Below are 72,089 nucleotides of genomic sequence, written 5' to 3'. Positions count from 1 at the left end.
AAATAAAGGGTTGAGGTTAATTTTTTATATACGGTTACCAGGTGTTCTAGTGTCATTTGCTGAAAACACTATCTCTTCCTCGGCTCTTGAATTGAGTTTATATTCTATAAAATGCTAATGTTAAATAATCTTTCAAAACTCAGTGGACCATATATGTGTGGTTCTATTTCTAGATTCTCTGTTTTATTCCAATGATCTGTATGTCTTTCCTTACACCAACACTGCCTTGATTACTGTAGCTTTAGAAGAAGTCTTAAAATTAGGTACTAAACGTCTTCCAACACTGTTTTTGTTTTTGTTTTTAACTTTTCTAGGTTCTTTGTACTCCTACATAACTTTTAAATTTCAATATCCAATTCTTCATTTATAGCAAGTATACACAGACCTGAATTTTTATATATACCTTGTGTTTTCTAATCCTGCTAAATTCAAGTACAGTTCTAGAGTCTCCTAGAGATTTCTTAGTATTTTCTCTGTAGATGATCATTTCATCTACATATGAAGGTTTTGCTTCTGCCATGCCAATCCTATCCTAGTTGTGTCATTTTATTGCCAGACTATTTTGGTGGGGACTAGGTTTCAAAGTTTAATGGACAGATAAAGAGTAAGTATGTCTGCCCTTGTTCCCCACCTTAAGGAGAAAGCATTGTATCTTCTCCATTTATGTAAGGCATTCTCGCTGGAAGTATGGAGTACATGTCTTTAATCTGTTGAGAAGTTTCTGTTCTACTTCTAGTCTCCTGATAGCTTTTACCATGAACAGCTGTAGAATTTAGTCCAATACTTTTTCTCCAACTAGTGACAGGATCATATGCCTTTTGCCTTTCCTTTGTTAAAATGATGATTTTGGGGGTGGATCTTCCAATGCTGAACCAACACTGCCATCCCTATAACAAAACCACTTTCTACATCCTGCCAGATCTGACTACCAATAGTTTGTTTTATTAAACAAATTCTATCTATATTCATACATTTTTCTTCTATTATCTTTATCCAGTTTTAGGATTAGCCTAATGTTGAGTTCCTAAAATGAGGGGAGAAGTGTTCCTTCTTTTTTCTGCTTTAATTGTTTGATATAATTGATCAGGTAAAATGTTTATGAGCCTGCTGTTGTCATATAGGTAGGTTTCCAAGCTAGGAATATACTTTCTTTAATAGGTGCTATTCAAATTTTACATTTCCTCCAGAGTTAGTTTCATTAATTTGTCTTCCAAGGTACTTCTTAGAAGTTGTCAAATTTATTTCAAAAATGATTTTTGTAATATGCTTTCTATATCCTTTTAAATTCTGTAAAATCTGTGGTAATGTCTCCTAGATCTTAATATTGTAATTTAAAAAATGTATAACTGATATTGTGTAACAGGAAGAAAAGGTCTAAAAGAGCAGGGGAGTTGTGAGGGGTAGGGGAAGGGAAAAAAGGGAAAGGAAAAAATATGAGAAGAGGAAAGAAAATGGAAACAAGGTCTTTGCAAGTAGGGAAGGGTGGAGGGGGTGAAGGGAGGGCAAGGGAAGGGGAAAAAAATAAGAACCAAGAGACTCATGTAATGGTACAAGATCCCAATGATGAATGTAACTATTTTATACCGAAAATATACCAATAAACTTAATGAGAAAAAAAGAATTAATCTACTAAGTGCATAATATATATGTATTCAGAAAAAATGGTATGAGAGGCTGCCTGTTGCATTTTAAAATACATAATTTGAACAGTGCTTATTTTAAGAAAACTTTAAGACAAATGAAGCTTTAAAAAAGAATTGTTGACTATTCAGAGGAAAGTGTATACATATCTAGAAACTTAAAGAATTGGGCCATTTTTTACATCCAGAAGCCTCACATAGCAGGGGGTGGTACTGCTCCTAAAGATCCCCTCATAGTTATTATCTTTCCTTTAACACAAAATATACTGACAGGAAATTGTTTGGCAGGAAAGGCACAGTGGAGGGAAAGGTTCAGGGTACTATTTCTGTTTTTTAATATGAAACTTCTGATTTGACATCTTTCATGTTTTAATCCTCTCATTTTCTGAAATTTCCTTCCCTCCCACTGACTCTGCAGTTTTCCACCCACAGCCTCTCCGGCAGGGGGTGAGCTGACTCTGGTTGGGAAAGCATCACAAGGAAGCCCAAAGAACAAATTTCTTCCATCAATTTCTTGCTATTAAGGCTTATTAGTTATGTTTGAGTCAGGATTGTTTTGGCTTCCAGCTTTTGTGATCTTTTCCTTTTGTCCTTTACCCATCTGGTTTAGTGAGACTGGAATTTTATTGGCATTGCCAACCGCCCCCCCCCCGCCCCCACAACACAATAGTAGCTGGTTGGTTATGGTAATACCAAACAGTTAAGTTTCCCCTCAACTCAAGATAGTTTTAAAACTAAGGAATGTGCTATTATTTTCCTTCATGTTAAAAAAGACTTGTGTTTACCTAGAAGAAAAATGTACATATTTATTTTAAGCTCTTCTTGAATACAATTGCTCCTTAGGTCATGTACTAATTTTGGGTTTACTTGCTATAGACATAAAAGGACAATTATGATCGTTCTTCTAGCTATCCTAGAAAACCCAGTCAGAAGAATAGCAAAACTATTAATTATTTAACACTTACTGAACACATTCTGTATGGCAGACTCTCTTAAATGCTTAAATTGTAATATCTTATTTAATTCTTAGAAAAATCCTGCATAGTTGGTTATCCTCAAATTGCCCTCCTTATTTTACACATGAGGTCAGGAGGCACAGAGAGCGTAAGCAAATTGTGCAAGATCATAAAACCATGGAGAGGAATTAAAACATTCAGTTCATTCCTGAAAACATACCTTAATCTCAATCCCATACTGTCTTTCAGAAACATGCATAAAATACTTGATAAAAAATCTTAAGGAAATGTCGTGTTGAAATATGGCTGTTCAAGAATTCACTTTCCATTGTTTTTCTGCTTTTGACTTCTAAAACTGACATTTTCATTATGATATCCTTTACATGGCTTTCATTCATAAAATATAATATGATAAGGGGCAAGGACGTTTTACATTTCCATAACAGATGTCTGTAGACTGTAAGATGAGCTACAGGAAATGCAACAATAACATTTGCAACTCTCTCCTTCCTAGACTTCTCTTTATACCTCCATTTCTCAGTGCCTCCTAGACATTTCCACACAGATTTCTCACTAGCATTGCAAATCTACCCACTATTACTGGACCACCAGCTTCCACCTTGCATACAAAGCCAGTCTTCTTTTCCATTTAGTTTTCCTTGTCTCAGTGCAACTGCCAACTATAAGATAGGAAAAAAAAAGAATTATTTGATTTTTCTTCATTCCTCCCAAACATTCCTTCTGAAATACTTTAATTTTTCCCTCTCTTTATTTCTCAGTGCAAAATCTTATCATTTCTTTATTAGACTTCTCCAGTAATGTCTTAGTTATCATTTCCAATTTACCTTGTAAACTACTGCCAGATGAATTTCTTAAAATCAAACCCTATCAATGTGCCTCTCATTTGCTTCATTTTTTTAGCAGCAACTCAGGTATTCAAGATTCAGTTTATTCCTATTATTCTTCTAAGGTTTCCTTCCAAAATATCCACACATATCCTTCATTTCAGCCACAGCAAGGCACACTCAATCTCTCCATAAGCCAAATGTTCCTACTACTCTGTCCATAATCTCATGAGTCCCAAACCCTACCTAATTGCCTGCCAACTTGTACTTTCACCCTAAGAAAGGTTACTACTTACTTTCAGGAATATTTTCTTTGAAACTCTGTATTTCTAAAGTAAATTAAGTATTTTTATATGCTGCTGTTTTACACTGCTACTTCTATTTATTCTGTTTATGTGTGATCCAATTTAATTATACTGTCTCTGATTGTTTTTATTTATTGTTTTGTTTTGTTTTTGCAGTACCAGGAATCAAACTCAGGACCTTGTCCTTGTGAGGCAGGTGTGGTACCACTGAGCTAAATCCCCAGCCCCTCTAATTGTTTTTACATAACGTTTCTTCTCATTGTGAAGCTTTGGAAAATGGAAGAGTATGTGTTACTTAGGTCTGTTTCCAAATTTTACCTGCCACACTGTAAGTGCTCAACATATTTTTGTTGAATTGAACTGAAATGTTAATATATGCCTTAAAATTATGAGTAACAATCAAGAGATAGTTGGCTTTCCTGAACAATAAAAGTGAAATGATGGAAAATTGAATATAAGAGAAAACTCTAAACATGTTACTTTGCACATTAAATCTAATTTTCCCCATATTCTTTCATGATACAGACAATGTTCAAAGATTTGCAATAATGGCACTTCAAAATTTCAATCATCAATGCTTAATTATTTGTCATACACTGTATCTTCTATGATACCCACACTTATTTCAGATAGATAGATGATAGGTTGATAGATGATAGATGATAGATAGATGATAGATGCAATCTAATCGTATCCACCTGGAAATGCAGATAACATCATAGATATTATTATAAATCCACTTTCTTCTCTTTAAACTGCCCTAGAGAAGCTCTAGATTCCTCACAAATCCCTCTGAGTCATTTCAGGAGAGGGCAAGTCGTTTCCTAAGTGTGCTACGTAAACTAGTGCCCTGCCCACCCTGTGGTAACTGCTGTGTTTCTCCTCTCCTGTCACAGCCCCTCCTGGCTGAGTTTCTGTCTCTGCTGATGCCTTTTGGTGTCAGAGTGGTCTTTGCTCTGAACGAGGGGATATCTGTGCCAAGAATACTAATACCCAACTCCCGCTCCGCCGAAGGGACCTCTATCTAAGCCAGCTTGGATTACCCAAAAGGCAAGACAAACAGATGCTGAGGACATTAACCACAAAAACAAAAATCAGAAAAATGTCTGTAAATAATTTGGTGCTTATTATTCAAAAAATCATTAATAGCAAAATCATATTTATTCAAAAAATCATTAATAGCAAAATATTCTCACATTTAACTGAAGAGCTAGGAATCTGAAGGCAGCCCTGTTGACATTACTGTTCACTGCTGTTCAGGCTGCAGCTGTAGGTGCCCAGTTTGGAGGGTGCCAGCATCTGTGCAACTGGTATTGCTTCGTGTTTCAAACCTAAGCACATAGTTGACATTTCCTGAGACATCTTTCCCCCACCTCTTCTTTTGGAAAGATAATTCTTGTTTTAATTTCTTATAGTTGGCAACTGCACTAACCAAGACAAAGAAAACTGAATGGAAAGGCAAATTTGGGTTTGTACGCAATGTGGAGGCTGGTGGAATAATCACAAAAGGGAGATTCACGATGCTTGTGAGAGATCCAAGAGGAGGCATTGAGAAATAGAGATTTAAAGGAAATCCTCTTCAAGAAAAAGATGCATCGAGTCCTTGCTATGGCTCCAGGTGTGAGTTCATGAAGATGGAACAAAAGCACAAGCAGGAAATTGTATTCAAAAACACTGAGTCCTTGGCCTGCACCTCTTGGTGGTCTTTCTCTCTTGGGATAAGTACGGTGAGGCACCAGGAGCTTTCGGTAACCAGGCCCTAGGCAGATCCACTCAAAGCAGATTTAAAGTAAGAATCACTGGACTTAAGTTCCAAATAAGAACCCTATTCTAGTAATAAATTTCTAAATATTTGTGAGTGGCAATTCTTGAAAGGAAAATAATGTTTTATTTCATCAAGCTCCAGGAAACAATACTACTCCTTACTCAAGTAAATGACTAATCAAGCATTGCTATAACATTTGATCTCAGAATTATAAAATAAACACCAAGACTCCGGGAAAAGAAACACTTAAAAACTTGCAGAAGATAAACAAAAGTTGGCCACATGTCAGCTATATCTGAATCATCTCTGGTCAGAGCTTGAGTGGAAATTGCAGAATTTAATTGATGAACGCATAGTCTTCACCCAACTACTCCCCATGGCCCATCACTTGCTGGTACAAAGTGTGGCCAAGTCTGAGGGGATTTCCTTCTAATCCCCTTCTCACAACATCCCTGGGTTTTACTTAGTAGAGAAATTTCCAAAAACAACCATAAAGGTTTTTCTCATTTAAAAAACAAGAGAAGTGGCAAGGATAGTTACAGTGATTGCCAGATTTGCTTTGATTCTTTTTCTAGGCCATCTGTTCTCTTTGTGCTCTGTATTGTCATGTGTTCAGATCATCGAACAAGATAAATGAGAAAAGGCAAAATAGACTCCATCAAATCCCAATTTGCAAAAATATCTAATCTTGTTTTTTAAAAGAAATCATCTTCCAATGTAAATCTGAAAATTCATACAGAAACTTTAAGTAACTATATTATGTGTTCCTTTGTCTGGGTAAAACTTGTTTAGAAACAAACAAACATAAGACAAAACACAACAAAAATATCACACATGCACCATGAATTTTTTAAAAGATAGCAGTTTATTTCTTTATCCTGTAATAGATGGTGGTGAGTTGCCCCTAGCCATGTGGGAGGCTCTGCCATCTACATATTTTGCTTGCTTTATTGTTTGTGTCCTGCCAAATAGGAAAATCCATAGCCAGATCTGATGGAAAAACAAAATACCACACAAATTCTGACTTTGTGCTACATAAAGAAATTGGATGAAATTTGGGGTGTAGCTTCTGAAGAAGAGGGAGAGAATATTGTATGAATAGAAGAGTGTGTGTGTTTCAAATCTGGGCAAAGAGGAAAGTCAGAGGGGAATCAGGTCCTCTGTCTCCTACTATGCTTTCTCTACTTTTGATAATAACATCCCCCAACTTTTACTTGGGTACATGCATTCCTTTACCCCTTTCAAACTATGTACCATTCCCTGCGGTCTTTTATAGTCATGCAAAGTCATGTGGTTGTTCAAACTGATGATGTACCTAAAACTCTGGAGTAGGCAATCATCAGGTCATCTCTCTAAAGATGTTTACTCTGAACTGTTCTCTTTATAATGCTTAGAAAATGGACAAACTGAAGTGACTATAGGATCAAAATGGAAGAGTTACCACCAACCTTAGAATGTGCATCTTTGGAGTGTTAATGTATTTAACACTTTGTGAAAGTTTTAAAACATGACTTTAAGAAGTAGAGCCCGTGTCCCCTCTTGGCAGGTCTTGTGACTTCTTTGCCCAATGAGAATGGAAGAGTGATACTGTATGACCTCCAAGGCTGGGTGAGAAAAGGCAATGTTCCTTCCATCTGGTTTGGTCAGAAGGTTCAACCCAGGATGATCTCCCCTGGGGACCACCTGTGATGCTGAGTTAGGCCCAAGGCCCTTGGAGAAGCGGTGTGGAATAGTTCACTGCCCCAGATGAGCTGAGCCTTCAGTTTTCCTGCCGTGGCGCAGCCTTTATCAGTAGATTAAGACCTAAATGTTTCCTGTCCTCGGTCATTTAAATCAGAGACACTGAGGTCTCCTCAGCTGAGGCCCCAGATACTGTGGAATAAAGAAAACAATTTCTGTTCTGTCCTATTCAAATTCCTGACTCGTACTATCTGTGATCAAAATAAAATGCTGTATTTTGAGAAGTCCCCATTAAACCAACTAAGCCTATACCCTAATAAAAATGCCATGTGTAAAACAAATTAAATAATTTATGCATCAAAACAAAGCAATATAAGTCTAAAGGCCCTAAACAATTTTGAACATTAACTGGCTTTACCAAAACAACCAGGAAGTTAGGGTGACTCTATCTGCTGTTCAGATCTCTGTAGCAAAATGGAAACTGGGCTGTAATTTGACCTCCTAATATTGTATCCCAGGAATTGTCCAGCTTGCTGGACTGATCATTAATATCTATCCCTTCTTTCCTGTTCTTTGTAACTCTCAGCTCAGAGGTCTGAGGGTGGGTGAAGTATAGCATATGGTGTATACATATATAATAAAATTATCTTTGAAGCTTTCTTGTTAACCTTTATCCCTGGGCTGGTACATAGTTCTATGTAGTCATTAAATGACAAATTGCTTGCCTCTGAGTCTGCCCTTGAGCATCTGGATGTATGTAACCCTGATAGCCATTGTGGAACATGGTTCACAGTAACTGTTCTAATCCTGTAAACTCATAACTCCCTTTTGAGATTGAGTGATCCCATTTCTGTTATTTTTGCCTCTTTATCATCAGTAGGACAGAGTGTACATTGTAAATATTAAGCCATACTTTATATCTCCCTACAGAGAGACAGATAGTGCAAATTATAATATATTCCTGATCCATGGTCCACCACACTTAAGAGAAAGGAAAAAAGGCTATAAATCAGTGAAATGCTATCCAGGACATCGTCAAAACATCGATACAGGGACTTGATATGTGCATTATTTAGCTTCTCTAAGCCACTCTTTCCTCTTTCAGAAAAGGAGAAAATTGAATCTCCATTTCATCTCCCCTGAAGAGTGGTGAGGAAGAAATTGCACAGTATCTGCAGTCCTGATCTTCTCTAATAAGGAAGCCTAGCAGTAATTCAACACATCTCATTGGAAATCTGTGATAACTAAGGAAATCAAACACAATCCCTCACATTGCACAAAGGTAAAAAAAGAATCCAAAATCCCAAAGAAACAAGGCTTTCTATATCCCCTCTTTTGTTTTTATGTAAATTAAACCCTGGTAAGTGATAATTTGAAGATGAAAATCTAATGGTTACACCTTCTCATGTTTGGATTATTCACTTGGTGAGTAATCAAAACCAGATTTAATTCTGTTTCCTGTCTTGTCTATTCCCTTATGCTTTATTGACTTTCATTCTAATGCTGTAGATGAAATAACATACCTGTGGGCCAGGTTTAATTTATTTTATTACTTTATATAGACTAAGCCATTTAAAAATCTTTTCTTAAAACAAATACTCTTTTGTTCACTGTGTTGGAGATGCTTGGGCAGCCCGGGGAGTGTCTACAGTGAATGAGGAATGCTTGCACGATGCAGTGTGGAGGCCATTGACGTGGGAGTGGTTAGAGGGGCGCTGGCTCCTTCCCCAGACTGGCCACCTGCTGGCGACTCTGACCCAGTCTCTCGACCCCAGGTTCTTCACCTCTGAACAGTATGCTATCCTGAACCACTTCTAAAGCAGCTTCCATGTCTCAAATTTTGCAATTATTTTTATTTGAAGAATAATAGTTAAGAGTGTGGGTTCTGGAGCCCACTGCCTGGAAGCAAATCCCTGTTCTCCCACTTACCATCTGTTTAACCTTGGCTGAATGACTTAACTTTATGTGTCTCAGCTATGATATCTGAGAAGTTTGCAAACCATCATCTCTACCTCATAGGCTAATGTGCACGTGAAATGAGGTAGTTTGTGAATGTTGACTAGGTAGTGCCTGAAAAATGAAAGGTTCAGTTAGTACTTAATTACACTGTACATAAAACAACTATCCATCATTTGTGTTCATTAAATGCCAGATATTGTGTTAATCTTTGTGCATGCATTTCTTTCATTCCTTACAATTGTTTGAAGTATGATTGGGGCCCTGATAAGAAAAATAAAGCTCAAAGAGCTAAGATCCTAAGCTAGTAAATTATGACACACCATCTCAACAATCACTGTTGGCAAGTATGTCGTCTTTTGAGTTTGCATACCCATAAAGTATGGTTTACTGAAAATGCTAAGAAATGGCTATGTGTAACATGTCTCAGTAATTAGAATCATAGAATTACTTGAAGATGGCTAATTCCTGAGTTTGTAGTTATGATGTTTACCTGCTGTTTTAGTGTCTTTTTTGGAAAGCTTCATAGTCCTCATTTATTTGGCAGCGAGAGTGACTTGTTTTGTTTTTATTTCCATTTCTGTGAAACAATCTAAATCCCATAGCTCAAGACTTTCCTTCAGGATTTTCCCAGGGGCACCTAGAGAAGTAGTGATTTGTGTTGTTACATTAACCAGGAAGTCTAAATGTCAGCAGCTTTTAAGTTAACTTTTTTAAAAACTAGGAGAAGATTTTTTTTTAACTAGTCTCATTTATTTATTTTTACAAGCTAGGGAAGAGAGATAAACAGAATGACAAAAGAACAGGTAATCCTGAGTCAGCTGAAAGGGAAAAAAGAAAATGATCAGACTGAGGCAAAGTCAGGGTTTAATAGTAAAAGGCAACAGGGAGTAAAATCCAATGGGTTTGAATAATGCTTACCATGTACCATTTTTGAGCTTCCACTTCGTTGTGTGGGATCTACACCCCTCACTCATCAGAGCAGCAGAGTAAAATCAAGCAAGTGTTCAGCCTGATTGTTCCCACTAAGAAATTGAAGGAAATTCTAATAAGAGTATCAATTGCTTTCCAATATTATTTCAGACAATAGTAAAATGATATGCTACTCTTAATTATTTTCGTTTATTTAAAAAATCTCCACTAGAAGCCAAGTATATTCTATGTATCCAGCCAGGCGCTGGAGAAGCTGGGAGGTGAGAATAGGGGGAGTTCTACTCAGACATATGACTTTCAACCTGTGACTGGAGATGCCTGAAAGGTTGGTGAAGAGTTGGCTATGTAATAATGTACTAGTGATGATGACAATCCACCTACAAGGCAGTGGTCCCAGGCATGAAATGAAAGGAACTGTATAAGGTGACTCAATTGTGGAACAGTTCCTGATCGATACCTGATCGATCTGGTCTGCTGCTGTCCAGGAGAAAAGGATGAAGGGATATTTTCTTGACATGACTCTTCTGAATCAGTTAGTCACACAAAGACCTGACAAAGCCTGTCAGGACCAATGACAACTTAAATCCCCACTTGGAAACTTATCAGATAATAAAAGACTTATGATTGACTGGGGGTATCACAATCCCCAACTTGAAACTATACTACAAAGCTACTGTGATAAAAGCAGCATGGTACTGGCAAAGAAACAGACCTGAGGATCAGTGGAACAGATTAGAAGATGCAGAAACAACTCCAGACATACTCAGCCACTTCATCTTTGACAAAGGAGCCAACCATCTTCACTGGAGGAAAGATAGCCTATTTAATGAAACTGGATTTCAACCTGCTAATGATTAAAACTAGACCCATACCTATCACCATGCACTAAACTAAGATCAAAGTGGATTAAAGATCTAAATATTAAGACAGAAACACTAAGCTTGCTGGAAGATAAGTTAGGTAGAACTCTTCAAGACATTGGCATAGGAAAAGACTTTATGAACAAAACCTAGTAGCACGGGAACTAGCACAAAGAATCAACAACTGGGATCTTATCTTATTAAAAAGCTTCTGCACTGCAAGAGAAACCACCAACAGAACTAAGAGACAACCTACAATGTGGGAAAAAATTTTTAACAGCTACACCTCAGACAAAGGACTACTATCTAGAATATACAAAGAATTGAAAAAAATCAACCCCCCTCAAATTTAAATACCCAATTCAAAAATGGGCATCTGAAATTAACAGACATTTCTCAGACAAAGAAGTAAAAGTAGCAAATAAGCATATGAAAAAATGTTGAACATCACTGGTTATTTGAGAGAGGCAGGTGAAAACAACACTGAGACCTCACCCCAGAAAGAATGGCTGCTATCAAGAAATCAACCAATAACAAATGCTGGGGTGGGGGGGAGAAAGGAACCCTTCTCCATTGTTTGTGGGAGTGCAGACTGATACCTCAAGGAACTAGGGTTAGAGGTCCCATTTGACCCAGCTATTCCCCTGCTGGGTACCTTCCCAAAAGAATTAAAAGAATTATACCACAGCGATATGTGTGCACCCATATTCATAGCAGCACAGTTCATAATAGCTAAAGCTTGGAAACAGTCCAAGTGTCCATCAACTGGAAACTGGATAAAGAAGATGTGAGTTTTTTTTATAAAATGGAGTACTTACTATTCAGCCATGAGAAACTAGAGACATTTATAGCTAAATGGATGCATATTGAGGCCATACTCTTAAGTGAAATAAGCAGGACACACGTGTGTAAATACCAAATAGTGTCTCTAGTGTGAGGAACTGAAAGTGTAAATGAGGACTAAAAGGATTAATAATGAATAATTGATAATTTGAAACAGGAAAAGTTCAAAGGGGTAGGGGAAGTGGGAGGGGAAGGGGAAAGGAAAGAAGGGAAAGAAAAAATTATGAGAAAAGAAAAAATTGGAAACAAAGTCTGTGTAAATAGGGAAGGGTGGAGGGGGTGAAGGGCGCACAGGTAATGGGGAAAAAATAAGAACCAAGTTACATCGTGTACAGGTACAGGCACCCAATGATAAATGTAAATGTATTGTGTACCTAAAATGTACCAATGAAAGAATTTAAGCAAAAAAATAAAAATAAAAAAATAAAAGACTTATGATTAATACATATAAAATTAAATTATATTTCCTTAAAACATGCCCACCAGCATCTGAGTGACCAAATGGTTGAACTGATAGACTCTGACTCTGACACTCTGTTCACTTCCAGCTCCTTTTCTCCTTTCCCTGGTAACCAGGGTGTTCTTCAGACCCCTCATCCCTCAGCCCCTTTCCATCCTGTTGGCAGCTGGGTGCCCAGAAGTCCCTCCATGAAGCATTCATTCCAGAGTGATTCTTCCTGGCTCCTTCCTCCTGGACCTGCTCCCATGTTGACCGGGGCTCCAGAAAAATGACAATCACTGTGACTTTGAGAGACTGGTATCTGATGGTGGGTTCTGGGGTTGTGGTGGAGGATTTATGTGGGGCCAAGTCTCATCTGGCCTCCTTAGAGCCCAGCACATGGGGACCAGTCACTCTGCCATCTCTGTCAGGCAGCCTGCCTGCCAAAAGCTCTTGGGACAGTGGTGCCCAGTAGAAACCCTTTCGGCCTTCAGCAGTGATCCCTAAGATGAGGCCTTTTAAAAATATACTGTGGGTAGTAATCACCAAATTCTTTTCTTATTTCTTCTTTTTTAGTGACAAGGCTGAGGCAGAAACGTCAAAGGAAAATCTCCTTCAAGAGCCCTATCACAACAGTATCAGTGTCTTTTCAAACTGGCCAGTCACTACGGTTGCCAAATAACTCGTCATTGTTACAAACCTTAGACTTGATCACTCCATCCAAGGTCCTTGATCTCTTCATCAAGTTTCAGTGCAGAGCAGAAGTATTTTAGGATGCACTCAAAAATAGTCTTAACGCTTTATCTAACACATTGCCTTTGTTCTCTTGAAACATAGTTTAAATCTTTGACCAAACTGCTTTCCACGTTTCTCTCTCCCCACACCAGGATGTATATTTAAAATAACATTATTTACAAAACTGTATCTTAGCAACAGTGGTACAGCACAAGAGTGTGTTATCTAAAGCAAACCAATTCTGCCCATAAACTATATAAGCAAAGCTGCCAAATGTGATTGGTACAGTCTTCCTGTGATACTGGGAACCTGAGGTGTTATATGAGATTAAAGGCATATTATTCAGACCTAACATGATCCATTATTCATGTTTAATGCAAAAGATGAGCAATACTTTTATTCATAATTATGGGATCATAAAATTTTAGAGCTGAAAGGGATTTTTGGAGGCTGCCTACTCAAAGTTCTGTGATATTATAATAGGGTAAGAAAAGAAGAAAAAGGAAGAAAAATTTACTATCCTCTAAGCACACAGGTGCTTTTGTTCAATTACTCCAGTAACTTTGCTTTCAAAAATTCTTCTCATAAGAAATAGATGCATTTACAAGATGGCTAATCAGTCTCAAATCTGTGGTTTTGAAACAGAGGAAATAAAACAAGCACCACAAAAACCCCACTTTTTATGATTTAAGAATCCATAATTCCATAATTTCGTTAGTGTGATTTTAAAGAGATAAATTAGTTGATTTTTTAATTACTCAGTTTATTTACACCCAAGTGAAAAAGAGAAACTTAGGTCTTAAGTTAAACATTTAATTCTAAATGTGAAAGCCCAGTCTTCCTGTGCACCTGAAAAGAATTTTAAGTAAAATCTAAATTTTCATTTCTTTTCAGAATGAAAAAAGCAGTCTCCCAATATTTTCGTATATATTCAGACAAGGCCTTCATCAAAGATTATTTTGCAGATTTCCAGACTTTATAAAATCAACTAAAGGTTCAGAAAAGGTAAAAAAAGCAACACTTACAGTGAAGTCAAACTATTCTTTTGTGTGCCTATGCGCCACTGATAAACCATTAAGAGATGTTGCATAAAACTAGGGGAGCATTTAAATATTACAAATAATTAGAGTAAATGTCTTCTAGAGTTACAAAAGATACATAGATACAAAAGTTAATGAGTAAAATGTTTACCTTGAATTTTAACTGGAATAAACAATTATGGTTGATTTTCAACCAAAAGAAGCAATTATGCTCTCTCTTTTTTTTTAAAGATCTACATTACTACTTAAAAATGTCTTTAAGGGCCGGGGATTTAGCTCAGTGGTTTTGCTGCCTGGAGAGCAAGCACAAGGACCCGAGTTCGATCCCCAGTACCAAAAAAAAAAAGTTTTTAAAACAACATAGTATTTTTCAAAAACATAAAACCAAGTGTTCGCTCGCATCTGCTAATACCTCAATTCTGTAATTTGGGTCATGTCCTTGATTTGGTTAGTCTGTAACATCTGCATAGTTTCGTATCGTGGAACGTTTTTATTTCTACAAACATTTGAAACGCTTATTACTTACATTTGAAAACCTTATTAGTTACTTAGAAGGGAAGTGTAAATGAGAGTCAGGAACCTTAGACAACTATACTGAAGAAGTGCAGCTTGTCAGTGATGGAGCCAGAGCTGGGATCTAGTTCTCCTTAATCCCAGACCATGAGTTTTACAAAATGTTTTGCTTTTAAATCGACTTTAGCATTTCCAATATCCTTCCTCAAGCCAGTTGTTTTGCCAAGAGTTGTGCTTCTGGCTAGAATGGTTCAACATCCCACCGTCACTAATTAATTGTTCATGTTTGAATTAAAAGTTACCTCAAGGTATGAACAAAACTGCCTTCGAAAGTGCTGATAAAACAACAACAACAAAAGTATTGTTCAGTGTTTCTGCTAAAAATGATTTTCTGGATCTTAGCCCAGACCTATTGAGTCAGAATTTTTTAGGGGTTGGGCATTTTAACAAGCTTCACAGGTTATTCTCATACATAGTAAAGAAAACACTAGGCAGCAGGATAAAGTTCAGTTCCTTTGTTTCAAACACAAAGTCTTCTAGATTTAGCTCCTGATTACATGTGCAGAGGCTATATACATTAATTACAATTCCCTCCATTGAACTTTGTGCTCTAGCAAAATCCTTGTAGTTCGAACTGTCTGGTGAAACCTATTTCTTCACACCTCTGGGTCTTTACACTAAATCCTCTGTCTGGAAAATCTCCTTCCCCACCCATCTCCAAGTAATTGGCAAACTAATCATTCCTAAAAATAGGTCAGGTTGCTCCTACTTTTCCCAGACATTCTTCTACCCCTACAAACAAAAGCAGTCACTTCTAAAACTCCTTCTAAGATCAAGTATATTCAACTGTTTGTTTGCATCTTGTGCAGCCTGCTGTTCTCAGTTCCCAAAGATAGGAAAGTCAATTGAGTTGCAATTACATACAGACTTTTCAAATATGGAGAACTATCATTTTCCAGATGATGCCATAGGTTCCCAAATTTATAAAACCATTATCTGCAATAATCATGATGATATATAGAATCAAAAATATATCTTCAAAGTAAATGGGAATCTTCTCTTTAGACAGTATCTATGCTAGTTGATACAGTATCAGAAGCTTTCTCCTTCCCCTCATCCACTTCATCCTCAGTCCTTTCTCTCCTCCTCCTTTCTCCTTTCTATACCTTTCTCAGTCTGTATTGCCTCTCATGGTTAGATGTTATTGCTTACCATATGAACAAGAACACGCAGTTTCTATGGGTTTATTAACAATATACAGAGATGAGAGGATTTGCAGCTGTTATCTTCTCTTATATTCCTCTCTCTCTCTTTTCTATTTTTCCCCCTTACAAACCAGATAACTACTGGCCAGTGTTATTCGAGTTTTCAATTCATTTCCTCTAGAGTTCTATATTAATTTTTAGTTGCTACACTTTTAGCAGACTGCTTAGAAAATTCCCTTAGATAGTCAGTGCTATGTTTTGTATATTTCTCTTTTAACCAAGGACCATTTCAAACCTCATTTTGAATTCTGAATGTGGTGTATATGAGAAGAATTACTACATAATGGTCCCTAGAACCTTTTATTACAATCACTTATTTATGGAATACTATAAGCATGTAAATTAGATGGAAAGTAAAGAAAATGACAACAAAAAATGCAAAATAAATGCAAGGAATAAGATCCCATCATGAAAAAATATATTTGAGCTAAATGGTTATGAAGATGACCTTTGGTATTAATAAAAATAGTCACTGATTACTTCTGTAAGAGCAAGTTTTAAAACAATAATTTCATAGAATTAAGACAATGAAACATTGTGGCAGAGAAGAGAGGCATAATGGTGGTTTGTAGAATCAGGAAAGGCTACAGGGAGGAAGAATTGTAATTTGAGTATTTGAATAGGAATATGAGAATCTGGGAGAATAGACAGATAGGGTGTAAAGTTTAGGAATTTTCTTTTGGAAGTCATTTTGGCCATTATTGTTTTATGTTCTTAAATGTGACAGATTAGTTTGCAGGTAAGATTGCCTCAGGCTGGCCTGCAATATTTATAAAAGCACTTGAATGCTCTGTTTATAAATTTCTGCAGAGTTGCAACAGACATAATGAGGGCAAATTGATAAATACGATAATGCATAAATCTAAAATTAATCAAGGTAGAAGGTCATGTTTCTGTTCAGCAGTCCACGTAAGTTATACACTGCTCCTTTCCTTCAGTTTCTGAAAAACAAACACAAAAGGGAAAATCCCCAGCATTGATTTTCCAAGGGTGGGGAGGATGACCAGTAAATAAAAATGAATTTTCATGTAATGTATCCCTATCATTGGTTAGTGGTGGTTGTTGTTGACTCTAGAAACTACCCTGCTGATCGGAATTGGAGCCAGTGGGAACAGTTTCTGGTGGATAGCCCACCACCTTCCTTCTGCAAGTCACAGACTCGGAAGCTGTCCTTTCCCAGTTCTGCTCTTTGAGACTGTGTACCTGCCCTCTGCAGTGCGCCTGCTGTGTGAAGGTGCCAGGTCCCAGGCTGCTGCAAGCTCTGACTAGCTCTCTGGGTCATGTCAGCCATCAGCTGCTATGTCAGGTGTTCTCTCTCTCTCTCTCTCTCTCTCTCTCTCTCAGCACAAGTTCCATCAATCATCCAGATATTTCCAATGCTTGTGAATTAGCTTAATTAATTTTAGAAATGAGACCCTAGAGTAACTCTTTGTAAGGATCAAATATAAAATTTATGGAAAAAGTATGAAAGATTTATAAAGCATGGATCTCAAAATACATTTTAAATTTATTAGTACATGTTTGCAGAACATTATATTTACATGCCTTGTGTGGAATGAATACATGTACATAACACATTTAAACTTTGCATTTTCCCCTCTAACTATGTCATCCAGTTCCTCTTCAATGACTATGTGTGAAGTTTAGTAATGCCCAATGGAATAAGTGTGGGTAATATGTATAAGCAAAACAATTAAATGTAAAGTAGAAAAAGTTGGTGATGATACAAATAAAATATATTAAGGCAATGCTATTAAACAGAACAACCAAAATAAATTTGTAAAAGCACTTCTAGAAGCTATTATTATTCTCAAAGAATAACAAATAAATTGTTTTTGTTGTTAATCCTGACACAGTCTACCAGAGTTTACCATGCCTCTCTAGCCATGTCAAATGCCAGCTCATATGTTAACAGCAATCTGGGAAACATCTTGGTTGCAGTTTTAATGAAAATTCAATTTTTAATAAGTGCAACTTTTTCTTTAGAGCATTCTCTTTATTGATTCATGCATAATTCTCTCTTCTTTGTGATCTGATATTGAAACATTCACTCACTAGCAAATAGATTGCAACTGATCACCAGATATATCAGAAACTGGTTTTTCTTTTTGTTATTTTCCATGGAATTTTTAAAATGTAAGATAGAATACAATTAACTTTTCTGCACCATAATTTTTATATTTGATTTTACATTTTTGAAAATGAATTCATACTGAAGAAGTAAATACAATTCTATCAGGCAAAAAAAGTCTCAATTATTCCACACTGGTAATTTAAATTTTATTTTAAAGTGTATAATTCTATTTTACAATGCAAAAGATAAACTTTAGAAGGTTTATTTTTTCTAGTACTTTATTAAAATGTGAATAATGTGTGAGAATTTAAGAAATATAGAAAAGGCAATGAGTTAAAACATTTTTTTAAATTCCCAGAACAATCAAGTTATAGACCTTGATACCATCTGTAATGTTTACTTTGAAAACAAAAAGCTGCGAGCTGGAAAGAAGAGACTTTAATAACCTTCCAAATAAAATAAGACAGTCATTATGCACAAGCTAGAATTGGAGGAAATAAACCTTACCCTCCCTACAGTTCTCTTTAATATGGAAACATAAGAATATGGAAACACTATTTCACAGTTTGTAATACTGCTGGTCATTTACTAGGTATCTTTGCATAGCACTGATGATGTTGAAGCAAATGGGGGCAGGCAAAACCTTAAAAAGATCAGTTAAGAGGACGTTCTGTACCCACATTTATCCAGGCACAATTCACATTATCAAGTTATGGAATCAGCCTTGTTGCCTGTCAGTGGGTTAATGGATAAAGAAAATGTGGCTTATACATATAACGAGGTATTATTCAGCCATAAAGAAGAATAAAACTGTGTAATTTGCAGGAAAATGGATGGCAGTGGAGACTCTCATGGTAAGGTAAATAAGCCAAATGCGGAAAGACAAGTATCTCATATTTCCCCTAATATGTGCAATCTAGGAAAGAAAGGCTGACATGAAGCATAAAGAAGATTGTTAGACAAGAGGAAGACATCAGGGTAGAATATATAGGGGAGGGTAATGGAATTAATATGGTCAAAATATGGAGTGTTTGTGTTGGAAAATGTCAAAATGAAATCATATTTTGTAAAATTAATCTGCACTAAATATATATGTATGGAATAAGAGTATCAAATAATATCAAACATCAGTGAGGCTGTAGGCACTTATTTTTTAAAAAAATAATATGATAAAATTTCTTATAAATTTGAAAAAGTTTTATTTGTGTGTTTTATATATTATGACCACGAATACTAACATAAGTGAATTTACTAAATAGCTTGAATTAGAAGAGAAACAATAAACTGAATAGTAATCAGAAATATAATGGTAAGGGAGGAATTTCAAAAATATATTTATTATTTATTTACTTATTTATTAATTTATTTTACAATGTGAGAAAAAGTATAAAGCAACTAGCGAAGAGCTTAATATTTATATCTTGAAGAAACATTTCACTATTTCCTATATATATATACTGTATATATACTATACAAATAGATATCATAGAAACTTCATACATTAACGATATTGAATGTGTTTTTAAGGATGCTCTGAATCTAAGTTTATATAACTCCTTGCATTTATTTTCCTGCTCTGGTTAGATGTTATATTGTTTTCTTACATTGAATGAAGTTCATTTTCATCAGTACTGTTTTTTTTAAATGGGGATCAAACTTGGGACCTTGCGCTTGTGAGGCAGGCACTGGAACCACTGAGCTAAATCTCTGGCCCTTCATCAGTATTCTTAATGTCTCAATAATTAAAGTTTTAAATATTAGTAATCTGAAAGCTATAGAAACTTTGAAAAATTTTTGGATAATATTTATTTTTATTCTTCCCACATTTTTGCTTTATTCCATTAAAGGTATTTAATGTTCCCTGGGTTCATAATTTTCTTATAATTACAAAATTGCAGAGTATATAGTCATATAAGCACATACTCATTAATCCCTTCAATGAATTTGTTAAGTATTTAATGTGTGTCTGGCATGATGCACACGAATGCCAGACCCAGACTTCATCTCCATCATTATGGTTAATATAAATCAATAAGGAAACTAGCAATAAATGAAAAGTATATGTAATTGTATAAATTATAATTAAAACGGTAGAAACACTACACGTTGCAATTGATATGCTGATGGTGGGAACTTTACTAAGTCTTGGAGTTCACATAAGTCTTCCACGAGTAAATAGTGTGAAAGATCTGGAAAATAACCTTTTAAAATAATTTATTTGTCATGATTGGCTGCTTTATTAGTAAGGGTATTTCTTCCATGTGTCTCTGCATATTATTTATTTAATTCAAATTAAATCTATTTCAACTAATAAATAAAAACAAAAATTATATATACTGAAAGGCTACCATGGATATTTTGATACACATAATCTTATATAATGTTTATATCAGATTAAACATACTATAGAATCATTTATTCATGATGAAAACATTCAAAATGCTTTCTGTTAGCTTTTTTTTATTAAGTGCATCCATTTTCCTACAAATGACTCTAAGTTATTCTTTTTTATTACAGAGAACTACATCATTGTGTATATATATCATACTTTCTTTATTCATTTGATGATGACAGACATATATAGGTGACTTCTAAGATTTAAGTGTTATGAATAGTGCTGCTATTAACATGGGTATGCATGTACCTCTGTAATATGATATCTTTAACTCTTTGAGAAAGATACTTAGGAGAAGGGATATAGTTGAGTCAGATGGAATTTCTAGTTTTATGAGGAATCTCCATACTGATGTCCATAATAGTTGTACTAGTTTATATTTCCACCAACAACATAGAAGAGTTACTTTTTCCTTGCAGCCTCACCAGTGTTTGATATTATTTGACTTCTTAATGATAGGTATTCTTTCTGGTGTAAAATGGAATTGCAGTGTTTTTTTAATTTATATTTCTCTAATGGCCGGAAGCTGAACATTTTCTCACATATTTATTGACCATTTGTACTTCTTCTGTGGAGTGTATATTTATTTCTTTATTATTTTATTTTAAAAATTTTATTGGTACACTTTAGATACAATAATGATAACATTCATCATAGAGAATCTGTACCTGTACATGATAAATTTTGCTTCTTCTTTTTTACCCAACCCCTTTCAACTGCTCATTTCTTGATTGGGTTTTTTATTTGGGGAATCTAAACTTTTAGTTCTTTATATTGTCTAGATATTAGTCCTCTGTCTGAGGAGTAGCTGGCAAACATTATTTCCTATTCTGTAGGTTGTCTCTTCATTCTTTTGGTTGTTTGCTTTGCTTTGCTATGCAGAAGGTTTTCAATTTGATATAATCCCATTTGTTGGTTATTGATGTTATTTCTTGTGCAATTGGGCCTCTGTTCAGAAAGTCCTTGGCTATGCCTATGTCTTCAGGAGTTTTACCTATACCTTTCAGCAGATTAAATGTTTATGTTTAGATATTTGGGTCTGTGATCCATTTTGTTTTTGGTTTACTGCATGGTGAGAGTCATAGGTCTAGATTCAGTCTTTGGCATGTGGATTGCCACTTTTCCAAGCACCATTTGTTAAACAGGCTGTCTTTCTTCCAGAATATGTTTTTGGCCCCTTTGTCAAAGATGAGATAGCTAAATGTGCCTGGGGTTATTTCTGCATCATGTATTCTGTTTCATTGTTGCACATTTCTGTTTTTCTGCCATGCAATTTTTACTACTGTAGCTTTGTAATATAACTTCAAATACAAATTTGTGATGCCTCCAACCTTGCTCTTGTGGCCCAGCATTGCTTTTGCTATTCCAGGTCTTTTCTTCTTCCATGCCAATTTTAGATTGTTTTCTCTAGTTCTGTGAGGAAAGTTACTGATATTTTTATTGAGATTGCATTAAGTCTGTATATAAATTTTGAAAGTATGACCATTTTGACAATATTGGTTCAGCCAATCCAGGAGTAGGAAATATCTTTCCATATTCTGACATCCTTTTCAATTGCTTTTTCAAAGAACTATAGTGTTCATTGTAGAAGTCTTTCGCTTCTTCACTTAGGTGAATTCCTAAAGATTAAATTTTTCAGGTGTCTAGATTCTAGGTGTCAGAGAAGCTAATTTTGCTGCTGATTGCTACATTGCCATTTTGATTCTCTTAGCTTCTTAAAATATGTAATACATTGTCATTATCCAAAGTCATCATACTGCTCTGGGCATCATGGTGCACATCTATGATGCCAGCTCTCAGGAGGCTGAGGCAGGAGGATCATTGCAAGTTTGAGGCCATCCTGGGCTACATAGTGAGTTCAAGGCCAGCCTGAATTACAGAGTGAGACCCTGTCTCAAAAAATTAGTAATTTAAAACAATTTAAAGATTAAACACAAAATCATCATACTGTGCAATAGCATCCCAGAAATTATTACTTTTACCTAACTATAACTTAATACTCACTGATCAACTTCTTTCCACCTCTCTCTGATTTCCTTCAGAAGTCTTTTAATTCTTCAAAATGATGAAACAAATTGTTTAAAGTTAACAAAATTTAAGTTTCTTTCAAAAATGTGTTTGTTGTAAGGTGAAAGCTGTTATAAACTGAACAATACCCTGTCTCCTTCTCTCTAAGCAGAAAGATAAAGCAGAGAGGAAAAGACAAATGCATCTAACTTGGGAAAATGATTTTAATTAGTAAAGAAATTTTATGAGAGGAAATATATATAACCTGAATAATAAAGGGTATTAGACATACACGATCATGTGTAAAACCTCAGGAAGGAAATATAATTAACTTTGCTAGCCTGAACTATTTCTTTCTGTAGTATCATATTATATCAAAGTTTTGTAATCTAGTACATTGGAGTCTATAGGAATTTTTACATTTTAGAAGACTATTCACTGGAATGCATGAAAAAATAAACCACCAATAACATTTATTTTTGGTACCTACTTTTAAAAATCTGTGATAGGGCTGGGGATTTAACTCAGTGGCATGGTGCCTGCCTTGCAAGCACAAGGTCCTGAGTTTGATCCCTAGTACCAGAAAATAAAATAAAATAAAATAAAAATGTATGATGTTCATGATGTATTATTGTGGGGTACAACTATAATATAACTATTTTATACAATGTGTATCAGCTGTTTCATTAGATTCAACCTAAATACAGTGAGAAAATACAATAAAAATTTATATGTAGTGACCAAGGTTTAAGTATTTTCTAACTAATGAATTGCACTATTGAAAACTTTAGAGAATTCTCACTTAAACTATTTATAAAATAAACATTTCCAATTCTACCACCCTAAAAAAATAGATAAAAGTATGATATGTTTGAAGAGAAAATACATTTGTGGTATCTCCCCCTCATTTTTATTCATGATTAAATTCTAAAATCTGCTTCTGGTATTATTTCCTTAATTGGTTAAATTAACATTTTCTTTCTGTGCTTTGTAAGTTTCCCTTTTTAAATCTTATCTCCTAAAATTGTCTCACAAAATGTTGCTTACTGATTACAAAATCTCAACAAGTGTTGATTGCCAGTGTTGTAGAAATATTCAGCCAAAACATCACTATGTTCTTAACGAGTCACTGGTTAAAACTTCTGTTCACTTTCATGTTTTCTTCATGTTTTCTTGAAGCCCATGTTTTTAAAATTAGAAAATATTTTGTTAAATAAAATAATATGAATCGGTATTCTGAGAACGTTCTCTGTCAAAGCTTAATTTATGGCAGAAGGCTTGGCTCTTCTCTTTGGGACTGTAAGCTTCTAAAGCTTTAATTTGGACACAATCACCATATCGGGAGTCCACCTCATATACACCTTGTGTATTCCACAAAGCCTTCCACAATCTACGGAAGTTCTTAGATGGCAAATTCTGACATACATGTATATACAAGATGCCTAGTTTAAAAAAAAATCAACACTTATAAGCCTTACAATAGAAAAGGATGTTAATTTCAGGACTTCTAGTATGGTAAATGAAAAATAAAACAGATATAACAAGAGTTTTCATAAATTAAAGACATTCTTGGCTATTCTGTATATTATACGTAAATCACCCCAACTTTTCTTATCCCCACCTTTTGACTTGTTTTTATTCTTAGCTTTTGTCATCATGTGACATTTTATAAATTTTCATTTTTTGTTGTTTTATTTCTGCCTCTAGCCACTAAAATATAAATTCAATGAGTCTTTTTCATTTTTTTATCCCCGGCACCCAAAATAGTCTCAGAAGGTACTCAATACATATTTGTTGACCGATTGAATGGATAATTGCTGAACTGAATGTTAAAGGTTATGTAGTCTTTTATGAGTGTGGGAGGCCTGCTGAGAATAATTAAACCCACTTACTCATTTGTTCAACAAATATTTACTAAGTACATATTTTGTCCTAGGTACAGTACTCAGCTTAGATATGCAATGTTGAATGCATTATGTCTGCTGCCCAGCATAGACAGATTTTCAAATAACCTCAAAAATAAGGACAGCTCCAGCCCTGCATATTCACTATCTCACCTGCAACTTTTGCAGACCTGCAAGCTGCCTATGTTTGATGCACAGGTTTTTCTTTCATGCATCCAGTAGGAAAATATCTTACCACTAAGCCTCATGAACTGCATGGCAGGCTAAATGTACCCATGTAGAGTGGAGATACCTCTTTCTTGAAGATGAATTAAAATTCAAACGATACCGTTGTTACTTTACATTTAGTTCTGAGATACTTCCAAAAATGTAAGTAGAATTTTTACTGGTAACAAAATTGAACCTCTGGGCTTTGTTTAGAAGATCCAAGCTTTTTGATTCAAATAAAATATACATTATAGAAATTAGAATTCAGTAAAACAGCTCTGTTCTGGAGTCAGAGAACTTAAATTGGGATGACTGCAAATATGTATAACGATGATTGGTCGTGATTTATATCCAAATGCCCCCCCGCCAAAGTCTCATGCAATCATAGGTGGGGCTTCTGGGAGGTGAGTGGATCATAGTGGTGTGATACTCATCAGCAGTCCACTGATGAGGTTATAGCTAAATGAGATGTTGGGAGATGAAGCCTGGTCTGAAGAGGTGGGTCACTGAGGGTACAACTCCCTCCTTCCTCCTTGATTGCTCTCTGGCTCCTGTCTGGCGTGCCATGAACAAGCTTCCTCTACCACACCCTTCAGCCACCCCACCCCACCTTGGAGCCAGTTGACATGAACTGAGACATGATGGATTGTTCCTCCCTATAGTAATGGGTGTCTGCTATTGTCTCTCAGTCATGAAAACATAACTAAGACACCCTCACATCTCATTCTTGGTCACTGCATGATACCTTGGGGCCATGATACCTTGTCATACAGGCAACACTGAATACTTTTGAAAATCAAGTAAGATAATATTCAGGAAATGATTGTCAAACTGTAAAACCTATGCAACATGAGGATATAAGTGGCCTATGAAATGATGATCTACTTTATGCTCAATGGAACATTGAGAGCAATCTTCTTTTTCTCACCTTCTACAAATTCACAAAATTCCAGAATTAGATTCCTTGTAAAATTTCTATTTCTTTCTATCCAATTAACATTTCAAATTTACCACTAGGTTTTTTTTGTCTTGTAGCAGTGTAGTTCATAAAATAAGCTCCCGGAGCCCTATATGACATCCAATTAACGAATGTATTTGTTGAAACAGAGAAATATAATATGTTCCCAAGATGAGGTTCCCATGAATCTTTCCTCTTGTTTTGAAAACCATGCAACAAGCAAGCCATTGGGAATCACAAAGATTATTAGTCCTCCGTGCTAAGGTGTTTGTATTATCCCTAAGAAAAACACCCTTTTGGGTTTCCAAGACTCTTGCCAAGTCCAGGAGACTTTGCAAGCAGGTAGATATTGAACTGTTGGGAGAACTGCTATATTATTTAAAGGACCCAAGAAACTGGATCCAGTCTGTGTGCTAAGTCAGCTAGTCCTTGAAATGCTGATCATATGGCAGAACATAGCAAACTAATGATATCACTGCTATGTGGTTTAATCTAGAAAACCCTTGTCCATGCAGGGCCGGGTATTTAGCTCAGTGGTTCCACCACCTGCCCTACAAATGCAAGGACCCAAGTTTGATCCCTGGTACCAAAAAAAAACTGGTCCATGGAATAATTGTTTTTACAACAAAGCACTGTAGAGAGAATACATCATGTAGTCCAGCCCACTGCCACTGGACACTGAATACTCTCTGGTGATTTACCTGCCCCTGTCGGAGACCTCCATCAGACCTGCCACTGGTAGACACTTTGATACCTTTTGGTGACTTCCTGTCCAGCCAACCACTACTGGCCCATATCCTTTCCTCCTGGTACATTAATAAGCCTTATCTTATGCCAGCTATCTCTAGGTATTTTTTCTGTCTCTCGGCAACCAATTCCATTGCCCTGGCACAGCTGTGCTGTGGAAAGAGCAACAACATTTGGCTAATTTATGTAGTAATTAGCATTATAATTTTGGATAGTTCCTTCTCAAATTTATCTTTCTTTTGTGTGTCCACATAGATGGACACTTCTGCAAATTTAGATTTGTTTCAAAGTGCTCAGGTGAAATAATATTCACAATTATTTTAAATATACTTTTAGAAGCCTGGCTTTGAAGAGTATAAAGTAAGTATACATCTAGGAAAGGAAATTAAATCAATTGTGCATTTAGTAGGAACAGATAATTAACTTGAAGAATTAAAACTGTCTTCAGAACTCATAGAATTCTCAACATATTGTTGGTAGAATTTCTTTAGTTTATTTGATAACCAAGGTTAATAACAGTTGATATCACAAAGTGGTGAAAATAACTGACTCAATATTAGCTCACTGCTTAATTACCCCTCAGGAAGAAGATGAATCCACCCTACAATATCTTACTCATTCCAGTGCAAGGTTAAGGGGGCAATATTTACTGGTAGCCTTGGCTTATAGTTAAGTGACTCAATGTGTCTAGTATAGACCTTATTTTTTAGAATATATTCAAGATATACTTATAAAAACTGTCCTCCAATTTCCTGTTATCTTACTTGACATCTCAGCAATTTTGACTACATCAATAGTTCTGTTTCTTTAATGTTTCTCTAACAGAGCCCTCTCCTGTCTAAGACCTTGGCCACTTAACCATTTCTCCAAACCCTAAGAAAAACCAAAACCAAAAGGATTTTATTCTGGTTCTTCATCTCAGTGAATTGCATAATTATCTATTAGCTATCCAGATCAGAAAAGTCAGAAATTTTTGTATTTATTTGATTTATTGGAGAAAACTTATGTAGTATTTTCCACATGCTAAGCACTTCTTACCACTTTACAAAAATTATTATCTGTCATAGTCATAACAGCAGGTCAAAATTCAAGGCATACAGGCATTAAATATAAGCTGTGAGAGGTTGTAAAACATAAATGGCAAAGTTGAGACTTGTACTCATGTTCTCTGGCTCCAGAGTCTGAAAGTTTTCCTGACACCATGCTGCCTCTCGAACCTATAATTATAGTTTTTGTTACTTCTTCCTCATAAACATCTCTTAAATTCATCCACTTTCTCTACCTTTCTGTCATTATGCTAATTCAAGCCACCATCATGTTTCATATGATCTTTAAACTGTTTAATTCTCTCCCCTAGTCCAGGTTGACTTATTTCTTAAAAACACAAATCTGATCATATGGGCTCCTAGCACAAAGGCTTTTAACAGCTTTACATTAATAAAAAATCAGCTCCCTTTACACAGCTTGCTTTGCAGCCTTCTTCTCCTCCCCTCTATTTCTGGCTTCTAATTCTTCTAATGTTCGAAGCTTTTCCCACTTCAGAGCCTCTCCATACACCACTCCCTTAGGCCAGGTTTCCTCACCCTCAGTACCATTGACATCTTGGGCTGAATAGTTTTTGGTCGTGGATGGCTGCTCTGTGCATTATGTTTCTCAGCATCTCAATGAAGTTCAACTAGCAATCCCAAGTTAGAAAAACAAAAATTGTCTCTAGATGTGACCAAATGCCCCATGGGGAGGAGGATCACTCATAATGAGAACCATTGCCTTCAACTTAACTGGTGTGTTCCCTGTTTTGGTTTATTCTCATTTACTCTGAAAAATTTAGCAGCTGGGGTTGCTTCCTTAAAAAGCCTTCTCAGGTTGTGGACCAGATATTGCAAATTGGGCTTGCTCAGAAGCAGATGCTGGGGCTGAAGTTAGTGTGCAAGTAGTTTATTTTAAAATGCTCTTGGAAAAAACACCTACAGAAAAGTAGGGAAGGAAGCTGAACATGACAGAAGGAAACATTGACCTGCAACCATATTTCAACAAAGATTTCACTTGGCCCCCTTGGTGCCTCTCAAGCTGGGGTGGAATTTTCACGGTGCTCCTGCATTGAAGTGAAGGAGCAGGATCTTTTACCTTAGGATAAGTAGCCAAGAGTTGGAGGCTGTGCTGCGAAGGAGCATGACCTTGGATTGGCAACTGTCTTTGGTAGATGCAACTTTCTAAGAAGGCTGAGATTTAGGGTTGTGTTTCAGTAGTGCTTAAAAGCCCAGGAAAATACTGTAAGTCCTTTAATCCCAAAGAGAGATTTGTGCAGCAAACCGAAGCATTCACTTCAGCTTATCCCTTGGGCCTCTTTCATGGATTCAGTTCACCAGAAGGACTGACTATACAACCTCCAGCCATAGTGGGTCTCAGAAATGTGTCTTTATTTATTTATTCTCTTCTGCACTTTATTTGAGGCTTTCTCACTCTATCCTGTCTCAGTGGTGAATAGTCTGTTGTGACAAAGGTACTCATCCCTGGGTTTCCATACCCTTTACAGACTGTGGCCACTGCACTGTTATCAAAGTTGGGCAGAGGAATAGTAAGATGGGCTTAAGTGAGTAGCATCCCTTCCTAACCTTGCTGTAGAGTGTAGTAAGTTGCCTATGGGCACTCAAAATTGGGCAACATTCTCAGACCTGGGGGATTCATCTCTTCCATTCTGAAAGAGTGTCTGGATAGCACATGGTATAGTTTGGATTTGGAAAGTCACTCAAAAGGCCAGATGTTAAAGGCTTGGACCCCCACCTTTATGCTACTGGGAGGCAATAAAAATATGAAGTGAGCCCTAGTGGCAAGTTTTGGCGGTCATTGTGGATATTCCCTTGAAGGGGACAGTGCAACCCTAGCATCTTCCTTTTTCTCTTTTTGGCTTGCTGTCCATGAGGTGAATGATTTTCCTCTGTCATGCATTTCTGTCTCAATGAGCTTCCTTCCACAGCACAACTGGTCATGGACTGAAACTTTCAAAACAAAATGAACCTTTTGTCATTAAAATAATTCACAATCTCAGATGTCTGTTATAATGATGAAAAATTGACCAACACAGTATACCATAGTAGCCACCACACCCAGTCAGGTCCTTGTGGTTTTTGCTGTCCTAACATTTTTGTATTCTCAATTGTAATAAATATTTGCTGGTATTGAGTAGGTAAGGCCTCCCTTCCTGAACTGCAGATCCCATTTTCTGAGGTGTCTTTGATACAAAAGCAAAAATTCAAAGATCATCTTAGCAATCCCAAAAGACATATGCATAAAGAGACAGCTCAGATTTTTTTTCCCTTTTAGATGTTTCATTCTGAGAGATGTTAGGCACCTGCAAGCAGACATCTCCTCTTCCTCAAATCAATGGGAGGAAATAGTTTTCTATTCTGAATCAGAATAGAAAAAATTGACCATAATGCAAGATCCTGAGGGATGTCATGGAGAATAAAAGACCAGGCAGGGGCCCTCTGCAGACAGGCAGGTCTGTGCATGTCCTACTGAGGTCCTGAGTCATGCAGAAGACGCCGCCAAAGCACCCTGCTGCAGACAGGCAGGTCTGCCCACGCCCTACGGAGGTCCCGAGTCGCGCGGAGCAGGCCGAATCAGCCCGCTGCAGACAGGCAGGTCTATGCACACCCTACCGAGGTCCCGAGTCACACTGAAGACGCCTAATCACCCTGCTGCAGACAGGCAGGTCTGCCCACACCCTACCGAGGTCCCGAGTCACGCAGAGCACGCCGAATCAGCCTGTGCCCCAGCAACAATCCAATGGACCCCCCCACCACCACCACCGCGCTCTTCTGTACAGCCACCTGGTTCCACACTACAAAGACGCAGAGGACACCAGACCACCAGACCACAGTACTGAGTCCTGCTGCTCCCATCCCAGAGGGAGGGGCTTCTGAGATGCTGTCCCACTGTTCCTGGTGCAGAGGAAGGGGCTTCCCAGTCACCATCCCTCCCACTGCTCCCAGCCCAGAGGAAAGGGCTTTGGGCCACCTTCTGTCCCACTGCTCCTGGCCCAGAGGAAGGGGCTTCCAGGCCACCATCCCTCCCACCACTCCCGGCCCAGAGGGAGGGGCTTCTGAGGCATCATCCCACTGCTCCTGGTCCAGAGGAAGGGGCTTCCCGGTCACCATCACTCCTACTGCTCCCAGCCCACAGGAAAGGGCTTTTGGGCCACTATCCCTACCACTGCTCCTGGCCCCTGTCCCACCCCTCCCAGCTAAGAGGAGGTAATCCATGCAGACGCTAACAGCGCCCCCCCCAGTCAAAATGAGAAAACACGTAAGTAAGTCTCAAAACCACACTTCCAGATCACCTACAGCAACCCCAAAGGGAAATGAGATGGAACACTCTGATACTCAAACACCTGGACCCACTGAACTGGCAACAAAAGGGGATCTGGAAAAAATGAAATCAGAAATAATTTCGCAGATAACAGGAGAAATCATGCCCCTAGGGCAAGACATGATTAATAAATCTAGAGAGGAGCTCAGGAACATGAAGGAATCCCAACATAAGAAACAAATGGAATCCATAAAACAGATGCAAATAGATTTCCAGGACATGAAAAACTCCATTGAAAGTCTACACAGCAGAATGAGCCAATGTGAGGACAGAATTTCAGATATAGAAGATAAGATTGCAATTAGTGACCAGGAAAAGAAAAATTGCTTCAAAATTATAAGGGAACATGAGAAATCAATCCAGCAGCTGCTAGATGATGCAAAGAAGAATAACATAAGACTGATCGGAGTCAATGAAGAAACAGGAGAGAGTGCAGATGACATAAAAAAATCTCTTCACAGAAATAATGGCAGAAAACTTCCCAAGCAGGGGAAAAGAACTTGACATACAGATAAGTGAGGCATATAGGACACCAAATAGCCTTGATCAAAAAAATCTACACATAGGCATATAATTGTTAAGATTCCAGAAACACAACAGAAGAACAAAGTTCCACAAGCAGTTAGAGAAAAGAAACAAACCACATACAAAGGAAAACCCACCAGAATCACAGCAGACTTCTCAACACAAACCATCAAGGCAAGAAGAGCTTGGAGTGACATATTCCAAGCCCTAAAAGAAAACAGCCTCCAACCCAGATTGATGTATCCTGCAAAACTATCTTTCAAAATGGATGGAGAAATAAGATACTTTCATGAAAAAGAGCACCTTAGGAACTTCATGAACACCAAACCAGCACTCCAAAGAATTTTACACAATATCCTAGGAACAGACATTGAGGATCACAACCCCAGGAAGCAAAGCAGAATGAACCCATCTGGCATGACAAGAAATTGAATGTAAAAGGGGAGAACCCAACAAAAAGAAAAAGTCATGGCAATGACAAGTCAATACATTTCAGTTATAACCATCATTGTTAATGGTCTCAATTCACCAATCAAAAGAAATAGACTGAAAGAATGGGTCAAGAAGCAAAATCCAACAATATGCTGCATACAAGAAACACTTCATTCAAAAGGAAACTCATAGACTGAAAGGTAAAGGGTGGAAAAGAATACTCCATGTGACAGGAACCCCCAAAAAAGCAGGAGTAGCTATCCTCTTTGCAGATCAAGTACAGTTCAAACCAACACTGATTAAGAGAGACAAAGAAGGACACTACATCCTTGTAAAGGGAAGAATCCAAGAGGAAGAGATGGCAATCATAAATATCTATACACCAAACACTAGTGTGTCCAACTATATAAAACAAATACTAACGGACATGAAAAGTCATATATGCACTAATACAATTGTAGTGGGGGACCTCAACACCCCACTGTCACAAATAGATAGATCAACTAGACAAAAAATGAGTAATGAAATACCAGAACTCAATTGAACTCTTTAACAAATGAACTTAACAGATGTTTACAGAGTCTTCCACCCCACAAAATCAGAATACACATTCTTCTCAGCTGCACATGGGTCATTCTCAAAAATAGAACACATGCTCACACATAGAACATGTTTAAGGAAGTGCAAAGGAATTGAAGTTATCCCCTGTATATTATCAGACCATAGTGTGATGAAATTGGAGATCCATAGCAAAAGAAACTCAAAAAATTTCATAAACATGTGGAAAGTGAACAACACACTTCTGAATAACCAATGGGTCACAGAGGAAATTAAAGAAGAAATCAGACAGTTCCTTCAATTAAATGACAATGACAGTATAACATATCGGAATCTATGGGACACAATGAAAGCAGGCTTACGAGGGAAATTCATAGCAGTGAATATGCATATTAGGAAAACAGAACAAGCCCAATTAAACAACCTGATGCTGAACCTCAAGCTTCTAGAAAAAGAAGAACAGGACAACCCCAGAGCTCATACAAGGGAAGAAATTATAAAGATCAGAGGAGAAATCAATGCAATGGAGACTAAGAGAATGATATAAAAAAAATCAATGAAACCAAGAGTTGGTTCTTCAAAAGAATCAACAAAATTAACAAACCCTTAGCCAAGCTTGTCAGAAAAAGGAAAGAAAAGGCCCAAATCCATGCAATTAGGAATGAAAAGGGTGAAATTACAATAGACCCAGCAGAAATCTAGAGGATCATCAATACCTACTTCCAGAACCTATACTCCAATAAGATGGACAATACAGAAGAAATGGACAGATTCCTAGATACATATGAATTACCAAAGTTGAATGAAGAAGACCTAAAAATTCTGAACAACCCAATATCAACCAATGAAATTGAAAATGTAATTAAAAACTTACCAAGTAAGAAAAGCCTGGACCCTGATGTCTTCACTGCTGAATTCTACAAGACATTTAGAGAGGAACTACTGCCACTGCTCTTTAAACTCTTCAATGAAATTGAAAGGGAAGTAATACTCCCAAATTCATTCCTGGAAGCAAGCATCACCTTGATCCCCAAAGCAGAGAAAGACCCAACTGAAAAAGAGAACTATAGGCCAATCTCACTAATGAACATAGACGCAAAAATCCTTAATAAGATACTGGCAAATGGAATGCAGAAGATCATCAAGAAGATCATACACCCTGATCAAGTGGGATTCATCCCAGGGATGCAGGGATGGTTCAATATACGAAAATCAATCAATGTAATACACTATATCAATAGAGCCAAGGACAAAAACCATATGATTATCTCCATAGATGCAGAAAAAGCATTTGACAAAATCCAACATGCATTTATGATAAAAACCCTACAAAAATTGGAATAGATGGTCTCTACCTCAAACTGATAGAAGCCATCTATGAAAAACCAACAGCCGATATCATACCAAATGGTCAAAAACTGAAATCCTTCACACTAAAATCAGGAACAAGACAAGGATGTCGACTAGCATCACTCTTGTTTAATATAGTTCTGGAAACATTAGCCATGGCAATTAAACAAGAGAAAGAAATAAAAGGAATAAAGTTAGGAAATGAAGAAGTCAAATTGTCATTATTTGCAGATGACATGATACTCTATATAGAAGACCCCAAGAACTCCACCAAAAGTCTTCTAGACTTAATAACCAAAGTCAGTCAAGTAGCTGGTTACAAGGTCAACTCACATTAAATCAATTTACTCTACACCAATGACAGACTCACTGAGAGAGAAATAGGGCAAATAATTCCTTTCACAATAGCATCCAAAAAACTGAAATACCTAGGAATCAACCTAACAAAAAAAATCAAAGACCTCTTCTCTGAAAACTATGGCACTCTGAAAAGAGAGATTGAAGATGATATCAGAAAATGGACAGACATCCCCTGCTCCTGGGTAGGAAGGATTAATAGAGTGAAAATGGCCATACTTCCAAAACTGCTATATAGATTTAAGGCAATTCCAATTGAGATCCCAGCAGCATACTTCATGGACCTTGAGAAAACAATCCAAGAATTCATTTAGAACAAGAAGAGACCCAGAATAGCAAAAGCAATTCTAGGTAACAGAGACATGGCAGGGGGTATCACAATCCCCAGCCTGCAACTCTACTACAAAGCTACTGTGATAAAAACAGCATGGTACTGGCAAAGAAACAGACCTGAAGACCAGTGGAACAGATTAGAAGATGCAGAAACAATGCCAGACACACTCAGCCATCTCATCTTCGATAAAGGAGCCAAACACCCTCACTGGAGGAAAGATAGCCTCTTTAATAAATGGTGCTGGAAAAATTGGGCTTCACCTTGCCAAAGATTAAAACTAGATCTATATCTCTCACCATGCACTAAACTAAAATCAAAATGGATTAAAGATCTAAATATTAAAATAGAAACTCTGAACCAGTTGGAACAGAGGTTAGGTAGAACCCTTGAAGACCTCGGTGTAGGAAAAGATTTTATGAACAAAACCTCAGTTGCCCGTGAACTAGCACAAACAATCAACAAGTGGGATCTCTTCCTATTAAAAGGCTTCTGCACAGCAAGAGAAACCACCAGCAGTATGAAGAGAAAACCCACAATGTGAGAAAAAATCTTCACTTGCTCTTCCTCAGACAAAGGTCTACTATCTCGAATCTATAAAGAACTTAAGAAGATCAGACCTCCCAAATTTAAAGTCCCAATCTGAAAATGGGCATCTGAAATGAACAGATAGTTCTCAGACAAGGAAGTAGAAATAGCAAATAAATACATGAAAAAATGTTCAACATCACTGGTCATTCGAGAGATGCAAATGAAAACAATGCTGAGATTCCACTTCAACCCAGAAAGAATGGTTGCTATCATGAAATCAACCAATAACAAATGCTGGTGGGGCTGTGGGGAAAGAGGAACCCTGCTCCACTGCTGGTGGGAGTGTAGACTGGTGCAACCACTGTGGAAATCAGTATGGAGATACCTCAAAGAACTAGGACTGGAAGTCCCATTTGACCCTGTTATTCCTCTGCTGGGGATCTTCCCCAAAGAATTAAAAGAATCATACCACAGTGATATATGTGCACCCATGTTCATAGCAGCACAGTTTGTAATAGCTAAAACTTGGAAACAGCCCAAATGCCCATCAACTGGAGACTGGATAAAGAAAATGTGGGCTTTTTTATAAAATGGAGTACTACTCAGTCATAAAAAAATGAGAAATTAGAGACATTTATAGCTAAGTGGATGCACATTGAGGTGATACTCTTAAGTGAAATAAATAGGACACACATGTATAAATACCGAATAGTTTCTCTGGTGTGAGAAACTGAAAGTGTAAATAAGGGCTAAATGTATAATAGGTAATGTGAAATAGGAAGAAAAGGGGCAAGGGGGAAGGAAGTGGGAGGACTAGGGGAAAGGATAGAAGGGAATGGGATTAATATGAGAAAATGGAAAAACAGGAACAAAATCTTTGTAAATAGGGAAGAATGGAGGGGTTTAAGGGAGGGATGTGTAAGGATGAAAGATGGGAACCAAGAGAGATTATGTAAAGGTGCAAATTTCCAATGATGAATGTCATTATATTGTATACCTAAAATGTACCAATGATTAGAATGAATAATCGATAATGCAAAATAGGAAGAAAAGGTCCAAAGGGGTAGGGGTAGTGGGAGGGGCAGGGGAAAGGAAAGAAGGGAAAGGAAAAATGATGAGAAATGGAAAAAATGGAAATAAACTCTTTGTAAACAGGGAAGGGTGGAGGGCATGAAGGGAGGGCTAGGAATGGGGAAAAAATAAGAACTAAGATGCATTATGTAAAGGTACAATTCACAATGAGAATGTAGTTGTGATGTATACCTACAATGTACCAATAAAAGAATTAAAAAAAAAAAAAAAGAAACTGAGGGAATTGACCATAACACCCAAGTTAGGAATCAAGCACTTATATCTTTGAATTATCGTGACTGGGAGGAGATTGTGAAGACATTTGAGATTTCTGAGCCTTTGATTCCTCCAGCTCAGTGCAGGCAGAGGCTGAGTGCTTGATGCCAGCTGAAGGACTCGGATAGTGAAACCCAAAAAGGAAAGCAGCATGTATTGCATATATTGTATGATTAAACATTTTTAAAGACAGGTTGTTTTTAGTAAAATGTAGCTTTTAATAATTAATAAAATTTGTCATGATTGTCTTTGAGTAAAACAAATTTTAAAAATTTAAAAAAAAATGGCAAAACAAAAAAAAAGACCAGGAAGACGAAGTAAAGAAACAAGGAAGGGCTCCTCAATACACAGCCTAAAGTAGGTGCTGTGATGTTGAAGCCATGAGGGAAATAAAGCAGCACTGTGCATCATTCTCTGAGACTTCCACAGCAAGGAGTGGGATTAGATGTCTTCTATGTACTGAGGATAAGGTACAGGTAGAGTAAGGCCTGCCTAGGCCAGTGAGCTGGCCAGAGAGATAGACATAACACAGAGAAACCTCTCATATGTGACAGTACATTCCAGATATTAATGTGGCATATTTCCAGGTTGTCTGAGAGGGTCTATGAAATATCTAGTGTGTCTCTAAGTAGTAAAAAATATATCAAAAGATGTCCACAAACAGCACATAGTAATGTGGAAATCAGTGGTCAAGATCTGCATACCAGAGCTCTGGGACCAAGCTTGCCTGCTGGGGAAGCTGACATCATTCCAAGATTTATCCCTCTGCAGACAGCAGCTGAGCCAATGCTGGGCTAAGCTACCAAAAGGTGGAAGAAATAAGCCACCAGGGCATCGAGACTTGTTGTACATCCATCCCTTCTGATCTCAACCATCTTCCCAGAGTGCCTTTCCCTACCACTGTCTTCAACCACATGTCAGTGCTGAGGGCTCTCCTGTGTCTGCTTCTCTTCATTGCCTTTTATAGTACATCACAGTCTTGGACTTTTTGCTTTTCATTCCCCTCCTTTTTATTCCTCCATTTATTTTTAGTATTGTCTTCTTTAACAACATCTTCCATATTGAGAATTATAATATCAAATATTTTCCTTTATGGACAGAACATACGTTCATGTTATAGTTCTACAACTCTCGCCACACTGAAAGAACACTGGGAATTCTGTGAGAACACTCTCACTTTGACACGTGCCCAGGTAGTTTAGTCTCATTATTTTTCCCTTTTAAGTGATTTTTAAGAGAGGTAATTTAGATAAAAGCACTTTAGACATAATAAGCGCTATTAAAATCAAGGACATTGTTGAGGTTATTTCAACAGCAGGATAGAGAACTGGCTTGTAGAGGACTGGTCTATTCCCTCCCCTGATGTCATACAGACTGGGTAATACTCCTCTGAAAATAGCCGAGAGAAAACTCAGTGAATTGTTTCTACTGCTTAACTGTTTTACTCACATTAACATTTAACTAGAACAAGACAGTTAATTATTAAAGCAAAGAATGTTGAATATAGTTAAGTAATGTTTAATAACAACTGTTAAGATTCTGAAGCACACAATCTTAACAGAGCAACTTGAACTATCTCTCTTCAAACCCAGAAAGCTTCTTGCCATTTCTCTTGAAAAATCTTGAGTCATTAAGTCATGGGCTCAAAGCCATGGCTAGCCATTTAGTAGTTGTATGTCTTTGGACATGTATCTTAACCTTGCTGAAGATTAATTTTCTTAAATACACAAATAATGACATTTACTTTACCAATTTACTATGAATACTTGTAAGTATTCATATGAATATTTGTAAGTATCTTCTCACTCCAACTACCAGAATATTTAGTTGAAAGGAGCTAAAAGAAAGGACATATATAGTATCTATTAGACAAGGAGCCTGGGGTTTGGAAACAATTAGATTAGTAAATTTAGTGGCTGCATAGTGGGATAAGGCAGTGAGGCTTTTTTATGTTTCTCTTCAGATTGGCTTTCATCCTTCAACTTCACCATCATACCAGATGGTTGCCAAAATGCTAGGTGCACTCTCCCACATAATTGCTACTATACAAGAAGGTTTTTCTCCTCATAAATCTGTTGTCCTTCCAACCCAGGGTGGGTCACCTGTGTTTCCATGGCTGTCTAGCTATCTAGAAATGTTACTATCTGGCAATTTTAGATTCTGTTTGGGGGATTGATTTGTAATAGCATAAAAAGTAGGGGTTGGAATCAACCAATTCTGCAATAATATGAAATGATACATAGTAGGGGTTCAAAAACTTTTAGTTTTCAAATTTCCCTTTATGTCTGTTATTTTTTCCTGTCTTAGTGGGTTTTACTATTTCTGTTCTTCCATTCCCCTTGTTTTCTTTCTTTTTCGTATCCTTATTCTTCATTTGATTCCCACTTACTTTTTTGTCCATAATATGAAATTAATTAAAAAATAAGAACCAAGAGAGTATGTAAAGATGCATATCTCCAATGATGAATGTCATTATATTGTACACCTAAAATGTACCAATAAAAGGATATACAAAAAAAAAAAAACAAATTGAAAGGTTTATGACCTCATTTAAAATAAAAATAATTTTACCCTCAAAAAATATGTAATTAATGTTTTATGTGATTAATACTTTATATAAAAGCTTCCTGTCTCTTGGCATAGCATACATATAGTCAATACCAGGAGGAAAATGAAAGAATAGAGACACTGGTGGGGAAGAGGAACTGTATGTAGAAGGATGGATCCCTGAAATGAGAATGAATGGACTGTAATTTCAGCTATTAATTTAACTAACTTTATGATTCTAGTCAAGTTCCTCAAACTTCCTCTGCATCATTCATTCATCTATAAAATGGAAATCATAAAATTACCTGCTTCATTGAATTCTTATGAGAATTTAATAAGAAAATGCATGTAACATTCCTAGAAAATCTCCAAATAAGGAATAATTTGCCTCAACCCTCCCAGGTAAGCAATTACAGGGAAAATAAAACATCTGGGCTTAAACGTGAGTCCTCCAATCTAACCTCAGCGTTTCTGTGCCAAAGTAGCTTTTCAAAGATTAGACTCATGCCTTATTTTCCTGATGTGGCTACCTTTCATTGAAGAATTTGTCTTTTATCCTCATCTTTTATTCTTGCTTGTCCACACATCTGCAAGGGATGCTCTTTTAAACTCTATGTGAAAGAATCACAAATCTATTGGTCTAATGATCAACTCTTTTTTAAGGTTTATATTTACATTTCCATTCTCTTTCTGGATATGTCTAGTGAAACATCTCATCTGTGCCTTAAAACAGAATGGATTCACTGTGGATTTTAGCATGTTGGTTAACTAATAGGACTTATTTGGAGTTTTCAGAATTAATGCAAACAAAAAAGCTAGGAGTGTGTGTTAAAAAAACAAACAAACTTCTAATTCTTGGTACTAAGAGTTTGTGATTCCATGCCAAAAATTAAAATAGTGGGGCTCCCCCCCTTCTCCAAACTGCTTTTACTGCTGTCTTTCCTATGTCAGATTTATAACACTGGATCTGTGATAACAGATTCAGAAATTGAATATAATTCTGTTACTGTTATACTCAAAGCACTTTAGTTGTTTTTCATTACCTGAAGAAAACAATCCTTCCTTCTCATTACCTGAAGGAAACATCAGCCTGGCTTTTCAGATTAAGCCCCACCATTCCTCTTATTGCATTTTATAGTCTGACAATTTATCAGGGCAGGGGAGAAAAGCTATCTTTTTCCTCAAGCTATCTTAGGTTCATTGCCTGGAGCTCTGCAAATCAGAGTGACAAAAGACAAATTACAGGCAAACAGATTTTTGTTTTAATACGTGCATTGTGCATTTATGGCAAAGCACTCAAAGGGGAGGGCCTCAAAGGAGTAGCTAACATTTGGGGTCTGTATACCTAATTGAGTGGTAAAAAGAGGGAAGATAAAGAGCATTTATATAAAAGAAAATATTCTTTGGAAAAAATAAATTTGCCTTAGGAGTCATGGCAATCTTGTAAGGGTGTCTGTTTGGTTGTGGTACTGATGTCTCATCTCTAAGAGGATTAGAGTTGTGCCTCAGAAGCAGATTCATGATGAGTTCTGCTGCAAATCTCTGCTTTTAGGCAGAGGAATGAATTCAAGTAGTCAAATTCCTTCAGCTCAAAATAATTTTCATGCCAAAGGTGCATATTTTTAAGTGGTATATCTTGATACCTTTCATCAGTTTCAGTTCATTAATGTTAGTTTATTAACCTTCAAATTGACTTCCTCCAATATGAACCTGAAAAATCCTATATTACTAGAAAATCTAACTCTAATGCCCTTTCCAGTGCCAATTTCAGATAGTTATTCTTTTGTCTATTTCCTGATGGTACCTCCTTTAGAACTTTTTAGCATAAAACATCTGGTTAATCTTAGGACCATTCACTTGTTTTATTTCTTCTCATCTGGCAGGGCTATGGTATTAATGTGTAATAATAATTACACATTATTACCATGTGTAATAATCATGGTCCTGAGTGTGGTACTACTGGGAGTTGGTGGAACTTCTAGGAAGTGAGGCCTTGTAGGAATTACTCAGGTTACTGAGGGGATATAGCACTTTTCTCTTTCTCTTTGCTTCTGGTTTATAATGTAAGTGGTTTCCTCCAGCACACAATCTCACCATGATGTGCTGCTCCTCAGAGGCCCACAGTGATGGGACTGCCTGAACTTAGACTGAAAATTCTAGAACCATGAGCTAAAATAATAGTTTCTGTTTGTAAGTTCATTGTCTCAGGTACCTCATTATAGTAGCACGAAGGTGACTAATATAATTAATAAATTCCTTAGGGTGGCAGTCATATTTTGTTCATATAACCTGGAATCCACAGTGTTTAAAAAATCTTATATAGTGTATATAGTAAAAACTTAAATATTTGTAAATAGAATCATCTTTAAAATATTTATAATGTCCAAATTTGCCCACAATTTGACGCAACTGAATCAGTAAAACATTTTAAAATTCTAAGAAGTTTATTTGGATAATTTCTCATACACCCCCCTCAAGGTTTTATTATTATACATATATTTTTGTTCAATTGAAGTGTAAACACTTTTAGAATTTATAGTAGAAGAAAATTATATTGCCTACTCTCATTTAGCAGATAATATATTTATAATGCATTCTGAATTCCTTGAATTAAAATCTGTAGACATGCTAAGTATTATTATGTCCTACCATTAGCACTTTGGCTGGAAACCTCTCCCTCTAGGCACATATGGGATTGTTATTTTTATGCATTAATTTGCATAACTGCTTCACTATCTTTCACAGATGAAAGCCTTAAGACATTAACTTGACAAATATAATCAAGACTTCAGGTTTTGGTGGGTTTGAAATTACTTAATGGAGATATTTTCATATCTAATCAGTCTTTAGTAATCTTCAGTAGTCTCTTTCTCCCCTCCAAAGAGGGACTCAATTAATAATGATTTTATTTGGATTTAATGAATATACTTTTTTTTCAAAAATAATTTATCTGGTTTTACTTGATATTTTCAAATAACCTAAAATATTCAAGAATAAGTTTCTTCAGAAATTAATGATTTTTACAGAGCTATTTTGCAGAGGCAAGTGAGTGAGTATGTTGTGGTATTTCATAGCCTATGTATTTTCTTTAATATTTGTGTAATCTTAAATGTTCCAGCTTCATTAACCTACACAGAAAACATCTTCATTAACATTTTAATCTCTAAACCCTCATCTACTTAGCTGCAAAGTTTCTTATCCTCATCTCCACTCAAATGTACCTGGGAGCACTGCTTGCTGGTTTTTCCCACAACCTCCGGGTTGAGGCTCCCTGGGCTCTGGCAGTCAGGTCCAAAGACAGAGCAGCACCTCTGTTCCTGTGGGACTGCATAACCTTTGTTCCTTTTCTCCAGCCCCATTGTGATTAAATGTGAGTTAATGGATAAAGATGCTTGTTAGTTTTGGGACGCTAGATAAAATCTGTAACAGACCTAAAGTCCCAGAGTAAACTACTCAACTCCTTGTTTGCCCGGAACTGATGTTCCAGGCACCACAATTTTTGGAACAAGCTGCAAATGTCTGCTGACCATCAATACATGACAGTCGACCACTAACCTTTGATCCCTTTTCTTTAATTCTATATGTTAACTTCCCCCTCAACCCCCTATAAAAACAGCCTCGGATTCTGAGCCAGTTGCCTCTCTAAGCTATTTTGCTTTGAGAGTGCTGTCTGGTCAGACTAATAAAGGTCTGTTTTCCAACTTGTCCGGTGTGTTCCTTCCCGGGTGTTCTTCGCTGTAGTCAGCTCCTTGGAGCGTTTGGTAAGGCTCTTGGTCTTACATTCTGAAGGCACCACTGAAATTCCTGGGTGTGCTTCACTAGTCAGCTCCTAGGAGCGTTTGGTAAGGCCCTCGGTCTTACAGTTCCCACTGCTCAAGAAAGATGCCAGTAATGACAGAGTTATCTGACTATCTTAGCTACTTTTCTCATTGCTGAGACAAAATATCTGACACCCAAAGTTAAAGGCATAAAGGTTTATTTAGCTCACAGTTTGTAGAGGTTTCAGTTCATAGTTGGATGACTCCAAGTCAGGGTAGCATGACAGAGAGGCATCAGACCAGGCAGACAGATGATAGCAAGCAGAAAAGACAATAGCAGCTTCTTTCTGCCCCTTATATATTCCATCTAGGCTACCTAGCTTAGGGCGGAGCCAGAACAATTAATGGTCTGATTTAGTAATCACACACCCTTAATCTCAGCATCACACTCTGGATCCAGCCACCTCTGAAAAAGCCCCACCTATGACCCCATGAGGCTTTGGATGGACATCTAGACACAAGCCATAACATTGACCTAGGCACTGTGGAGCAGAGGTTGACTCATTGTGCATGCTGACCTAGAAAAGTCCTATCCTCTCTCTTACACTCAGTTGGGTCTCACAGCAAGTTTGCTTACACACCAGAATGTTACAGAATCAATGAAAAGAGCTCATTTAATTCCCATATAGCTCTCTTCTGCACAGAGCTCACAGATCCAGTTAGAACTGGCACCTATATGAAGTGTACTCTCAGGCACAGCTTTACTTTGATACAGGAGCCTTGTTTAATGTCTGGGTGACTGTACCAGATGCTGGCTTTTCTGACAGCAAGTCCTGTATCTGAATCCCCATTGTCTCCCAAGCATACAACAGCTATTAGGGCCTCTGTCACACTTGTCTTTGTCAAAGTCCAAATCTGGCCTCCACTCAGAACATTCTTCAAAGTCTCTATTTATCAATGGATGCAAATAAATATCCAATAACTATTATGAATTGTGCTGCTGCAAACATGGGTACACATGTACCTCTGTAATATTGTGTCTTTAACTCTTTCAGGAAGATACCTAGAAGGGGACAAGCTGGGTAAAATGGAAATTCTAGTTTAAGTTTTTTGAGGAATCTCCATACTGATTTCCATCACGGTTATATTGGTTTACATTCCCATCAACAGTGTAGAAGAGTTCCTTTTTCCCTGCAGCCTCTCCAGTGCTTATTATTTGATTGCTTGATGATAGCCATTCTTTCTGGGGTAAGGTGAAACCTGTCTTGTTTTAATTTGCATTTCTCTAATGGCAAGTGATATTGAGCATTTCTTCATAAATTTATTGGCCATTTGTACTTCTGTGAAATATCTATTCGTTTTGTTTACCCAATTTTTTGGTTTCAGTCTTTTATTTTGGTGGATGGTTAATTTTTTTTTAGTTCTTTACATATTCTAGATATGAGTCCCCTGAGGAAGCACTGGAAAAATTTTTTTCCATTCTGTAGGTTGTATTTTCATTCTGTTGGTTTTTTTTTTTTTTTTTTGCTATGCAAAAGCTTTTTAGTTTAATAAATCCTATGTGTCAATTCTTGTAACTATTTCCTGTGCAGCTGGGTTATGTTCAGAAAGTCCTTGCCTAGTCATAACAGCTAAATCTTGGAAGCAGCCCTCATGTCAATCAACAGCTAGAGAAAATGTATTTATACACCACGGAGTACAACTCTGCCATAAAGAAAGATAACTTGGGTCATTGGTAAGAAAATGGATGAACCTTGAGACCATAATGTGAGGTGAAAAACTCAGACACGCAAGCTAAAGATCACATTCTTTCTCTCATGTGAGAAACCAAGAGTAAAAATAAAGACCAACATAAAGGATAGATAATAAGTAGGGAGAGAGATAATTCTCAAAGGAGAAAAAGATCAAGAGGTGGAGAGACAGGGAGGGGGAGGGAGGAAAGGGATGGGGATTTAAAAAAAGGAATTGGGATGTGTTATGTACATGTACTAACTCCACACAAGGAATGTAAACATGTATTACAAACATGTATTTTTAAAAAGGAAGGAGATCAGGTGATGGATGGAAGCAGTTGGGAAGGAGGAGAAAAGGTATGAGAAAAGGAATTAAGATGTGTAATATACATTACCAACTTCCCATGAGGAATATGAACATGTCCTATACATATGTACTAATAAATTAAAAATTTTAAAATCCAGTAACTTCCCTAGATCTAACTCTATGTAATATCTCTGCTATTTGATAGTTCACTCATTCTTGCTTCTATCATAGTAACTTCTATATTTACAATTGTTATTAGGGGGATGACCACTGAAATACATAAAATAAAAATATTTTAATGTAACAATGATCTAAAATTGCAGCTGTTAACATAAACTTCCCAAATCAGTACCAAGCTGGCACATTTCACATCCTTGCTCAACAACTTACTATTTTTATGACCTCAAATAAATGTATTAGTTATCTACCTCTCTGTAATAAATAACCACAAAGTTAGCAGCTTGAAGCATCATATATTTATTGGTTCACAAGTTTCTTGCATTCTCTGCTTCAAGGTTGTTTACAAGGCTGCAACTAACATGTCACTTGGGCCTGGGGTCACATCTATGGCTTGACTGGGAAAGGGTCCAGGTGAAAGATCACATGGTTGTTAGCAGGATCCATTTCCTTACAGGTTACAAAACCAAGGAAATCAGTTCCTTGAGAGCTGTTAGCAAAGGCTCTCTCATACCTTTGTCATGTGGACTTCCCCGTATGATAAGGTACTTCATCAAAGACAGCAAGAATCAATAGAGGGAGTCTGCTAGCAAGGTAGAAATTATCATCTTAGGTAACATAATCATAAAAGCAACATCCTATAACTGTTGCCATACTCTGGCACAGCAGATCCTACTACATGCAGTATAGAAAGTAAATTTTTTTAATTCATTAAGTTTATTGGTACATTTTAGGTATACAATATGATGGCATTCATCATTGGGAATTTGTACCTATACATGATATATCTTGGTTCTTCTTTTTTCCCCAACCTCTGCCCTCCTTCCAACCCTTCCACCCCTACAGGAGGTAAAATTAACAGGAGACCATGTAAGAGTCTGCATATCAAAATATATCACCAAACTTATTTACATACCTTTTATTCAATACATGAAATGGAGACTAATGTAGTAGTACCTTGGTTCATGAACTTAATTCATTCCACATTCCACAATTTGGGGGAAGATGGCTGTGGTCTGGTTCATCACTCAAGGTGGAGTTTGTGAACAGAAGCAAAATTTTGCTGAATGGATCTATTCAACCAAATTGTTCTCCAACAGAAGCATTTGTGAACTAAGGTATTACTGTAATATCTATCTCATAAATTTTAGAGATTAAATCAGCTAATTGACTAATACCATAGTCCTCAAACATTTTGGTTCTAAGGACTGGTTTCATAAAAGACAATTTTTCCACAGACTGGGAAAAGGAAGAGGGATGGTATTGGGACAATTTCAGGTTAGATTTTCTAAAATGGAACATTAGGTGGGTGTATAACACCCACATTTATTTTTTAGAAGTATTTCTATTAATGAATTATTTATTTTAATTTTTCGATTTTTATAATATACAATGTTTACTTAATAGGAAAATACAATATCAATAAAATATTAAATTTTTAATTTGTATTGAGCATTTAGAATAAACATCAACGTTTTCAACATCAACTGTTTGTTTATAGAATATAAAATATAACAACAGAAATAAATTCCTATGTGAACTACAATGAAAATACAAATAAAACTCTACAACAAAAATAATCTTTACTTCAATTATGACACTTAAGGCAGTCTTCACACATGAAAATAGCATGTTCCACACACAAGTATCTGTTTGCACTGATACCACATAGGTTCTGTTTCCTGTCTTTTTTAGTAGGACATATTTTACATCTTGCTGGTCTTCTCATTTTCTTAGGAGGTTCTTCTGATGTTTCACCTATCTGTGTACTAGTCTGCTCCAGAATTATTTTGCTGAGTTCTTTGGGCAGATACATATTTTTTTTCTCTGTTGTAATTGATCTTTTATCAATTCCAGTCCCCATCCTCTAAGAAAATTGCTGCATGATATTTTGTGCTAGTTAATTTCTTTGTAAACTATGACACTATTTATGCCTCACATGTTCAGAATCAAGGGAAACACAGCCACTGGCCAATGCTTTGTGTTTTGAGTGACATCATATTTGCTATGTAACGCATGAACAACATGTACTCTGCCTTTCATTTTGGTATAAAATGTGAGCATTTCCAGCATCTTTGGGTTGAGATTCACTATCAAACTTATCATCATGGTGTAATTTATCAAAACTATTTTGATTTTCTTCACCATATTTCAGGCCAATTTAATATCTTTCTGAAATCCAGACTGTACTACACATTTCTCTATTGTGAACTTGCAACATTTCTTTGGGAATCTCTGCTTTGTTCTTTTGAATAGTTTCTATACTAGTTAACTGGTGTTCTTTTAGCAAATGTAACATCAATGAGTAACTAGTGAATCAATTGTCCAATGTGACATTTCAGTGACTTTTTGAAATAGGCGCAACAAGTATATTCAACACATCATATAATTCATTACTGCATGAATAAAAAACCTGGTGGCTGAGTTCCAGGAAAAATTTCTAAATTCAAGGTGTAAAATGTCTTCACATCTACTAGGGTACATTTTTTATGCCATATTTGCAATATTTATTTGGCATTTATTGCCAAAGCTACAAGGACCAAAAAATGCTGCAAGTTGTTTGTCAATTGTCATGAATTCAGATGGTAAATAAATTGTTTGACAGTTTAAAACATAGCTTTCAAAAAATGAGTGAATAGCAGCCAAATTGTCAAATATTTTCTTTCTTGGCAGGTGTTTCTGTTGGCAAAAGGTAGGCAATTTTGAAGAAAACCAAATCTTTGAAGTGTCACTGTTATTCTTAAAAACTCAAGGTCACGTCTGTCACTTCTCCATAAATCCTTTAGATTCTGATGATTATAAGGATAAAGTTCTGGCAGAGGAGCAGAGGTCCCAGGCTCTGAGTAGCTGAGCCTTTCGGTCTGTCATACCACTGCCCCCAGTGCAGAGGAAGAGAGCCCCCCCCCCAGCAAAGAGGAGATGAGCCACGAGGTGCCAGCAGCACCCCCCATTGAAATGAGAAGACATATAAACAAGTCTCAAAACCAGACTTCCAGAGCACCTAAAGCAACCCAAAGTGAAATGAGATGGAACAATCTGATACTCAACAACCTGGACTCTCTGAACTGGCAACAAAAGAAGATCTGGAAAAAATGAAATCAGAAATAATTTAAGAGTTTGTGCCCATAGTGCAGGACATGATTAATAAATCTAGAGAAGACACAGATAAAAAATAGAGGACCTGAGGAACATGATGGAAATCCAACATAGGAAACAAATGGAATCCATAAAACAGATGCAGACAGATTGCTAGGAGATTAAAAACTCCATTGAATGTCTACAGAGCAATATGAGCCAATGTGAGGACAGAATTTCAGATACAAAACATAAGATTGCAATTAGAGACTAGGAAAAGAAAAATTTATTTAAAATAGTAAGGGACCATGATAAATCAATCCAGCAGCTGCTAGATGATGCAAAGAAGAATAACATAAGACTGATTGGAGTCAATGAAGAAACAGGAGACAGTGCAGATGACATAAAAAACTCTTCACAGAAGTGATGGCAGAAAACTTCCCAAGCAGGGGAAAAGAACTTGACATATAGATAAGTGAGGCATATAGGACTCCAACTAGCCTTGATCAAAAAAGATCTACACATAGGCATACAATAATTAAGATTCCAGAAACCCAACAGAAGAACAAAATTCTACAAGCAGTTAGAGAAAAGAAACAAATCACATACAAAGGAAAGCCCACAGAATCACAGCAGACTTCTCAATGCAAACCCTCAGGGCAAGAAGAGCTTGGAGTGATGTATTGCAAGCCCTAAAGGAAAACAGCCTCTAACTTTGATTGATGTACCCTGCACAACTATCTTTCAAAACTGATGGAGAAATAAGATACTTTCATGAAAAAGAGCACCTTAGGAACTTCATGAATACCAGAACAGCACTCCAAAACTATTTTAGACAATAGCCTAGGAATAGACAATGAGGATCACAATCCCAGGAAGCACAGCAGAATGAAATCATTTGGCATAACAAGAAACTAAATGCAAAGGGGAAAATTTCAACAAAAACAAAGTCATGACAATGATAAGTCCATATGTATCAGTTATAACTATCAATGTTAATGGTCTCAATTCACCAATCAAAAGAAATAGACTGAAAGAATGGGTCAAGAAGCAAGATCCAACAATATGTTGAATACAAGAAACATGCTTAATTCAAAATGAAACTTATAGCCTGAAAGTTAAAGGGTGTAAAACAATACTCCATGTGGCAGGAACTTGAAAAATAACAGGAGTAGCTATGCTCTTTGCAGACCAAGTGGATTTCAAACCAACACTGATTAAGAGAGACAAAGAAGGACACTACATCTTTGTAGAGAGAACAATACAAAAGGAATAGATGACAATCATAAATATCTATGTACCAAACACTACTGTGCCCAACTATATGAAACAAATACTAATGGACATGAAAAATCTCATAAGCAATAATATAATAATAGTGGGGGACATTAATACCCCACTGTCACAAATAGATAGATCAACTAGACAAAAAATAAACAATGAAATACTAGTAATAAATCAAAATCTTGAACAAATGAACTTAGCAGATGTTTACAGAGTGTCCCAACACACAAAATCAGAATACACATTCTTTTCAACTGAACATGAGTCATTCTCCAAAATGGACCACATACTCACTCATAGAACATATTTACATAAGTGCAAAGGAACTGAAGTTATCCCCTGTATATTATCAGACCATAATACAATGAAATTGGAGATCAGTAGCAAAAGAAACCGCAAAAATTTCATAAACACATGGAAATCGAACAACACACTTCTGAAGAAATAATGTGTCACAGAGGAAATTAAAGAAGAAATCAGGCAGTTCCTTCAATTAAATTACAATGCCAATACAACATATTGGAATATGTGGGATACGAGGAAAGCAGTCGTACAAGGGAAATTCATAGCAGTGAATACTTACATTAGGAAAACAGAGCAAGCTCAATTATACAACCTGATGCTGAACCACAAAAAAGAAGAGCAGCTCATAGAAGGGAGGAAATTATACGGATCAGAACAGAAATCAATGCAAAGGAGACTAAAAGAACAATAAAAAAAATCAAGCCAAGAGTTGGTTCTTTTAAAGAATCAACAAAATTGACAAATCCTTAGCCAAACTTATCAGAAAAAGGAAAGAAAAGGCCCAAATTCATGCAACTGGGAATGACAAGGGTGAAATTACAACAGACCCAGCAGAAATACAGAGGATCATCAATACCTACTTTGAGAACCTATATGCCAATAAGAGGGAAAACACAGAAGAAATGGACAGATTCCTAGATATGTATGAAGTACCAACATTGAACGAAGAAGACCTAAAAATTCTAAACAACCCAATATCGAAAAATGAAATTGAAAACGTAATTAAAAACTTACCAAGTAAAAAAAGCCTGGGTCCTGATGGCTTCGCTGTGAATTCTACAAGACATTTAGAGAGGAACTACTGCCATTATTGTTTAAACTCTTCAATGAAATTGAAAGGGAAGCAATACTCCCAAATTCATTCCTGGAAGCAAGCATCACCTTGATCCTCAAAGCAGAAAAGACCCAACTGAAAAAGAGAACTATAGGCCAATCTCACTAATAAACATAGATGCAAAAATCCTTAATTAGATACTGGAAAATAGAATTCAGAAGATCATCAAGAAGATCATACACCCTGACCAAGTGGGATTCATCCCAGGGATGCAGGGATAGTTCAGTATATGCAAATCAATTAATGTAATACACTATATCAATAGAGCCAAGGACAAAAACCATATGATCATCTCAATAGATGTATAAAAAGCATTTGACAAAATCCAACATGCATTTATGATAAAAACCCTACAAAAAATTGGAATAGATGGTCTCTCCTTCAAACTGATAAAAGCCATGTATGAAAAACCAACAGCCAGTATCATACTAAATGGTCAAAAACTGAAATCCTTCACACTAAAATCAGGAAAAAGATAAGACTGTCCACTATCACCACTCTTGTTCAATACAGTTTTGGAAACTACATTGCAATTAGACAAGAGAAAGAAATAAAAGGACTAAAGATAGGAAATGAAGAAGTCAAATTGTCATTATTTGCAGATGACATGATACTGTATATAGAAGACCCCAAGAATGCCACCAAAAGTCTTCTAGACTTAATAACCAAATTCAGTAGAGTAGCTGGATACAAGGTCAACACACAAAAATCAATAGGTTTCCACTACAGGAACAACAGAGTCACTGAGAAAGAAATAGGGCAAACAATTCCTTTCACAATAGGATCTAAAAAACTGAAACAGCTAGGAATTAATCCAACAAAAGATATCAAAGACCTCTTCCCTGAAAACTATAGCACTCTGAAAAGAGATTGTAGATGATATCAGAAAATGAAAAAACATCCCTTGCTCCTAGGTAGGAAGAATCAACATAGTGAAAATGGCTATACTTCCAAAACTGCTATATAGACTCAATGCAATCCCAATTGAAATTCCAGCGGTGCACTTCACAGATCTTGAGAAAACAATCCACAAATTCATTTGGAACAAGAAGAGACCCAGAATACCAAAAAGCAATTCTAGGCAACAGAGACATGGCAGGTGGTACCACAACCCCCAACTTGAAACTATACTACAAAGCTACTGTGACAAAAACAGCATGATACTGGCAAAGAAACAGATCTGAAGACCAGTGGAACAGATTAGAAGATACAGAAATAACTCCAGACACACTCCGCCACCTCATCTTTGACAAAGGAGCCAAACCCCCTCACTGGAGGAAAGATAGCCTCTTTAATAAATGGTGCTGGAAAAACTGGGTTTCACTTTGCCAAAGATTAAAACCAGACCTATTTCTCTCACCATGCACTAAACTAAAATCAAAATCGATTAAAGATCTAAATATTAAAACAAATGCTGAACCGGCTGCAGAGGTTAGGTAGAACTCTTGAAGACATTGATGCAGGAAAAGATTTTATGAACAAAACCTTAGTTGCCTGTGATCTAGCACAATCAACAAGTGCGATCTCTTATTAAAAAGCTTCTGCACAGCAAGAGAAACCACCAACAGTGTGAAGAGACAACCCACAATGTGGGAAAAAAAATTCACCTGCTGTTCTTCAGAGAAAAGTCTACTATCTATAATCTATAAAGAACTTTAAAAAATCAGACCTCCCAAATTTAAAGACCCAATCCAAAAATGGGCATCTGAAATGAACATATGAAAAAATGTTTAACATCACTGGTCATTGGAGAGATGCAAATGAAAACAACGCTGAGATTCCACTTCAATCCAGAAAGAATGGCTGTTATTATGAAATCAACCAATAACAAATGTTAGTGGGGCCACGGGGAAAGAGGAAAACTGCCCCACTGCTGCTGGGAGTGTAGACTGGTACAACCACTGTGGAAATCAGTATGGAGATACCTCAAAGAACTAGGACTGCAAGTCTCATTTGACCCAGCTATTCCCCTGCTGGGTACCATTCCCAAAGAATTAAAAGAATCATACCACAATGATATTTGTGCACCCATGTTCATAGCACCACAATTCCTGACAACTAAAACTCGGAAACATCCCAATTGCCAATCAACTGGAGACTGGATAAAGAAGATGTGAGGTTTTTTTTTTTTTAATAAAATGGAGTATTACTCAGCCATAAAGAATGAGAAACTAGAGACATTATAGCTAAATGGATGCACACGGAGGTGATACTCTTAAGTGAAATAAATAGGACCCACATGTGTAAATACCGAATAGTTTCTCTAATGTGAGAAACTGAAAGTGTAAATAAGGAGTAAAAGGTATAATAGATAATGTGAAATAGGAAGAAAAGGGGCAAAGGAGAAGCAGAAGTGGAAGGGGTAGGGGAAGGGAAAGAAGGGAATGGAATCAATATGAGAAAAAGAAAAAAATGGAAACAAAATATTTGTAAATAAGAAGGGATGGAGAGGTTGAAGGGAGAGCAGGGGAAAGGGGAAAAAATAAGAACCAAGAGAGATTATGTAAAGGTGTACATTTCCAATAATGATCGTAACTGTATTTATACCTAAAATGTACTAATAAAATTAATTTTAAAAATGATAAAGCTCTGCTATATATAGCAGACCTTAAGGTTTTTAGTTCAGACTGTGAGACGTCATGGTAAACATATTTTTATTTATTTATTTATTTTTAAAATTATTTATATATTAATTGGTACATTTTAGGTATACAATACATTTACATTTATCATTGGGTGTTTGTACCTGAACATGATGTATCTTAGTTCTTATGTTTTCCCCCATTACCTATGCACCCTTCACCCCCACCACCCTTTCCTATTTACATAAACTTTGTTTCCATTTGTTTTTCTTTCTCATAATTTTTCCTTTCCCTTCTTCCCTTTCCCCTTCCCCTCCTGCCACCGCTACCCCCCTGGACCTTTTCCTATTTCAAATTATCAATTATTCATTTTAATCATTTTAATCCTTATTTACACTTTCAGTTTCTCAAACTAGAAATACTATTCAGTATTTACATATGTGTGTCCTATGTATTTCACTTAAGAGTGTGGTCTCAATATGCATCCATTTAGCTATAAATGACTCTAGTTTCTCGTTCTTTATGGCTGAGTAGTACTCCATTTTATTAAAAAAACCCACATTTCTTTATCCAGTTTCCAGTTGATGGGCAATTGAGCTGTTTCCAAACCTTAGCTATTACAAACTTTGCTGCTATAAACATAGGTGCACATGTATTGCTGTTGTATGATTCTTTTAATTCTTTGGGGAAGATACCCAGTAGAGGAATAGCTGGGTCAAATGGGACCTCTAGTCCTAGTTCTTTGAGGTATCTCCATACTGATTTCCACAGTGGTTGCACCAGTCTGCACTCCCACCAACAATGGAGAAGGGTTCCTTTCTCTCCACAGCCCCACCAGCATTTGCTATTGGTTGATTTCTTGATAGCAGCCATTCTTTCTGAGTTAGGTGAAATCTCAGTGTTGTTTTCATCTGCATCTCTCAAATGACCAGTGATGTTGAACATTTTTTCATGTGTTTATTTGCTGTTTTTACTTCTTTGTCTGAGAAATGTCTGTTCATTTCGGATGCCCATTTTTGAATTGGGTCTTTGAACTTGAGGGGTCTGATTTTTTTCAATTCTTTATATATTCTAGATAGTAGACCTTTGTCTGAGGTATAGCTGCTAAAAATTTCTTCCCATATTGTAGGTTGTCTCTTAGCTCTGTCAGTAGTTTCTCTTGCAGTGTAGAAGCTTTTTAATAAGATGAGATCTCAGTTGTTGATTCTTTGTGTTAGCTCCGTGCTACTGAAGTTTTGTTCATGAAGTCTTTTCCTATGCCAATGTACACCTTTACATAATCTCTCTTGGTTCTTATTTTTTCCCCTTTCCCCTGCTCTCCCTTGAGAGTTCTACCTAACTTATCTTCCAGCAAGTGTACTGTTTCTGTCTTGATATTGAGCTCTGTAATCCACTTCAATATTAGTTTAGTGCATGATGATAGGTATGAGTCTAGTTTTAATCTTTGGCAGGTTGAAATCCAGTTTTTCCAACACCATTTATTGAACAGGCTCTCTTTTCTCCAATGAGGGTGATTGTCTCCTTTGTCAAAGATGAGGTGAGTGAGCATGTCTGAAGTTGTTTCTGCATCTTCTAATCTATTCCACTGATCTTCGGGTCTGTTTCTTTGCCAGCACCATGCTGTTTTTTATCACAGTAGCTTTGTAGTATAGTTTCAAGTTGGGGATTGTGATACCCCCAGCCATGTCTCTCTTGCCTAGAATTGTTTTTGCTATTCTAGGTTTCTCCTGCTTCCAAATGAATTTTTGGATTGTTTGCTCTAGTTCTGTGAAGTATATTGTTGGAATTTCAATCAGCATTGCATTAAATCTATATAGCAGTTTTGGAAGTATGGCCATTTTCACTATATTGATTCTTCCTACCCAGGAACAAGGGATATCATTCGATTTTCTTATATTCTCTTCAATCTCCTTCTTCAGAGTGCTGTAGTTTTCAGTGTAGAGGTCTTTTGCTTCCTTTGTTAGGTTGAGTCCTAGATACTTCATTTTTTTAGATCCTATTGTAAAAGGAATTATTTCCTGAATTTCTCTCTCAATGATTCTGCTATTTGCATATAAGAAGGCTATTGTTTTTTGAGTGTTGACCTTATATCCAGCTACTGTACTGAATCTGTCAATTAGGTCTAGAAAACTTTTGACTGAGTTTTTTGGGTCTTCTATGTAAAGCATCATATCATCAACAAATAATGACAGTTTCACTTCTTCTTTTCCTATCTTTATTCCTTTTATTTCTTTCTCTTGTCTAATTGCTATGGCTAATGTTTCCAGAATAATATTGAACAGGAGTGGCGATAGTGGGCATCCTTATCTTGTTCCTGATTTTAGCATGAAAGTTTCAGTTTTTGGCCATTTACTATGATGTTGGTTGTTGGTTTTTCATAGATATACTTAATCAAGTTGAGATAAAGACCTTCTATTCCAATTTTCTGTAGAGTTTTTATCATGAATGTGTGCTGGATTTTGTCAAATGCCTCTTTTGCGTATATTGAGATGATCATATCATTTTTTTCCTTGACTCTGTTAATATAGTGTATTACATTTATTGATTTACAGATGTTGAACCATCCTTGCATCGCTGGGATTAATCTGACTTGGTCAAGGTGTATGATCTTCTTGATGACACTCTGTATTCTGTTTGCCAGTATCTTGTTGAGGAGTTTTGCATCTATGTTCATTGGGGAGATTGGTCTGTAGTTCTCTTTTTGGGTTGAGTCTTTCCCTGGTTTTGGAATCAAAGTAACACTTGCTTCCAGGAAAGAATTTGGAAGCCTTGCTTCCCTTTCAATTTCCTTGATGAGTTTAAAGAGTAATGGGAATGGTTCTTCTTTAAATGTCTTGAGGATTCAGCAGTGAACCCATCAGGACCTGGGCTTTTCTTTGTGGGTAAATTTTTTATTACATTTTCAATTTCACTCATTGTTATTGGGGTGTTTAGAATTTCTATATCTTCTTCATTTAACTTTGGCAATTCATATGTATCTAGGAATCTGTCCATTTCTTCTGTGTTTTCCATTTTATTAGAGTACAAGTTCTCAAAGTAGGTATTGGTGATCCTCGGAATTTCTGCTGGATCTGTTGTGGCTTCACCTTTTTCATTCTTAATTGCATGGATTTGAGCCTTTTCTTTCCTTTTGTTGATAAGCTTGGCTAAAGGTTTATCAATTTATTCTTTCAAAAAACCAGCTCTTTGATTCATTGATATTTTTGTATCATTCTCTTAGTCTCCATTGCATTGATTTCTGCTCAGATCTTTATAATTTCCTTTCTTGTATGAGCTTTGGGTTTGTTATGCTCTTCTTTTTCTAGGAGCTTGAGGTTCTGCATTCGGTTATTTAACTGAGTTCTCTCTCTTGTCCTAATATGGGCATTCACTGTTATGAATTTCCCTCATAGAACTGCTTTCATTGTGTCCCACAGATTCCTGTATGTTGTACTGGCATTATCATTTACTTGTAGAAACTGTCTAATTTCTTCTTTAATTTCGTCTGTGACCCATTGGTTGTTCAGAAGAGTGTTATTCAATTACCATGTGTTTGTGGGTGTTTTGCGGTTTCTTATGTAATTGATCTTCAATTTTATTGCACTATGGTCTGATAATACACAGGCGATAACTTGAATTCTTTTACATTTACTTAGATTTGCCCTATGAGCTAGTATGTGATCTATTTTGGAGAATGACTCATGTGCAGCTAAAAAGAATGTACATTCTGATTTCGTGGGGTGGAACACTCTATAAACATTTATTAAGTACATTTGTTCAATAGCTTGGTTCAGTTCTGGAATTTCATTGTTAAATTTTTTCGTAGATGATCTATTTGTGGTAGAGGGAAGTTGAAGTCCCCCACTACAATTATGTTATTGTTTATTTGGTTTTTCATGTCCATTAATATTTGTTTTGTATAGTTGGGGGCATTCATATTTGGTGCATAAATATTTAGGATTGTCATCTCTTCTTCTTGGATTGTTCCCTTCACAAGGATGTAGTGACCGTCTTTGTCTCTCTTAATTAGTTTTGGTTTGAAATCTACTTTGTCTGCAAATAAGCTTGCTACCCCTGCTTTTTTCTGGGTTGCTGTCATGTGCAGAACTGTTTTCCATCCTTTTACTTTCAGTCTATGAATTTCCTTTTGAGTTAGGTGTGTTTCTTGTATACAGCACATTGCTGGGTTTTGCTTCTTAATCCATTCTGTCATTCTGTTTCTTTTGATTGGTGAATTGAGGCCATTAACATTGATAGTTATAATTGAGAGATATGGACTCATTCTTGCCATGATGTTTTATTGTTGTTAGCTCTTTTCCTATTTTTCCCCCTTTCCATTTAGTGCCTTACCTTGCATGGTGCCTTCTCTCTGTTGGCCCTCATGGAGTTGTGACCTTCATTGTCTTTTTCTAAGATAGCATATAAAATTGTTTGAAGTGCTGGTTTGGTGTTCATGAAATTTCTCAAGTGTTCTTTGTCATGAAAGTATCTAATTTCCCCATCGATTTTGAAAGATAATTTGCTGGATACAACAGTCTAGGTTGAAAGTTATTTTCTTGCAGGGCTTGAAATCTTCACTCCAGGCTCTCCTTGATTTGAGGGTTTGTGTTGAGAAATTTGCCATGATTCTGATGGACTTTCCTTTGTAGGTGATTTGTTTCTTTTCTCTAACTGCCTGTAGAATTTTGTTCTTCTGTTGGGTTTCTGGGATCTTGATTATTATATGTCTAGGTATAGATTTTTTTTTTGATGGTGGCTGGGTGGAGTTCTATATGCCTCACTTATCTGTGTCCAATTCTCCACCTCTGTCTGAGAAGTTTTCTACTATTACTTCTGTGAACAGTTTTTTTTAATGTCAATTATATTTTCTCCTGTTTTTTCATGGACTCCTATCTGTCTTATGTTATTCTTCTTTGCATCATCTAGCAGCTGTTGGATTGATTTCTCATGGTCCCTTACTATCTTTAAGAAATCTTTGTTTTCATGGTCCTTAACTGCGATCCTGTCTTCTACATCTGATATTCTGTCTTCAGATTCTCTTAGTCTGCTCTGCATGCTTTTACTGGAGTTTTTAATCTCCTGAATATCTGTTTGAATCTGTTTCATGGATTCCATTTCTTTCTTACGCTGGGCATTCATGGCTTCCAGCATGTTTTTGATCTCATCTATTTTCTTATCTGTTTCTGCTCTAGAGCCTCTAATCATGTCTTTCACTCTACTCATCATCTCTGTATTTATCTGGGAGATTATTTCTGATTTGAATTCTTCTAGAGCCTCATGTATATGCTTTGTTACTTCCTGTGCTATCAGTTCAGAGTGTCCAGGTGGTTCATTATCAGATTTTTCCATCTCATTTCCCCCAGAATTTCTTTTTTGTGGTGTGGAAGCCTGCATTTGTGCCTTGCTTAACTGTCTTCTCATTTTTGTTTTTGGTACTGTCCTTGGTTTAATTCCTGTGTTGATATTTCAAAATTGCTTAATGAAGGTATCTTTGTTGCTTGTGTTTAAAACCCTTGTGGAATGATTGTTTTTCAGAGGTGTCTTCCAGGTATGGTTTGTGTTTAGGTTTTGAGGCTCTAATGACTCTGAGGCCATTTTATTTTCCTTATACCAGGAAGGAAAATTGATTAGATCAATCACAACATGTTAGGCCAAATATTACAATCAGCAATACCATAGCATCCATTGCAGCTTAGAAAATGACCATTTGTGGTAATTATTGATCTATCACATTTAACTATGTGAAGTATAATCCCCTGTGCCTCTGTAGTGTGGGACCAGGTAGCAGAAGAGCTGGAAGATGGGTGGGGTGGGGTGGGATGAATGGAACTGGGACTTGCAGGTGCCCACGTGGTTAAGCAGAGCACCTTATGGAGGTAGCACTCCAAGCTGCTCCCAGGATCTCACCGTGCCATGGGCAGGAACAGGAATACAGCTGAGGAGCTTCACGCTGCTTGGCTGACCTGAGGAGAGGAGCCCCAGATCAGTGAACATATTTTTAAATATTACTACTGGTGCACATAAAACGTTCTACTTGTATTTCATTATTAGTGTATTTTGCAACATCTTTTGACATATCATCCATTACAAATAATTTCCATCATTGAATTACAGTAGTGACATTCCATCCAATAGTTTTCACCCCTGCCAAGAACCTAATAACATTTTCTGACCTAGTTCTAATGTTGGGACATTCAAGTATACATGATGATTTTATAGCATTTTAATTTGTCAAATATTTATTTACATTGTTGTTTTCTTCCTCATCTGAATCAAGGTCTTGAATCCCTACTTTTCTATCTGTCATTTCTTGCTCCATCTTACTGTCAGAATTTCTTTGTCTCACACATGTCCACACCATCATAGGTGGCTGAATTATATGATGACTCACTTATGGCCTTCTCTCAAAGTTGTAAAACTAGATTTTCATGATCCATTGTACTGAATTGGGCTAGTTCTACAAGAAAAAATTTTAATTTAATAAAATAAATTATAAATGCACAAAAATGTAACATGGAACATAATATGGGTAAAAATATAACTGTTGCTACTTAACACATATGCATACACCTTGTCATTCATCTACCAAGTGCCAAAACACAAAGATCACTTCCTGTATTCCCTCCACGGAGCTACTATTGTGCAGATCTGGCTTCTGTTACACTAAAGTGAATATTTTCATTAGAAAAGTATGGTATGGCTGTCTGTCACCCAACAAGGGGCACTATTTATCATGCACTTTATTTCTATTATTATTACATTGTGATATATAATGAAATAATTATACAACTCACCATAATGCAGAATCAATGGGAACCCTGAGCTTGTTTTCAAGCAACTAGACAGTCCCATCTAAGGGTGTTGGGAGACAGTGACACCCAAAGTATGTCATTTAGATTCAGTCTACTCTGCAATTTTGTTTTGACTGCTATCACTGCAGAAAATTCTGCTTCACAAAGACAGGAACTTGGAAATGCTGCTATAGAGCCTGCCATCAGATGCAGCTTAGTTGTCATTTGCCTCACTGGTAATCCTATCACCTTGAAATGAATTTGCAAGTATTGATTTATTATTAATTCTTTACAGTCAAACCTTTGTGCTAAATGTTAATCTGTATTTGCAGCTATTCCCCACTGCTAGCATCACTGTCTCAGCTCCATCTCAGATGATCAGACATCAGATTCTCATAAGGAGCAGGCAACCTAAATCCCTCTCATGCACATTTCACAGCAGGGTTTGTGCTCCCATGAGAACCTAATGTTTCCACTGATCTGATGGGAGGTGGAACTCAGGCAGTAATTTGAGCAATGAGGAGTGGTAGTAAATACAGATGAAGTTTCCCTTACTTCCTTGATGCTCATTTCCTGCTGTGTGGTGCAGTTCCTGATAGGCCATAGATAAGTATTCATACATTGGTCCAGGAGTTGGGAACCCCTGGACTAATTTGTGTGTAAATAACAGAACTGCACCTTGTATATAGTATATCCTCAATGAATATTAATTATTTTTATTCTTACTCATGTGGTTTGAACTTAAATCAACTCAAAATTTTTAGGCATACTCAAAACTTCTTTCTTTGATTATGTTATTCTCATCATGTATTCCTCTTTCCTCAAATCTAATTTAGAATGTTACCTAGTCATGAAAGTCTCCTCCAATATATTTTTCCAGGATTTATTTATGAGTTTCTGTAGCTGTAAATCTATTCCTTCTCTATTATGCTCCCATGCTTTATTTATGGAAATCGTTATTATTTAATATAATGTTTTCAGTATTCTTATGCATGTCTTTATCTACAAGACAAATTATTATTTGATTCTGATTTCTGATTTCATTATAGATTCTTCTCTTAATTGTATCCTACAATGGCTTCCACTTCAATAATAAAGATTTGTTGTACTGCACCAAAAATTAAACCTTGGCTGAAAAATCTGTTAATGATCAAATAAATCAAAGAAAGTGTTAGAAAACAATCACAGAGCCATTGCAAGTTAAGTAAGATATAAAGAATAGGTATGACTATTGTCTCAGAAGATAACATTTACAAAATAATAACTTAAACTCTTGCAAATTGAAAGACTTGAACTTTGATTCTGCTCATGAAAGAATCCATCTTTTTAATGAAAATTCTATAACAGAAGTAAATCTGGAATCAAAAATTTAACATGATAAATATATTATTTAGAGATTTATTCAGAAAACTGTGAAATGAATAGTAGTCCCTGTTCTGAAGGAAAAGATATGTGTGATTATTCCCAAACTTTTTAAATTTAAAAGGCCAATTAAACTAAACAAATCAAGAAGGACATAAAATCAGATTGCCAAGTAAATAAAAACAAAAAGAAGACAATAAAACACTAGCTACTAGGGACAACATCAGAAATAATTTTAAAAGAGGAGAAAGGAGACATCATCTTTGAATTAGAAAGCATCATTTAAATTGAATGCATTTAAACTATTTCTTGTTTCTCTGCATCTGTTGTAATTTTTTTTCCTCGAAAACAGGGCATTTAAAAAATCACGTCATTTCTGGAAATAAGATTCTCCTTCCTATTAGGATTTATTTTGTTTGCTGTTTATTATTCTTGTTGCTGGTTATGTTTTTGTTTTACTTTACTACTTTCCTAAACTAATTTTGTAAAGTCTGTATTATATATCATATGCTATCTCTGGGACTCTTTGGTTAGCTTGAGTCAGCTAATGATTGTACAGAGATATCCTTAGTTCCCTTGAATCAATAAGACTTCTAGACTTTGTCAAAGGTTATATGCGCATGATGGGTCTTGCTTTATGTTTTTTTCTGGGAAATCTACAACTCTGCCTTAATCTTCACTTTCTGCCTGTACAAAATTGCAAAGATGAAGTAAAGGTGAGATATAAAGGCCTCTGATATCTACTGTGGCATGGAAACATCTTTGTACATATTTGTGTGGTCTTCTAAATTTCCAGGGATATATTGAGGTTTTTTTTAAAGCTCCATATAGGACAGCTTATTATCTAGTTTGATCTCTCTCTCTCTCTCTCTCTCTCTCTCTCTCTCTTTCTTTTTCTCCTTCCCTCTCTTTCTTTCTCCCGCTCTCCATCCTTCTCTTCCTCCCTCTCATTTTGCTCATCCCTCAACTATTCATAACTGATTAAGCTACCTTAGTCAGCTGTGATACTAAACAGCTTCTGCTGATTATTTTCAGCAATTACTTTAAGGAAAAATACTAAATATTTGTGCTGAATGAGTTCTATGGCAAGATAAATATTGACTAGTTTTTCAAGTGAAAGTTTCAAAAGAGCTTCCAGAGAGATTGAATTATACAAAGTATTCAAAAATGGAACTATTCATGGTACTTCAAATCAAACTTGCATCTTCCAGTGGCTACTAGGCTGCTGGTTTTCCAGCTATTGTAACTATAAATTGTTTGTTTTTAAGGCTACTTTGGGGCTAAGAATATTAACATGGAAGCAGGTCATACTGAGCAAGAATCAAAGTTCAAGTCTTTCAATTTGCAAAAGAGTTTGTTATTATTTTGTAAATGTTACCTTTTGAGAAAATAATCATACCTATTCTTTATATCTTAATTAACTTGCTCACTCCTCATACTGAGATTCAATCATTTTTAATCAATCAGTACTCTATACCTTGTTGCAAGCCTTTAATTAATTTCCAGAGTTATTAAAAGGTAATTTTGTCCATTTTTGCCTGTTTCCTGGAGTAATAAAATTTTGGAGATCTTTATAGCACTAGTCCAGGAATGTTTCCTCAAAAATTTACTTTTAAAATAAGAGTTTCAATGACTAAAGAGAAACTCATTATATCAATATTTTGTAATATAATATTTGTTCACATGACCCACTATATGTTTTGAAATTAATTTTCTAACATGTTAAAATGAGAAATATATTTTATGCTCTATGGAAATAACTTAGAAATAATATATTTTCAATATAAACATTAATTGCTTTTAGCCTTATAAAAATAGTTGCATAACTTCAAAGACTAAATTAAAATTTTTATTTTTTTATTTCAAAGGCAATATCACATCAGAAATAAAGGATCTTTTATCATGAGTTGAAATACTAGATTTAAAGTTTATAAAATGTAAAGAAGATTTGTCATTTTGGGTACCCAATATCCATATTTATTTCCCATACAGTTGGGAGGCAGCATATCAAACCAGCACTGAAGTGTTTCCATCAGTACTAAAGGAAGAGAAAGAGCAAATGCCTCTAGAAATAATGGCCAAAACCTTCTAAAATGCAATGAAAATGATATATACACCCAACAGGCTCAATAAACCCCAACTAGGATAAACTCTAACAAATTTGCCCTATAAATGTCATAGTCAAACTGTTAAAAGACAAAGAATCTTGAGAGCAGCATGAGAAATGTGACTCATTGCATACAAGTCATCTCAATAAGAATAACAAGTTGCACATTATTGAAAGTAAATTCTCTAAGCATAATATAATGAATTAAAAATCAGCAACATGAAATTTGGGAAGTTTAGAAATACGTGGAAATTAAACAATAGTCTTAAATAATTAATAGATGAGAAAAGAACTCACATAAGAAATTTAAAAACACCAATACCACACAAACTTTTAAATATAAATCAGAAAACCCATAAAGAGAAATATGACAGATTTTATTTTGTGAAGCCAGTACCACCCCACTATCAAACTAAACAAAGACATCATACAATACAAAAAGTGATATAAGGTCCTGCTGCTCCCAGCCCAGAGGAAGGGGTTACTGAGCCACTGTCCCACTGCTCCTGGCCCAGAGGAAGGGACTTCCAGGCTGCCATCCATCCCGCCACTCCTGGCCCAGAGGAAGGGGCTTTTGGGCCACCATCCAGCCCACCACTTCCAGCCCAGAGGAAGGGGCTTCCTGGCCACCATCCATCCCACCAATCCCAGCCCAGAGGAAAGTGTTTTGGGGCCACCATCCATCCTGCTGCTCCCGGCCCAGAAGAAGGGGCTTCTGAGCCTCTGTCCCACCTCTCCCAGCTCAAAGGAGGTTAGCCTCATGGGCTCCAAAAGCACCACCCCCACACTCCACCCTCGGTCGAAATGAGAAGGCACGTAAATAAGTCTCAAAACCACACTTCCAGATCACCTACAGCAACCCCAAAGGGCAATGAGACAGAACACTCTGATACTCAACCACCTGGAACCACTGAACTGGCAACAAAAGAGGATCTGGAAAAAATGAAATCAGAAATAATTTCGCAGATAACAGGAGAAATCATGCCCCTAGGGCAAGACATGATTAATAAATCTAGAGAGGAGTTCAGGAACATGATGGAATTCCAACATAGGAAACAAATGGAATCCATAAAACAGATGCAAATAGATTTCCAGGAGATGAAAAACTCCATTGAAAGTCTACACAGCAGAATGAGCCAATGTGAGGACAGAATTTCAGATATAGAAGATAAGATTGCAATTAGAGACCAGGAAAAGAAAAATTGTTTCAAAATTGTAAGGGAACATGAGAAATCAATCCAGCAGCTGCTAGATGATGCAAAGAAGAATAACATAAGAATGACTATAGTCAAAGAAGAAAGAGGAGAGAGTGCAGATGACATAAAAAAACTCTTCACAGAAGTAATTTCAGAAAGCTTCCCAAGCAGGGGAAAAGAACTTGACATACAGATAAGTGAGGCATATAGGACTCCAAATAGCCTTGATCAAAAACAATCTACACATAGGCATATAATTGTGAAGATTCCAGAAACTCAACAGAAGAACAAAGTTCTACAAGGAGTCAGAGAAAAGAAACAAACCACATACAAAGGAAAGCCCATCAGAATCACAGCAGACTTCTCAGCACAAACCATCAAGGCAAGAAGAGCTTGGAGTGACATATTCCAAGCCCTAAAAGAAAACAGCCTCCAACCCAGATTAATGTACCCTGCAAAACTATCTTTCAAAATTGATGGAGAAATAAGATACTTTCATGACAAAGAGCACCTTAGGAACTTCGTGAATATCAAACTAACACTCCAAAAAATTTTACACAATATCCTACGAACAGAAACTGAGGATCACAACCCTAGGAAGCAAAGCAGAATGGACCCATCTGGCATGACAAGAAATTAAATGTAAAGGGGGAGAACTCAACAAAAAGAAAAAGTCATGACAATGATAAGTCAATACGTTTCAGTTATAACCATCAATGTTAATGGTATCAATTCACCAATCAAAAGAAATTGACTGGCAGAATGGGTCACGAAGCAAAATTCAACAATATTCTGCATACAAGAAACACACTTAATTCAAAAGGAAACTCATAGACTGAAAGTTAAAGGGTGGAAAACAATATTCCATGCAACGAGAACCCCCCCCAAAAAAAGCAGGAGTAGCTATCCTCTTTGCAGATCAAGTAGCTTTCAAACCAACACTGATTAAGAGAGACAAAGAAGGACACTACATCCTTGTAAAGGGAACAATCCAACAGGAAGAGATGACAATCATATATATCTATGCACCAAACACTAGTACACCCAACTATATGAAACAAATACTAACGGACATAAAAAGTCATAGGTGCAATAATACAATTGTAGTGGGGGACCTCAACACCCCACTGTCACAAATAGATAGATCAAATAGACAAAAAATGAGTAATGAAATACTAGAACTCAATCAAACTCTTGAACAAATGAACTTAACAGATGTTTACAGAGTGTTCCACCCCCAAAAATCAGAATACACATTCTTCTCAGCTGCACGTGGGTCATTCTACAAAATAGACCAAATGCTCACACACAGAACATGTTTAAGTAAGTGCAAAGGATTTGAAGTTATCCCCTGTATATTATCAGACCATAGGGCGATGAAATTGGAGATCCATAGCAAAAGAAACTCAAAAGTTTCATAAACATGTGGAAAGTAAACAACACACTTCTGAATAACCAATAGGTCACAGAGGAAATTAAAGAAGAAATCAGACAAATCCTTCAATTAAATGACAATGACAATACAACATATCAGAATCTATGGGACACAATGAAAGCAGTCTTATGAGGGAAATTCATAGCAGTGAATATGCATATTAGGAAAACAGAACGAGCCCAATTAAACAACCTGATGCTGAACCTCAAGCTTCTAGAAAAAGAAGAGCAGAACAAACCCAATGCTCATACAAGGGAGGAAATTATAAAGATCAGAGGAGAAATCAATGCAATGGAGACTAAGAGAATGATACAAAAAAATCAATGAAGCCAAGAGTTGGTTCTTTGAAAGAATCAAAAAAATTGACAAACCCTTAGCTAACCTTATCAAAAAAAGGAAAGAAAAGGCCCAAATCCATGCAATTAGGAATGAAAAGGGTGAAATTACAATAGACCCAGCAGAAATCCAGAGGATCATCAATACCTACTTCCAGAATCTATATGCCAATAAGATGGAAAACACAGAAGATATGGACAGATTCCTAGATACATATGAATTACCAAAGCTGAACAAAGAAGACCCCAAAAATTCTAAACAATCCAATATCAATCAATGAAATTGAAAACATAATAAAAAAACTTATCAACTAAGAAAAGCCTGGGCCCTGATGGCTTCACTGCTGAATTCTACAAGACATTTAGAGAGGAACTACTGCCAGTACTGTTTAAACACATCAATGAAATTGAAAGGGAAGCAATACTCCCAAATTCATTCCTGGAAGCAATCATCACCTTGATCCCCAAAGCAGAGAAAGACCCAACTGAAAAAGAGAACTATAGGCCAATCTCACTAATGAACATAGATGCAAAAATCCTTAATAAGATACTGACAAATAGAACACAGAAGATCATCAAGAAGATCATACACCCTGACCAAGTGGGATTCATCCCAGGGATGCAGGGATGGTTCAACATATGCAGATCAATCAGTGTAATACACTATATCAATAGAGCGAAGGACAAAAAACATATGAATATCTCCATAGACACAGAAAATGCATTTGACAAAATCTAACATGCATTTATGATAAAAACCCTACAAAAAATTGGAATAGATGGTCTCTCCTTCAAACTGATAAAAGTCATATATGAAAAACCAACAGCCAGTATCATACTAAATGGTCAAAAACTGAAATTCTTCACAGTAAAATCAGGAACAAGACAAGACTGTCCACTATCACCACTCTTGTTCAATATAGTTTTGGAAACTATATTGCAGTTAGACAAGAGAAAGAAATAAAAGGAATAAAGACAGGAAATGAAGAAGTCAAATTGTCATTATTTGCAGATGACATGATACTGTATATAGGAGACCCCAAGAATGCCACCAAAAGTCTTCTAGACTTAATAACCAAATTCAGTCAAGTAGCGGGATACAAGGACAGCGCAGAAAAATCAATAGCTTTCCTCTACACAAATAACATGCTCACTGAGAGAGAAATAGGGCAAATAATTCCTTTCACAATAGCATCCAAAAAACTGAAATACCTAGGGATCATCCTAACAAAAGAAATCAAAGACCTCTTCTCTGAAAACTATAGCACTCTGAAAAGAGAGATTGAAGATGATATCAGAAAATGGACAGACAGCCCCTGCTCCTGGGTAGGAAGGATTAATAGAGTGAAAATGGCCATATTTCCAAAACTGCTATATAGATTCATTGCAGTTCCAATTGAGATCCCAGTAGCATACTTCACAAACCTTGAGAAAACAATCCACAAATTTATTTGGAACAGGAAGAGACCCAGAATAGCAAAAGCAATTCTAGGTAACAGAGATGTGGCAGTGGGTATCACAATCCCCAACCTGCAACTATACTACAAAGCTACTGTAATAAAAACAGCATAGTATTGGCAAAGAAACAGACCTGAGGAGCCGTGGAACAGATTAGAAGATGCAGAAACAACGCCAGACACACTCAGCCATCTCATCTTTGATAAAGGAGCCAAACACCCTCACTGGAGAAAAGATAGCGTTTTTAATAAATGGTGCTTGAAAAATTGGGTTTCAACTTGCCAAAGATTAAAACTAGACCTATATCTCTCACCATGCACTAAACTATAATAGAAATGGATTAAAAATCTAAATATTAAAATAGAAACACTGAACCAGCTGGAACAGAGGCTAGGTAGAACTCTTGAAGGTATTAGTGTAGGAAAAGATTTTATGAACAAAACCTCAGTTGCCCGTGAAGTAGCACAAACAATCAACAAGTGGGATCTCTTCTTATTAAAAGGCTTCTGCACAGCAAGAGAAACCACCAGCAGTGTGAAGAGACAACCCACAATGTGGGAAAAAATCTTCACCTGCTTTTCCTCAAACAAAAGTCTACTATCTTGAATCAATAAACAACTTAAAAAGATCAGACCTCCCAAATTTAAAGACGCAATCTGAAAATGGGCATCTGAAATGAACAGACATTTCTCAACAAAGAAGTAGAAATAGCAATTAAATACATGAAAAAATGTTCAACATCACTGGTCATTGGAGAGATGCAAATGAAAACAACACTGAGATTCCAACTCACTCCAGAAAGTATGGCTGCTATCATGAAATCAACCAATAACAAATGCTGGCAGGGCTGTGGGGAAAGAGGAACCCTGCTCCACTGCTGGTGGGAGTGTAGACTGGTGCAATCATTGTGGAAATCAGTATGGAGATACCTCAAAGAACTAGGACTGGAAGTCCCATTTGACCCATCTATTCCCCTGCTGGGTATCTTCTTGAAAGAATTAAAAGTATCATACCATGCACTGGGGATTTAGCTCAGTGGTTTTGCCACCTGCTGTGCAAGTGCAAGGACCTGAGTTCGATCCCGGGTACCAAAAAAACCAAGAATCATACAACAGTGACATATGTGCACCCATGTTCATAGCAGCACAATTTGTAATAGCTAAAACTTGGAAACAGCCCAAATGCCCATCAACTGGAGACTGGATCAAGAAAATGTGTTTTTTTATAACATGGAGTACTACTCAGGCATAAAAAATGAGAAATTAGAGACATTTATAGCTAAATGGATCCCCATTGAGGCGATACTCTTAAGTGAAATAAATAGGAAACACATGTATAAATACCAAATAGTTTCTCTGGTGTGAAAAACTGAAAGTGTAAATAAGGACTAAAAGGTATAATAGATAATGTGAAATAGGAAGAAAAGGGGCAAAGGGGAAGGGGAAGGGGGAGGGGGAGGGGAAAGGAAAGAAGGGAATGGAATTAATAATTGAAAATGGAAAAATGAAAACAAAATCTTTGTAAATAGGGAGGGATGGAGGAGTTGAAGGGAGTGCTGGGCAAGGGTGAAAAATAAGAACCAAGCGAGATTATGTAAAGGTGCAAATTTCCAATGATGAATGTCATTATATCGTATACCTAAAATGTACCAATAATTAGAATGAATAATCGATAATGCAAAATAGGAAGAAAAGGTCCAAAGAGGTAGGGGTAGTGGGAGGGACAGGGAAACGAAAGAAGGGAAAGGAAAAATGATGAGAAATGGAAAAAATGGAAATAAAGTCTTTGTAAATAGGGAAGGGTGGAGAGGGTGAAGGGAGGGCAAGGAATGGGGAAAAAATAAGAAACAAGATGCATCACGTAAAGGTAGAAGTTCCCAAAGAGAAACATAAATCTGTTGTATACCTAAAATGTACCAATAAAAGAATTTAAGTAATAGAAAAAATAGCAATATAAGAATATCTTTCACTAACACATACACAAAACTCTTCAATTAAATTTTAAAAAAGCATGTCCAAGAACACATAAGAATTAGGCACTATAACTAACTGAGCTTTATCCCAAAAGTGAAAAGTTGGTTAATACACAAAATTCAATTAATGTTCTACACCGTATCAATAGAATAAAGAACAAACAGCTTTTCATGAATCAGGAATACAAGGAAATGTCTGCAGCCTTGTAAGGAGTATTCATGAAAAACTCATAGCTGAAATCTTACATCACTTGGATGGCTAAAACCAAAAGACAACATGCTAGCAAAGGTATGAAAAAATGGAAGTCTTGCCAGGCATGGTGGTGAACCCCTGTAATCCCAGCACTCAGAAGGCTTAGGCAGGAGGATCGCTATGAGTTCGAGGCCAGCCTGGGCTACATAGTGAGTTAAAGTCCAGCTTAAATTACAGAGCCCGACCCTATCTCAAAACAAACAACAAACAACAACAACTGCAAAAATGGAATTCTCTTGCATTGCTAGCAGAAAAGTAAAATTGTACGACCTCTTTGGAAAATACAATCTCCTTACAATGTTAAATAGAGTTACCATAAGACCTAGCAAGAACCACTCCTAGATATACTCTAAGGAAAATAGAAATATATACCCCCACAAAGTTCAAAGCAGCAATATTCATAAGAGTCAGACGAAACAAATATCCATCAACTCATGAATGGATAGACAAAATGTAGTACGCCCATATACTATATTATTATTTGTCAATAAAAAGAATTATTTGATGATAAGAAGGAATGAATTATTAATATATGCTATAACATGGATAAACTTTGAAAGCATGCAAAGTACAAGAAGCCACTCAAGAAAGCTGCATATTGTATGCTTCCATTTATACGAAATAGCAGAATATACAAACACGTGGGGAGCAGAAGTAGATTAGTGGTTCCTGGGGGTGGAGGAGAGAAAACAAAGAGTTATTATTAATGTGTAAGGAGTTTTGCAGGGTGGTAAAAGTGTTCTGAAATTACAGAGTAGTGACAATGAGCTCATAACTTTTTAATATAGCATACAGTGCTGAATGAATGAATTTTAAGCTCTTGTATTTTAATAAAACTTGTTTTTAACAATTGAACTATAGAAATGAATGCATACATCTAAAGAGGACAGAAAAGTCTTACATTTGTACTAGTTCATTTTTATTACTATAATGAAATAAGGCTGAATAACATTATAAATAAAGTTTATTTAGCTCACAGTTTTGGAGATCCAAAGGCGTGGCACAAGCATTAGCTCAGCTCTGGTAGAAGTTTCATGGCAGATGGTAAAAGCACATGTGAGAAGAAAGATCACTTTTTCAGACAGGGAGCCAAAGCGAGTGACTCAGGAGTCAGGCTGGTTTTTATAAAAACCATCTCCAGAGAATTAAGTTCTCATGACAAACACCTAAACACCTTCTGAGGGAGAACCCCAGTGACCAAGGACATTTGATTGCATCCTAGCCCTTACAGGTCCCACTACTTCCCAACGTTGCCATGCTGAGGCCCAAGCTCCCAACACATGAGCTTGAGGGAGACACTCAAACCATATCCAACACAGCAATATGTATGTATAATGTTTTCTCTAAGTACTCTATATTTTTCAATTTTAAACTGGCATACATTTGTCCAAACAGATTACTCCATTCACTGTTGGTCAATATAATTATGCCTAAATAATTTTAAAATTCATTAGTTCTCTTAATTCTGTTGTATCAAAATCAGTTATGCTTGCTAAAATTGTCAAGTGATATCAAATACATATAAACAGACTGGAATATATCCACATTAGCAAAAAACACAACAAATTTCTATTAATTATTGGAGCCATGATTCTCTCCAATACTCAATTTAGATGTACAATTCAAATTATATTAATCCTTATATGAAGTAAGGACACAGTCATTCTAAATTCAAAATAAAAACATTTGCTTTAGCCAGCTGTGGTTGCACATGTCTGTAATTTCAAAATTCCAGGAGGCTGAGACAGGAAGATTTGAGCCTAGCCTGGGCAATTTGGCAATTTGAAAGCTTAGTGAGACCCTATTTCAAAATTAAAATTTAAGAAAGGGCTAGGAATGAGGGTCTGCTCAAAGTCCTAAGTCCAATCCCCAGTACCACACGCAAAAACAGAAAAAAAGTTTTTACTTTGCTACAAAAAAAGAAGAAAACCAAAAGCAGCAGCAACTGCAGCAAAAACAATAGAAATTGTTTTATCTACATCTCATATTAGTTTACTTTCTTTCTTTGAAAATATAAATATCAAAGAATGAACTTCTAGATGGTTCTAAACTGGAAAAATAGGCATGGACAGTTTGTTTCAAAAATATTGGGTCGCTAGGCCACCCAATAATGATTCATTTATTTTTTAGCCACCTGGGGAACGTGGGTGGTGTGGGTTCTCCAAATATTTTTTTATTTTGTCCTTGGAAAGGAGTAGTAGGTGCCATGCCAATGTTCCTTTGATATTCTATTAAATGCCAAATACATCATATTTTCTATCTCTATCAGTGCCATGCTTAATACTAATGAATTCAGCCCATGGTCATTAAATAATACCATGACATATAATAGTTGGGTTATTTCAGTGTTCATATAATTATGGCAAGAATAATAGAAATGCGAATCAAAAGGCAGAAGTTTGATTTTTCCTTATCTTTTGAGTTGCACAACATATATATGTAATCAAGCAACAGGCAGCACTGTGGTTATATTCATCCTTTTCTTAGAGACTCATTAAAAATTCCCTGGTTAAGTTAGGTTGATTAAATATTTCAATGTTAACATATTTCAACTACAAAATTATATAGACTGAGGTATAAAACTCACAATATATTCTCATTTATTTTTAGAAAGCAACCTCTCAATCACAATCTTAATGTGTCTTACTCTACATATCTCACATTGATTAGTTTAATTAGCTACTTTCTAAATGTCACAGATTCATCCAGAGGCCTTTGAATTATGAGCTTATCC

Source organism: Heterocephalus glaber, unplaced genomic scaffold (assembly GCF_053883595.1).
Source record: "Heterocephalus glaber isolate CG9 unplaced genomic scaffold, H.glaber_assembly_v1.0 deba00001460, whole genome shotgun sequence".
Taxonomy (NCBI): Eukaryota; Metazoa; Chordata; class Mammalia; order Rodentia; family Bathyergidae; genus Heterocephalus; species Heterocephalus glaber.
Note: the sequence above shows the minus strand (reverse complement) of the source record.